A 72,089-nucleotide genomic window follows, 5' to 3' on the forward strand; every position below is an offset into this window, starting at 1 on the left:
AATTGCCCATAGATGGTGCATGTGTCAGTTTCACTCAAAAAGATCATGATGCTGAATGGTATGAGAAGATGTTATGCTGAATCTGGGGCTAAGATACATTTTTGGTGTAAAAGAAATATGGCATTTTGCAAGTAGCTGAGCCTATTAACCGTGAGTGCCCAAAATGGTAAAATGGTCCTTTCCCAGTATTCACATTTCCTGTTAGTTAGTGCAAAAATTTGGTGTGTGGGTAACAATGATTTTTCAGAACATCTAGCCATGTGCTTTAAGTCTAAATCAAGTAAAGTAAATAGGAAATTCATCGTGTCCTTTCATTTTAGGCTCGCTATCGAGAAATGCCTGACCCAAAGTTCATGTATGGAAGTCATTATTCTTCTCCAGGCTATGTCCTGTTCTACCTTGTGAGAGTTGGTAAGGTTACTTTTTTTAAAACCACTGACTAGTTGAAAATTCTCTGACTCTTTGAATGGGTAGAAAATAAAGTGCAAATAAAAGCAAAACCTAATAATTTCAGATGCAGCTAGCCCAGCGTAATACTGTAAATTCTGGTGCTGATTATTTCCTCTGCATTACATGACCATTTTAAAAAAGGAAGCAAATTGTATGTTACGTTTAGAAACAAAGAAAGAATAAAGAATAGTACCGTGCAGGAACGGGCCCTTCTACCCACCAAGATTGCACCAATAGTTTTTATTTCTATGTCTTTGTTTTCAGAAGGGATGACCTAAGACGGATGGGTATTTTTTTCAGTAGTAATGCAAAACTCCTGATCAGATGGCTGTTTGTAATTATGTAAACCATTCTAATGCTATGCAGAAGAGAATTAAGGTAGCCGCTCCAAATGTTTATGTACTATTCACCATCGTTTTACTTCAACAAATTCAGCCACAGTTGTGATCATCCAGAAGCAGCATTAGAAAGAGCAGTATTCAGAAAGGTGTTCCAGTGCTGCAGCTTTAACTTGGCCAATAGTGCCCATTATAATGTTGCAATACCTGTATACAGATCACTAAAGCTACACAGGTCTGTAGTGAAAGGGAGAAGAAAATAAAGATTAAAACATTTTAGGAGACATTGTTATGCCTTCTTTGTCCATAATTCCTCTGTTCTTTTAGGTGGGTGCTCTTTAGGAATAGATTTAAAGATCAAGGTTATAAATGTATTCTCCTATCTTAAGAATGCTGATATCTGGGCATCTTCTGCTATGACTTCCTCACCCCACTTCTGTTATTGACTAAAATTACAAATGAAAAATTATTAGACATGTACAGTTTCACAATATGTGCTCTTTTAACTTGAATTGGTGCTGAAAATTGAGTGTATTCTTTTAAGGTCATTTTTTTCTGACAAAGTTCAGCGGTACACAAAGGGTTAAACTTAAAACTAATTTATAAGTTATTTATTTAAAAAAACTATGGACATTTTTAAATATAAACCATGAATATGGACAATTCCCTAACACCACAGAATAAAATTGCCATTTAGTCTTTACAGATGCTGACAGAACTGTACTATATTTGCAATGTTTTTTGTTTCTGAATTGGATAATTTTTTTATTTGGAAGTTTTTTTCAATTCTCGCTTTTTTTTTCTTTCTCAGCCCCTGAGTATATGTTGTGTTTACAAAATGGAAAATTTGACAATGCAGACAGAATGTTCAACAGGTTAGTATTAATATCTTTGGGACAACCTGGTACTTCATTATAAAAATCCTGTTTGTGTGCAGATCTGTATATGTGCAATAAATGTCTATTCGTTATTTAGTTTTGCAGAGACCTGGAAAAATTGTTTAGAAGGTGCAACAGACTTCAAGGAGGTAGGAGATGGTCATCATATTTATTCTATCTGAATCTGAAGTATCTAAATTCCCAATTGTTCTATTAATGGTTATTTCACTTTCTAGTTGATCCCGGAGTTCTATGGCACAAATTCCAGCTTCATAGTGAACAATTTGAAGTTGGACCTTGGGAAGAGGCAGGGAGGCAAGATGGTAGACTCTGTAGAGCTTCCGCCATGGGCTTCAGGTACTTAAAAATTATATAGCTTTTTAAAATCTAATTTCTATTATTTCATATACAGAGAGTACTGAAATTCTTTTTCTTCTGGAGACCCTTGAGCCATCTTTTCTTTTCACAAAAAGTCTTTAACGTTATTTGAACCAGAGTTGTTGACAATGGTGTTGTGCATTTATTTGCCAAAATAGAGATTACTAGTTAGTACACTTAACATATTTTTTAAAAATTTCTAAGCTTGTTTCTTTCCATGCCACTGCTAGCCAGTAGATAACTTGGGAAGGTGAGGAGGATTTAGTAATTTGCTCACAACTTTTTATGTATTTCCATGTATTTCACTTAAGTACTTGTAATCAGATAATGATAACCTATTTGCTTTTAATTTTTCCCCTGGTCTCTAGTCCACTGCCATTCTTAGTTTCATTCAAAATAAAGTTTTCTGGACATGAGTGACATAGGCAAGGCTACATTTATTATCACTCTGAGTTGCCCAGAAAAGATGGTGTGGGTCGTTTCCTTGATTTGGGGAGGTGATGGCCTAGTGAAATTATTGCTAGACTATTAATCCAAAAACTCAGCCAATGTTCTGCGGACAAAAACAGAAGTTGCTGGAAAAGCTCAGCAGATCTGGTAGCATCTGTGAAGAGAAATCAGAGTTAATGTTTTGAGTCCGGTGACCCTTCCTCAGAACTGATGATAGCTAGGAAAATGTCGGTTTATATGCAGAAGATAGGGTGGGGACAGGGGGTAAGCACTAAATGAGAGGTGGGGATAAAGACCAAAAAGAGAGAGGAGCAATTGGACATCCAAAGGAATAGATAAACGATCTGGCTAGTAGAGTGGATACCTGTTAATGGAGACTGTTAATGGCTAACAATAGGTAGTGTGTAATGGCAAGTCTATGTGATAAGGCCAGGTGTGTGGGGTAGGGTAAAGGACATGGGAGAGTTCAGACCCTAAAATTATTGAACTCGATATTGAGTCTGGAGCACTGCAGGGTCCCCAAGCGGAAAATGAGGTGTTGATCTTTCAGCTTGTGCTGAGCTTCACTGGAACACTGTAGCAAGCCAGAGACAGAGATATTGGCGAGGGAACAGCGTGGTGTGTTAAAGTGATGTCCACATCCCAGAAATGAATTTAAAAAAAACTGGCAATACTTAGAGCAATTGCGATTAGGGTAGAGCCAAGATGGTGGTGATAGTTGGGGCGCGGGGATATTGTGAATCAGAATGTGGGATGTGTGGGGGATCGAGGTTTGCAAAAATTGTTAAGCACATGGTTGTTGGAGTTGGTGGCTAGTATGATTTTCATGTAATTTTGAGAGGAACGATTTTGTTCATCACAAAAATGGTGTTCGAATGAAATAAAATAATTTGAAGTTAATGCTTCAACTGGTTTATTTATTTATTTATTCCAGGATCATTAACAAGTACTACTAATGAACTGAAGAATTAGCCATCCATATAGGCTTCTATTAATAAACAATCTTATTTTATCTCCTTTCAATTTATTTTTGCAGTCAATTAAAATATACTTGCTGCTTTGGCATGTTGTCCAACGCTAGTCTTGTAATAATACTATGCAGTCTTCGGTTTTAATAAAATTACTATTGAAGGTGTTGGTCTTAGGCTTGTAACTGAAAATTGGTTTCTAACCAGGCAATATCTATTTACATTGCTTAGGTATTTAAAGTCTAGCCTTACCCTGTTTTATGTAAAACATGGGAATAAGTCCATATACAGATTGTATGCTTCCAGTCATTAGAACTTCACATGTTAAAATAGAAAGGAGGGAAGAATTCCTGTACAGAAACTACATCAGAGGCACTTCAGCGTACAGTTAATAACTTGAAACAAATTGAAAAGTGAACAAAATTTGAACATCCAACCAATTTGCAATCTGTAACAATTTTATTAGGGCCTAAGCTGAATCTGCTGTGTTGTATATTCTGTTGTAATAGGTTTGTTCTGTGTGTTGATGTGGCTAAACTAGAGTTAAAATGAATTGTGCCCTTTAGGCCCTGATGATTTCCTCCAGAAGAACAGAGATGCTCTGGAGAGCCAGTATGTTTCTGAACATCTGCATGAGTGGATCGATCTAATATTTGGTTGCAAGCAAAAGGGGAGTGAAGCAATTGCAGCCTATAATGGTATGATTTTTCCAAAACTGACAGAGGGAAAATATATATTTTTAAAATTCTCTAAATTATAAATTGTCACAGTGAAGAATTTTAGTTAAGTAAGAAATACAGTGTTACATGTAAAGATTTGTTTCCTGCATCACTTTTTAGTGGCGGAGATGTCAAAATTTTGAATTTAGAAGCATAAAATGTATTTTTAACTTTCATTTACTGTGCTTATTAAAGCTTGAAAGATGTCATTAGAAGTGGAACTTGTAAAGACTGAATAGAAGGGTACAATTTTCTTACCTACTCACCACAAACTTTGATTCAGAGTTAGATACAGTGTACTATCATTGTCTTCCCAGTCCTTGTGATGTAAGTCTTCATGAACTGTTTTTATGTTCATGTTTTATGCAGGCATCAGTAAGCTCAATGTAGCATTAGACCTGATTAAGTGTAGAAAGTAGGATAAAAGGAATAATGGTTTTGTTGCTTCACTTTACCTTACCGTTACATCCATCCTTTGTTTCTTTACTTATCCCATTACTATGCTGCCCCTTTAAGACTCATACCATCAATCCTTTCATTACTAATTTTTATGCCATCCACCATCTTTCATTTTATCATTTATTCCCCGAGATACAGTACTAACCGTTAGGCAGGATGAGGCAACAAAAGAAGTTGGTTAGCTTCACTTAGAGCGGGTGATGATTTTTATTATACATTGTTAGACTGCTCATCTTGGACTGTTTGAGGCTGAAACTCAACTCAAAGTCTGAGCCTAAAATAGATACTGTGATTTTTATACTCCCTAAAAATTCTTATTTGACTTTCAATATTGTGAATTCTAGTATTAAAACAAGATTGTTGTATTAAACACCCCGAAAGAACTTACTTTCATAATCTCAACTTTGTTACAGTGTTTCATCCTTTGACTTATGAAGGTGGAGTTGATTGGGGCAGGTAATGAATATTCTCAATTTTCCTGCTTCTTTAAATCTGCACTAACATAGTTTAAAATGTATAGTATTATATGTGAACTGTTTTCAACCATTGTGGAAGTAAAATGTATGGATAGTGAAGAAGGTGTTGGTACGCTTGCCTTTATTGGTCAGCGCATTGAGTATAGGAGTTGGGATGTCATGTTGCAGTTGTAGAGGAAATTGGTTAGAATAGGCCGGGGCCAATTTCTGTGGAGTGTCGGAGGCTGAGAGGTCACCTTATAAAAGTTTATAAAGTCATGAGGGGCATGGATAGGGTAAATAGACAAGGTCTTTACCTTGGGGTGGGGAAGTCCAAAACTAGACGGCATAGGTTTAAGGTGAAAGGGTGAAAGTTTTAAAAGGGACTTAACGGCAACTATTTGACGCAGAGGGTTGTGCGTTTATGCAATGAGCTGCCAGAAGAAGTGGTGGAGACTGGTACAATTAGAACATTTAAAAGATATCTGGATGGATATTTGACTAGGAAGGGTTTAGAGCGTTATGGGCCAAATGCTGGCAGATGGGACCAGATTTATTTAGGATATCTGGTTGGCGTCGACAAGTTGGACCGAAGGATCTGTTTCCATGATGTACACCTCTGTGACTCTAATTGTAGCTTTCATTGAACAGCTACTAATATAAAATCAGGATCAGTTCAATACTCATATTTATGAACTTGCCCACAGCATCGAGGATCCAAATCAGAAGATAGCAATGCTGACCCAGATCCTTGAATTTGGACAGACACCAAAACAGTTGTTCACCAGCCCACATCCACAGAGGATAATGCCAAAGTTTCAAACCCTTTCCAAAGGATGCAGCCGAAGTACTTCTGTAACTGAGTTGCCTCCAGGTAAATTTGCAGATAGTTAAACTGCAATTACCATTATTCTGTACGAGTAATGATCTGGTCAATGTTTGAGAGATCTGAAGATGTTATGCTAAGGTAATTTCATTTTTATACCAGATATAATTTAATGCTTTGTCTCCAGTTATTATCTTTGCAGAGAATCCCTACAGTGTGGAAACAGGCCATTCGGCCTACCGAGTCTGCACTGAAACCCAAAGAGCATCCCACCCCGATCCAGCATCTCTCCACCCTATGCCCATAACTCCATGTTTAACATGGCTAATCCACCTAGTCTGCACAACCCTGGACACTATGGGCAATTTAGCATGGCCAGTCTATCTAACCTACACATCTTTGGACTATGGGAGGAAACCGAAGCAGCCGGCAGAAACCCATGCAAACATGGGGTGAATGTGCAAACTCCACACAGACAGTCGCCCAAGGGTGGAATTGAACTTGGGCCCCTGCCACTGAGAGGCAACAGTGCTAAACATTTAGTTACTGTGCTGCCCTGTTTGATTGCAGAGCAATAGAGTAAATCAGCTGGTCATGTGACTTCCATTCCTTTCCCCATCACATGTTTGTTTAACTCAGTCTCACCCTATCTCCCCACTTTATGTAATTTGTTTCAGCTACTGTCTGTGCTAGTAAGATCCACATTCTCTCCAGCCTTTAGGTTTCTCCTGAATTTCCAATTAGATTAATTGGTACTGTCGTAAGTTGTTGGCCATAGCTTTGACCTTCTACTGATATTTTCTCAAATCATGCATTGTCATAAAGAAATCCATCAGGTTATCCCCTCAGTCTTTCCTTCTCGAGAGAGACAAACCCCAGTCTGTGCAATGTTTCATAATGGGCATAACCTCTCAGTTCATCTTTGCAAATCATTTGTGTGCATCTTTAATGACTGAATGACTGGCAAATTATCTTATCTTTGTGCTTCACATGCAGGCTATTTATTAATTATAACCTCTTGCATTTATAAAATAATGACACCAGAAAAACCACGCTTCAGGTTTAGATTGTTCCTTAAAAGTTGATGTGGAGGACTGAGTTGCTGTTTCCTGTACAGCAAATCTCTACAGTGTTGCTGGTTAATAGAAGATGATATGGTGACATGACAGCCACGGTTGTGGACTTTCCTGTGCTCCATGCATCATTTTCTGTTTTGCAGTTTCTTCCTGTGAAGATTCCTCATTTGAAGATTTGACAGAAGAAAGCCTAAAACTAGCCTGGAGCAATATTGGCAAACTGAGTATTGTTTACCAGCAGAAGATTCACAAAGAGTAAGTTATATGTGTTCATTCTGCGCATTTCAGTTACTAACAATAGAAAAATATGAAGAGGTGATGAACTGTGCTATAGTTGAATTGCAGTGGACTAAGTAAATATTACTGTACTAATATTTACGGACACAGGAACAGAAAAGAGAAAACCTTTCATAAATGTTCATTCCTAACTCATGTCATCTGCTATTCCTGTTCATTCACTGTCTTCCCATCCCCCAGGGAAGGCAGTAAGAGCATAATTCTAATCAATTCAGAAATGAAAAAGTCCTTTCCAGACCCACATGGGTGATTATGCTCCTGAATTCTCTTCATATAAGATTGTAAAGAATAATTGTGGGTAATTTTAACTTCTGTAGCAAGAGAAAAAAGGATAAGAACATGTTAAATTTAGTCTGATTTTATTTTCCATTTTCAATTTATTATATATCATTGCCAGTAATTTCAGTTCTTCAATTGGCATTGTATAAAATGGACTGCCAGACAGCTAACGGATGTTTGTTGCTTGGTGATGAAGGGTAAAATGATGCGATCAGTCTTCACTGACTTCTCAGGAAGGTTTTACTGTTGGTGTTGTGGCTTCTGATTGTGTTTGGATTTTATCTTTGTCTTATAATTAGGGCAGTGACTGGGATCGCTGTAGCTCGCAATGGAACTTCAGTCTTTACAACTTCCCAAGGTATTTTACTAAATATCTGAGGACATGATAACCATAAATCAGAAATCTAGCCATATTTTATCACTTCAGATTTATACTAGGCTATAAATTTAGATTTGATTAATTAAAAGTCAATTTTTATAGGTCTTTATTTAGTGAATAGCCAGTTTTTAATTTTCTAACACCACAATAGTTTAACAACCTTACTGTTAAGTTGCTAATAATATTTATGGTAAAACTGTAAGATAATTTTTTAAAAATTATCTATCATTTAACAACTTGTGTTGCTAACTAACATAATGTTTCATTTTTATAAGTGTCTCTGTTTTTATTTGCATTCTGTAACGTCTATATAGCTTCCAATTTTACACCCATTAATTTTTGTCATACTTTCTTTTCATTCACAACACAGATTCAACATTAAAAATGTTTTCCAAGGAAAAAAACTTGTTACAGCGGAGCATGTCCTTTTCAAATATGGTGAGACCTGGTGCTGTAGAAAAAGAATAATAGCCAAAGAATCCCCAGTTGGAGTTCATTGCTCCTGAGGGTAAAGTAACATAATTTTAAAGCAAACAAAGAGTACGTTTTTTTTTCAAGGTCTACTCCAGAGGCTATGCAGGATACCATTGAAACATTCTAACCTGGACCATGCAAAATCGTATGCCTTTATGGTGATTAACTGGTCTTGGAACAATGCTGAGATTGACATACTTAAGTTGTATGCCTGTCTAAGGGAAGGGATAAATCCATAAGACCATAAAATAGGAGCAAGAGCAGGCTATTCACCCTCCTAGCCAGAAAGTTATCAACTCCTTTGTTCAACTATTCTTCTCTCCCTTTGAGCTCTGTCTCCACCTATTGTTTACTCCTTACCCCCTCCCCCACCCTATCTTCTGCATATAAACTGACATTTTCCTAGCTACCATCATTACGAGAAAGGGTCACTAGACCTGAAATGTTAACTGTGATTTTTGTTCACAGATGCTTTCAGACCTGCTGAGCTTTTCCAGCAACTCAGTTTTTGTACAAGAACAGGCTGCTTGGCCCCTCGAGCCTGCTTCTCCAATCAGTAGGATCCGGTATTCCTCATGTCCACTTTCCTGCATTTACCCTGTAACCCTTGATTCCTGGACTGATCAAGAATCTGTCTATCTCAGCCTTAATTATACAAAAGGACTTTAAATATATCCAACAACCCTGCACAAGGCTAGAGAAGAAATTGCGGGGTCCCTGGCTGATATATTTGCATCATTATTAGCCACGGGTGAGGTCCCGAAAGACTGGAAAGTAGCGAATGTTGTTGCCCTTTTTCAAGAAGAGCTGCAAAGAAAAACCTGGGAATTATAGACCAGTAAGTTTGACATCTGTGGTAGGTAAGTTACTTAAGAAGATTCTGAGGGATAAGATATACATTTGGAAAGACATGGTTTGATTAAGAGGAATCAGCATGGCTTCATGCGTGGGAGATCATGCCTCACAAATTTGTTAGCATTCTTTGATGAAGTGGCCAGGAAGGTTAATGAGGGCAGGCTGGTAGACGTCATCTATATGGATTTCAGTAAGGCCTTTGATAAGGTTCCACATGGTAGGCTGCTCTGGAAAGTTAGATCCAGTGGAATCCAGGGAGAGCTGGCAAATTAGATACACAATTGGCTTGATGGTAGGAAGCAGAGGAAAATAGTAGAAGGATGATTGTCAGACTCGAGGCCTGTGATAAGTGGTTTGCCTCAGGGTTTGGTGCTGGGCCCATTGCTGTTTGTTATTTATATCAATGATTTGAATAAGAATGTACAAGGCATGATTAGTAAGTTTGAGGATGACACTAAAATTGGCGGAAATGTGGACAATGAGGAAGGCTATCAGAAATTGCAGCAGGATCTTGGTCAGCTGGGGAAGTGGGCTGAGATATGGCAAATGGAGTTTAATATTGATAAGTGTGAGATGTTGCATTTTGGAAAGTCAACTGAAGGTAGAAGTTTCATGGTGAATGGTAGGGCCTTTAGGGAGTGTAGTGGAACAGAAGGACCTTGGAGTTCAGGTGCATGGTTCTCTGAAAGTGGAATCGCAGGTAGACAGAGCAGTGAAGAAGGCTTTGGCACACTGGCCTTCGTCAGTCAGGGCATTGTGTATAGAAGTTGGGAAGTTATGTTGCAGTTGTGCAGGTCATTGGTGAGGCCGCATTTGGAGTATTGTATTCAGTTTTGGTCACCTTGATATAGGAAGGATGTTATTAAACTGGAAAGAGTGCAGAAAAAATTTACAAGGATGTTGCCAGGTCTCAAGAGACTAAATTATAGGGAGAGGTTGGACAATGTAGGACCTTTTTCTTTAGTGTGTAGGAGACTGAGGGTGGATCTTATAGAAGTGTATAACTTCATGAGAGGTATGGATAGGGTGAAATGCACTTAGTCTTTTTCCAGGGTTGGGAAATCGAAGACAAGAGGGCATCAGTTTAAGGTAAGAGAGGGAAGAATACACGGGAACATGAGGGAAAACTTTTTTTACACAGAGTGTGGTATACATATGTAATGAGTTGCTAGTGGAAGTGGTTGAGGCGAGTACATTAACAACAGTGAAAAGGCAGTATGACAAATACATGGATTGGAAAGGTTTAGAAGAATATGGGCCAAGTGCGGGGAAATGGGATTAGCATGGATGGACTTTATGGTCAGCATGGACCAGTTTGGACCAAAGGGCCTGTCTCTGTGCTGTAGGATTCTATGACTCTGCCCCCACGGATCTCTGTGACAGAGAGTTCCTAAGACTCTCAACTCTCTGAGGTAAGAAATTCCCTCTCATCTCAGTCAATGAGAGTTTTGATAATGGTAATATGCTGAAGGTGAACATATAGTCATCAGGGACAGCTGGCTTCAGCTAGGCAGTAACATGCTGTAAGAGTGAATAACCTGATGTTCATTATGTAGGCTCCCAGTGAAGAAGTGCCTTTGAAATAAGGTGATAGAGGATGATGAGAAGCTATAGTCCAGTCTTTGACAAGAGGTGAGAAAAATCAGCAAAACAGCTGAAGGATATATTTAAGGTGCATGAACACATCTCTGTTTTCACAGTTTTAAATTATATAGCTTTCCATATTTTTCAAGTCTGGATCTTTTTGTGTTCGTTCAAAATAAAACCCTCACTGTTGAATTTATATCGGTGCTTTAGAAAATAAATAATTATCGACATTTTTGTCTTGTCCTCCTTAAATGTCACTGTGAGGATGTGTTTTAAATTGGTACAAGATGTAAAATCATTTAATAAATAACATTAATAACTTCTGCAGGACTTCCTTGATTATCATTGTAACTTTGGCAGGAGTTAATTGGAAACCCTAGAGGAATGGCATGAGCCTTAATTTATACTTTTACTTTCAGGTTTTCCTCCCTGCTTCTGCCAAAGTTACAGCATGAGATAGCTGTGTAATTTTTACCCTCGTACATTCAGTTTATCAATCTCTGATTGGTCTCATAAACTGATCTCCATTTTTTATTAGGCCCTGTCATCTTGTTTGTTACTGGAGGATACAACAGTCCTTTGTTCATCGTGGGATAACAATGTGTATGTATTTGTATGTATGAAATGAAACGCAACTATGAATGCTGGAGATACAAAGAATAAAGAAAATTACATCTCAGGAACAGGCCCTTCAGCCCTCCAAGCCTGCACCAACATGCTGCCCATTACAACTAAAACCCCCTACCCTTCCGGGGACCGTATCCCTCTATTCCCATCCTATTCATGTATTTGTCAAGACGCCCTTTAAAAGTCACTACCGTATCTGCTTCCCCTACCTCCCCCGACACTGAGTTCCAGGCACCCACCACCCTCTGTGTAGAAAAACTTGCCTCGTACATCTTCTTTAAACTTTGCCACTTGCACCTTAATCCTATGCCCCTGAGTAACTGACTCTTCCACCCATTCTATGACTCTGCTTCCACAAATCTCTGTGACAAGGGAAAAAGTTTCTGACTGTCCACTCTGTCCATGCCCTTCATAATCTTGCAGACCTCTATCAGGTCGCTCCTCAAACTTCGTTGTTCCAGTGAGAACAACCCAAATTTCTCCAACCTCTCCTCGTAGCTAATGCCCTCCATACCAGGCAACGTCCTGGTAAATCTTTTCTGTACCCTCTCCAAAGCCACCACATCTTTCTGGTAGTGTGGCGACCAGAATTGAACACAATATTCCAAATGCGGCCTAACTAAGGTTCTATAAAGCTGCAACATTACCTGCCAATTTTTAAACTCAGTGCCCCGGCCGATGAAGACAAGCATGCCATATACCTTGTTGACGACCTTCTCCACCTGCGTTGCCACTTTCAGTGACCTGTGTACCTGTACATCCAGATCCCTCTGCCTATCAGATCAGAAACAAGAACAGAAATTGCTGGCAAAACTTAGCAAGTTTGGCAGTATCTGTGGGAAGAAAGCAGAGGTAATGTTTCGCATCCAGTGACATGAATTCCGATGAAAATGCTGCTGAGTTCGCCAGCAATTTCTGTTTTTGTACAGGTATTTCTGCTATAGCGATGTTTCGTTAACGCAAATTGGTTGTAACGCAATTGATAAATAGTGAATGCTGTTTGGATAATGCAAACTATCTACTGTGCAGTATAGTGATGTTGTATAGAGATTTCCCTATAACACGATTTTCTATGGCTATTTTCTATAGCGTGATTTTCTGTAGCACGAGGTCACACGAGCGCAACTATCGCATTATAGGAGAAATATCTGTATGTATTAAATAGTCTGTTGAACAAACGTTGCTAAAAGAACTGCTTTTATCAGTTTGTTTCTAAACCTCTGATGGCAGGAATAGTGGACCTTTTCTAAGGAGTGTGGATAAATGGAGTTAGTTCCAGTTAGAGAAGACCTAGGCTCTGAGACCAGTGTGCCTGTGGTGACTGAATAACCTCAATGCTCATTTGAATACTACTTTTCAGCACCTACTCCATAGCCTTGAAGCTTCAGGGGCAGATCCATATTCCTTTTAAATGATTTGAGGACTTCAGCTTCAGCCACCAGACTAGGCAGCAAATTCTGACACTCAGCACCACCTTTTTTCCTCCTGTTCGCTCTAATCCGACAAATTACCTTATTTCTGTGTCTCATGGTAATTGACTTCTCTATTAGGGGAAACAGATCTTCCTTGCCTATTCTACCAAGAATTTTGATATCCCTCATTATTTTGAATACTTTAGTTATGCCACCCCCCCAGCCTCCCTGTTCTAATGAAAACAACTCCGGGATATCTAACTTCTTCTTAGCTGCAGTGTTGAAGTCGCAGCAGCATTCGTGTAAATCTCCGTACTCTCTCCAGTGCAATTATGTCCTTTTTGTAATGTGACTGGAACTGTACATAAAACTCCCAAAGTTGCCTAACCAACATCTTGATTCATTCCATCATTTGTATTCAATACTTTAAATATTAATGGAAAACATCCCATATGCCTTCTTTACTGCCTTTGTCTACTTGTTCGGCCATCTTCAGGATCCTGTAGACTTGTATTTCAGTGTTTCAGTTTCTCTGCCTCTCACAATATCTTCCCATTTATTGTGTATTCCCTTGTTTAGCTTACCCTCCCCAGTCTGCACTTCTCCAGACTGAATTTCATCAGCCACTTTCCTGTCTACCCAACTAAACCATTGATCTTATTCTGCATTTGGCAGCCATCCTCTTCAGGATTAACGACACAGCCAATTTTGTATCGTTTGCAAATATCGCAATCATGCCTCCCACATGTAAGTCCATATCATTAATATATACCACAAAGAGCAAGGAATCCTGTGAAAAATGACTGGAAACTATTTTCCATTCATAGAAACACCCATCAACCATGATGATTTGTGTCACTGAGGCAGTCTTAGACACAACTTGCCATATTACCCTGTATTCCACAGACTTAATTCTTCTGACCAATTTGCCGTGTGGGATTTTGTCAGATGTGATACTAAGATCTATGTAGATCAGATTCACTGCACTATCCCCATCAATTCTTCTTTTCATCTCTCAGAAAATGTAAAGTTAGTAAGACATGGCCTTCCCTTAATGAACCCGTGCTGATTGTCCTTGATTAACCTGTGCCCTTCCAACAAACAGATTTCTATCTCTCTCTATTGATTCTAGCAATATGTTCACCACTGCGGTCAGACTGTCTGTTCTATAACTACTTGTCCTACCCCTAGGACCCTTTTTGAATAGTGTTGTGATGTTTGCTGATCTTGAATCCTCACCTGTATCTAGTGAGGATTGGGAAATGATTTTCAGAGCATCTGATGTCTTCTCCCTGGCATCCTTTAACAGTCAATGGTACAAGTGATCATGTCTGTTTGTTCAGCCATCTTCAAGGAGGTCAAACCCTTCATGTATTTCAATAAAAGCAAAATACTGCAGAAGCTGCAACTCTTGAAACAAGCACAGAAAATGCTGGGAAAATTCACCAGGTTCCCTGGATGACAAGAGAAGTAGAGGTTAAAATATAAATGAGAAAGGGTGTTATGGGAAATGTCATTACAGAATAAAGTTGGAGACTGAGCAGAAAGAGTATGGAGGAAACTGAAAAGTGTATAAGAAGGACTAAAGGAATGTAAGAGTAAAATGTAATGGGTACCATAACAGGAAGGAGCTGCAGAAGGGGTATCTCCTATGTCAGTGAAGGAAGCTGGAATGGACATCAAAGAAGCTCTAACCATGAAATTTCAATCATATTCAGATATGGAAGTGAGACTACAGCATTGCAAATATTACAACCCTGTTCAAAATAAGGAAGAGGGATAAACTTGATAACTATTACCAAACTTTTGAGAGATCATTGTCAAGGACAAATCAATTCTCACTTCCTGAAGTGTGGTTAACATGGGGCAGTCAGCACAGATTCGTTGAAAACAAATTTTGCCTTACTATCTAATTGAATTTTTCAGTTAAGTAACAAAGGAGGTTGATGAAGACAGTGCAGTAGATGATTGATTTATGAAATTTCAAAATGCATTCCATAAATCTTATTAAACAGGGTTATTCAGTCAAAGGAATTTGCATGGAATTAAAGGGACATTGGTAACTTGTGTGCATAATTAGCTAAATGATAGGAGGCAGAGAGTCATGGGAAATGGATGATTTTCTAATTGGAGAGAATTTTGCAGCGTCTTCAGACCTTTGTTTTTGTTGTATTTTAATGGCTGAGATTAGACTCTCAAAGATTGCATGTAGAGGTATCTAAAATTTTGAGTGGGTTTTGATCCAACATGTGAGGAGAGACTATTCTCTGGCAAGTGATTGATAAGAATAGATCATATGTTTAAAATAATTAGCAAAAGGATAGAAATGAAATGTTTTCATACAGGTGATGGTTTAAGATCTGACATGTACTACCTGAAAGGGTGGTGCAGATGTTATGAGAAGTTTCAACAGACAATTGGGCGCATAATTGAAGAAGACTAATTTACAGAGTTAAGATTTTAAAAAAAACTCAGGTCGGGATCTAAATTAGACAGCTTTCTGAAAAAACTGACAGTTGTGAGAGGTTAAACAGTGTCCCCCTGTACTGACTGAATGATTCAAGTAAATATTTTTGGTAGACACGTCAGTATAGACAATGGTCTGATATTTTTCTGGATTCATTGTTACAGATATTTTTACTCAGTAGCTTATGGACGAAGACAAGATACACTCATGGGTCATGATGATGCTGTTAGCAAGATCTGCTGGTACAATGACCACTTATATACTTCTTCCTGGGATTCTACAGTCAAGGTCAGTGCTGCTGTTTAAAAGTGCTAGTTGACCTTTTGTGGCATTACAGATGGGAAGTCCAGACCAAGTGCAGTCTTCAGCTGAAGTGTGATCAGAGGAAGCAGAATAATTGGAACATCGTACAGGTTGGCACTTCAGTGCAATACTGCGAGATGCTGAACATTCAGAGGTGCAGTTTTCAGATAATGCATTAATTTAGACCCTATCGGCATCTTAGCAGGTCGTGAAAGATCCCACGGCATTGCTCAAAGATGAACAAAGTACTTCTCCTAGTATCCTGCCAAATATTTATTTTCCGTTTTATGTACCATGTGATAGTGTTAAATACATGGAAATCACTGTTTTCGCCTGGAAGGACTATATTGGGCCTTGTATGATCAGAAGGGAAGAGGTCTAAAGGCAGCTTCGGCATTTACTGCAATTGCATACAAAAGCCTTATGGAAAGGAGAGTGTGTGTTAGTGGTAAATGAGGAGTGGACCACGATCTTATGAAAATCTATGGGGAATGTTGATAGTGAACAGAAAAGAGATGTTTGATAACTGTGTCTTGCTGGAAGTGGCGTCATTGCCAAAGGATGATCCATTGGATGCCAGTGGTGAGGGCAAGGACCACCAATTCTGGGAGGGAAGATGTAAGGGTGAGAGCAGAAGTTTGTGAAATGTTACAGACATAGTCAAGGGTCCTGCCTTGTGGAAGGGGAATCTTCAATTAAAAATTAAAAGAAAGACATACACTGTATTGGATACACTATCTTTTCAATTCATCCAATTTCCATCTCTCTCTCTCTCTGCATCATTAGAACTGATGCAACAGTCTTCCATTTATGTGCTTCCAATGTGGCACTATCAGTGTTAGCTGTTTAAATGGGGATGTGAGGAGCTGCCTTGGGAGCAGGGAGGAACCAATGTAATGGTCTGAGTCATACTTTGCAGAAGAACTTTGGGAAAGTGAGTGGGAACTAATACCGAAAGGCGCGATGCTTTTCTGTCCTCTAGAGATCCCAATTCCTTCTGTACATGTATGCATGATTTGAAAGGCTGGCTCCTTCCTCCTTTATTTGGTGAACATCAGCTCGTATCAGTCCCCCAGAACCTTCAGTAAAAATTCTGTGTAGGAGACCCAGGGTCTTCCAAGATCATTTGAACTAGAAATCCTTTTAATTGGCCAATGCGGTGAGTGAATACTCAACCTGACCTCTGGGATTGGGAAGCAGTGTACTAACTCTTTATCTGAGTTAAACATTGAAGTGATTTCATCCTCAATCCACTAACTCTATGTCTTCCATGTTCTTTCATTTTCATCTTTGATAGTGAATTAGGTTTATTGACTGAAGTACGGTGAAAAGTTTATAAGTGGCCACCTACGGCACCATCTGAGGTACAAAGGTACCTCGGTACAGAATCTTGGTACAAAGCAGAAAAATAAAGAAAACCGTGTTAAAAAGTTAAACGCTACAGTTCCGTCTTACTAAAAGGTAGAAAAACAAAGAAACACAGCTGACAGTTCAACACCACAGTTCATAAGCGCCCGGCCATGCTGAGCTGGCACTCCTCACAAGGGCTTGACACCCGCCACCACGCCCCACCCCGCCCAAAACCCCCAGCCACCAGCCATCTCGGGCTGCCTGCTTCCGCTCTCCCCAGGCTGCCTGCTCACACTTTTGCCACCAGTGCCTCTTTCCTGTATACCTTACAACTATTGTAATTTTAAACGCTGTAAAATCTGGCAGCTGCAGTGAAATGGATAACTAATCTGTCCTTTTGTGTTGGGAGTGAGAATTGATCAAAAACTCTTCATGATTTGAATAGAAGGATTTTTTCCAGAAGCTGTAATTCTAATCATGCAACATTCTGTTAGTTTGCACTGGATATTGGCTTCAGATATTGTGTTCCAATTCCACAATAGACTTGATCAACTAAACTACCAACTAAATCACACTATCACTTCAGAAAATTATACACTTGCACTCATTATTGTTGGGCACTGAATATTGCTTAGTCCAAAACATTTAGTAATTCAAAAATAGCAGTACGCCGCCAGACATTAAACATTGGAACGTTAATTTGCTCTTTGGTGATTAATATCTGTTCCTGTGTTAGAAATTGTAATACTCTATTTTTAACTAAATTACTGACCAAGGGATTAAACCACAAAAGTTCATCTGTTTTTTTTTTCAATAATGAAGTACATTTCTGGTATTTATATTTTTATATTCTAATCCCATTACTCTCAGTTGTTCTTGAATTGATCACCCGGGGTGGATGAGCATAATTTAACCTGTTGGAAATTTCCATTTGAATGACATTTATTTTTTACTCAAATATTGTTCATCTGTAAAATTGTGTGTATTTTGAAAGATGGTGGTGATGATGAGAATTCTCTGGAATTGTAGACCTCCTTTCCTGAATGGAATCTCTTGTGCTTTCTAAAAATGAAAGCTCTGTTCTTTAACTGAAAATGCTCCCAGATGTGGACGTTTGGTTCATGCTCCTGTTTTCCTTCCTCCACCAAACCTGCAGTGGTCAAATTTCTGAAGACTTTCCATCACACACACAACACAGGCAATATCAGTTATAGATCATTGTAAATTGAGGCACTTGTCTATATGTGATTGTCATCATACTTAAGAAACAATTGGTACAGACGTCCCACTGTCCATAGACTGTTTTGATGCCACATAAAGTAGTAGCAACAATTGAATACTTACATAGAAATAGTAATATTTACACTTGCAATGTCTATGCAATAATAAAATGCAGAAAACGACAGCAAGACGTTTAGAAATAAAGCTTACTAGTGTTAATTTCCAAGAAAACAAGCAAATGTGGGGTTCATTGATTTATTTTGTACTGTCAGTAAATTTTTCCCTGAGTCTGCCATGGTTCAATGTGCATTGATTAAATTGTCTTCACTTTTTGATGATGACACACACATCCATATCTGTCCCAATAAATAACATTAATGACACTTGTTTTCCTTCTACATCTACATCTAGCAGACTCCTATATTTATACATCCTGCAAGAGTCTGCCAGAATACTTGCAACTTTGCTGATGTGTTTGGTCTCTGATTTTGTTGTCGTCTTTTTTAGGAGCCTCTGCCTGCTCAATCAAGGTATCTAACTCAAAAAATGTGGCACCCCTCCAGCTGACAACTTGGGCACTAGTATAAGTTTGAAACTGATAAAAAATGTAGCCCCTTGATGGACTTGAGTGCGTCCTGTTAAGGATAAGGGAAGGCAGTATTGTGACCAGAACCCTGAAAAGAAAATAGGCTTTTTAAAGAGGCCACCTTGCTTCAAAACATTAATTGTCACTTTAAACAGTGCCCAGCATTCATTCCTAATGCTCTCCACATCTGCATCCCTGGGCTGACGGGTTTTCCCATGCTGAACGGTGCAGTCCCTTGCCTGACCTGTATAAATTTGTTGATCCTGCTATTGATCTCTGTACAAACTCTATTTCTACAAATGCAAAGCCTGCTGCAACCTCAGCAAAACAATTACAGCAATGTATAGTCACGTTTGTATGCTGTCATCATTTTTAAAAATGTCCTGTGGCACTTCAGGAGGGCACATGGCAAGACTTATGTTGCTGATCATAATACATTGACAACACTTGAGAATTTTACTTGCACACAATAACTAATCTTTAATCTCATTCCCCTAAATGTTTTCCTGTACCGTATGTGTGGTAGAAGTTTGCCAATACCAAAACTAGGAGGTGTAGCGTGAAGTACTGGAGTATACAGGAGGATCAAGTCACAGGCTCAGTGGGATAGTACTCGCTTGGTTCCGGGTTTGTCTACTTAATCCCAGCAAAAGCGTTTCTGTACTGGTCAATACAAACTAATGTGCACTGTGATTAGACAGTACAATTCTCAGCATGTCCAAAACTGCTTGGCTCCTATTCGTTTATTGTGCTTATGCAATATATTGCATAAGACCTCTGTGGTTTTGTCATAGGTGTGTTCTACTTTCAAGTCTACTAAATAATTAATAGTAGCCATGGGATATCCTTTTGTGTATGTGATATGGATTACAACTGTTTGAGTCTTAAATTATTTGCTTTGTTGAAGAAAAAGTTAATCACTTTCCAGTATTGGAAGTTCTTTTTCTTGAACTTAATGACGTAATTTGGTTATCTAGAAACATTTTTAATTTCCTACGATTGATACTAAAGTTTAAGTAGCTGACAAAAATTTTTTTTTTAACCTTTTGTTTGGCTGTAGGTCTGGAAATGTGTTTCTGCTGATCTCACTAACTCAAAAAAGAATAGCTGTGAGCTAATGGCTGAGCTGGAACATGATGCAGGTGTAAGTGCACATGCTTTGAAGTTTCTCATTATGACTGTATTCATTTAACCACATAGTGGTCAAAATTTGTTGATGATATGGAACTGGAAACGATTTTAAACTGAGTAGAGCAGTGTAGAATTTAAAAATGCATTGACAAGTTGGAATGGGCAGACACGTGACAGATGAAGTTCAATGCAGAGAAAGGCATTCATACAATGAAGTGAAATGATTCATTTTGGCAGGAAGAAAATGGAGAGATGAAATGAAATTAAAGGTACAACTCTAAAGAGGATGCAAGAGCAAAGGGACCTGGGTATGTGCCTGTATAAGTCATTAAAGGTGGCATAATGGGTTAATAAAGCATAGTGTATCCTGGGCTTTATTAATAGGGGTGTAGAGTACAGGAGCAAGGAGACCTTGTTGTCACAGGAGCAAGGATGTTATGTTAGGTTTGTATAGGACATTGGTTCAGCCTCAGTTCGAGTATTACATCCAGTATTGAGTGCCACACTTGAGATTCTTGATAATGGATCCCAGATAACAAATTTCAACTATGAATTTGATCATAGAAGATAGGACAGTTTTCTATAGATTTGATGGAGGTATGCAAAATCACCAGGAGCCTGGACAGAGTAACTAGGGAGAAAACTGTTCTCATTCTTGAAATGATGTAGCATGAAGAATCTTGGTTTCATCAGGGTTAGTCATCATGGATTTGTTAAGGGAAGGTCATGTTTGACAAATTTGATTAAATTTTTTGAGGAAGTAACCAGGAGTGTTAGTGAAGGTAATGCATTTAATATGGTTGACATTGATTTTAGTAAGACTTTTGATAAGGTGCCCCATGGCAGACTGGTCAAGAAAGTAAGAGCTCGTGTGATCCAAGGCAAACGCACGCTTTGGATCCAAAATTGACCAAGTGTAGGAGGCAGAGAGTGATGGTAGAAGGGTGTTCCTGTGACCGGAAGTCTGTTTTCAGTGGGGTTCCACAGGGCTCTGTGCTAAGACTCTTAAGGTTAATGGTGTACATTAATGATTTAGACTTAAATGTGGGGGATAGGATCAAGATGTTTGTGAATGACAATAAGATTAGTAGAGTGGTAAATAGCGAGTTACGGGAGGACATCAACAGACTGGTCAGGCAGTGGCAAATGGAATTCAACCTGGAAAAGTGTAAGGTGATGCACTTGGAGATGGCTAATGAGAGGGGATTGCATTATGAATGGTAGGACCCTAGAAAGTGCTAAAGTTGAGGTACCTTGGTGTGCCCATTCCACAGATCCCTGAATTTTGCAGGACAGGTAATTGAGAAGACTTGGATATCTTTATTAGCCAAAGCAGAATACAAAAGCAGGGAGGTAATGCTGAAACTGTACAAAGTATTGATTAGGCCACAACTGGTGTACTATGTGCATTTCTAGTCACCACATCACGGGAAGGATTGATTGCAGAGGAGATTTACCAGGATACTGCCTGAGCTGGAGGGTCTGAGCTATGAGGAAAGATTGTATAAGTTATGGTTGTTACCTTGAGAACAACAAAGGTTGAAAGGAGACATGACTGAGGTATGTATGAGAGAACATAGCTAGGGTGGATAGGAAGGCACATTTTCTGTTGACAGATGGATCAATTACCAGGGGGCATAGATTTAAGCCAAGAGGTATGAGGCTAAGAGGGGAGTTGATAATTCGTTTTCACTAAGAAGATGGTGGGAGCCTGGAACTCAATGCCTGAAAGGGTGTCTAAGTGTGAAAGTCTTGTAATATTTAAGTAGTATTTAAATATTCACCTGCATTGCCATAGCCTTCAGGGCTATACCAAAAGCTGGAAAATAGGATTTATGTAATCAGATACTTATTGACTGATATTGACCTAATGGGCTGAGTGACCTCCTGTGTTACGACTGTCCAAGTCTGAACTGGTTCTAGCTGCACTATAACAACTCTGAGACTCTGATTCTCACTATCCATTCCCATGAGCAGCAGAGGGAAAGTGACAGAAACTCAGCATCTACAAATAACATTATAGACTCCTAACTAAGAAGTCAGCAAATGTATGGTAAATTGTAAATTTCTACAGATTTAGACACAAGGCTCTGTTGTCCTAGCAAATGTTGTTTATTTTACACCAGAAAGAGTTAGATGAATATGTACAATGTGAATTGCTCTGGAATTATTTAAAAACATTTTCATTTTGATAAGACTTCTGAATTGGATAGATATATTAAAAGTACCCATCAGATCATGTTTGCTTGTATGTGGTGCACAGAAGAAAATTCTGGGTTCATTCTGTTTGGATGAAAGTAACTTAATTTGGATTTTCTTTGACAGGTAAATACAATAAACCTCAATCCTATTGGCACAATGCTTGTTTCAGGCAGCAAAGAAGGGACTGTTAGTATTTGGGACCTCACCGCCTTAAGTATTTTATATCAAGTGCCTTGTCATTTAGGCACTGTCAATGATGTTGCATTCAGCCCGGGTATGTTTCAGGTTTAAATGTATTTTTATCAAATATAAACCTCATTACAGTCTTACGTTGTGCAATGTTTTTCAAATGCATAATAGTTTGCTTTAATTATGAACTTATAAACTAATCTTTGCCATACTGTTGAGGTCATAGCTTTCTAAGCCGAATGTATTCAAAATTATGATTCCTGAATTTTTTATTGTTAACTGTTACACAGAACACTTGCTTATTACCTGTATTTAATTAATACACACTAATTACTTTTTATAATGCAACTTGATCTTAGCCTGACCTAATGAAACACAGCTTTAAAGTTTATTGTCTAACTGTCCACTTCAGTAAATTCTGATAAATGTTTGAACAAGTGTATGATTACAGATAGTCGCCATGTTCTCAGTGCGGGAGAAGATTGTTGTCTGAAAGTTATTGATGTGCAGACAGGCATGTTGATCTCCTCTTTGCCTACAGATCAACAACAAAGGTAACAACTATGGTATCTATGTAAAAAAAAAAGTTAGAGATACATTGCGGATTATATTTTCCATTTTGACAAATTTGGAGATTTTTCTAATCTGGCAGAATCCTATTTTCAGGTGTTTTTGCTGGGATGGAAACACCGTTCTGTCAGGCAGCCAGTCTGGTGAACTTTTAGTATGGGATCTGATGGCTGCAAAAATTACTGAAAAAATATTTGCACATTCAGGTAGGAACTTACCATTTGTTTTTCTGTGTTTGCGTCGCATTTCACGAACTTTCTAATGTCACCTACATTATTTCCATTGTTATGTTTGCACAGTCTTGCATTCTGAATGGCTAACGGTTTATGATCCCTTCTATAATCTTGTATTGAAATTGACCATATAAATGAAGCCTAAATATTCAATATATTTCATTGTTATAGTTTACATTTTCAAATTCTGCTATGACAGCAAGGTTAGAACGACATTTGGAGTAGCTCCCAAAAACTTCCATTCATTTAGAGTTCGAGGTTGGTGTGATATAACAAATGGTGTGCCCGGGGATTGGTGCTCAAGTGTTTACAATTTATATCAATGGCTTGTACAAAGAGCAGAAAAGTATGTTTACCAGGTTTGCTGACAACTCAAAAATAGGTTGGAAAGTAAGTTGTGAAGTAGACCTGAGGAGGCTACAAAAATGTATAGATAGTTTGTGTGTGTGTGTGTGTGTGGGGGCAAAGATCTGGCAAATGGAGGATAATGTGGGAACATGTGAAATTGTCCGGATTGTTGAGAGGGATGAGAGCCATTTTATCTTAAAGATGAGAGATTGCAGAGCCCTGAGATGCAGAGGGAACAGAGGGATGGTGGGTCGGCGGGGGGGGTCCTCATGCGTGTATGCAGGTCTAGCAGATAATTAGGCAAGCTAATAGAATGTTATCATTCACTGTGAGGGTAGGAAGGTTATGCTTCAGTTATGCAGGGCAGTAGGGAGAACACATCTAAAGTAATGGTAAGCAGTGTTGGTCACCTTATTTAAGGAAGGATTCATTGGAGGCAATTCAGAATAGATTTACTAGACTGATACCAGAAGTGGGGCTGATCTTTTGAAGAAAGGCTTGTGTTTGCTGGAGTTTAGAAGAATAAATTAATTTATTTTTAATCAGAAGTGTGGCTTTTTCACGTTTGTCTATTTATTTATTAACTGCTGCAGTTTTCTACCTTTAAACATTGGAAATTGCCAAAGGAATTGTTTCTTTTTAAAAAAAATCATTTGACATAATTGATTTTATTTTCTTCTGTTGTCAGGTGCTGTGACATGTATTTGGATGAATGAGCATTGCAGCAGCATCATAACAGGAGGGGAGGATAAACAGATTATTTTCTGGAAGCTGCAATACTAAGTGCCTTTCTTTGAAATCCTTTGAGACATTGGCTTCTAGCACTTTTTTTTAAATGAAGCAAGAACCATTTTAAAGCTGCATTGTCCATGATATATAAATAGTTATTAAAGCAATAACCTTCAGGACAAAGGCAAAATTCCGTGGATGCTGGAAATCTCAAATAAAAAGGAATAAACATCCTAGAAACACTCAGCAGGTTAGCTAGCATCTTTGGAGATAAAAGCAGTCAACATTTCTGATCAAAATGAGAGGTTCTCATCTTCTGGGTATTTCCACCAGTTTTGCTTTTGGTATAGTAAGATGAACTTGCATCTCTTGACCCCTTGTAGGAATGTGCAAATATTTATCTTCACTCAATAAACCTCCTAAAGCAGCAGCAGGATGGAAAGATTGACTCGATAGCTTGCGTAATCTTGCATTGGTCCTTCCAGCATGCTGTGTCATAGTGCAGTCCAAAAACAAAGTACTTTTGAGTGTTTCTGATATTGGAAAAAGATAATGAAGTATTGGGAAATATAACTTATTTGGATTTGACCAAAGTTTATACTGCTGAAGATATTTATTATGTTTTAGTTGCTGTACGAGTATTCTGCATTAAGTACATGACAAGTCTAAGTTCACCTTGTATTAGGACTGTGTCAGCTGGGTTCAGATTAGTCAGGAAATAGCAGAATCAGCTGTCATAGAAAAATTCTGAACCTCAGCTGAGCTAAGGTTTAACTTTTATTTGTAACTCATTTTTGATTCAGTGGACTGGAGACTATAAGCAAACCAAATTGCATGTCTGTCAAAACGGATGTACCTGCAGAATCCCACAAGTGCTTTTATCATAAACTAACTATGAAATTTGCAAAATGTTTTACACAATTAATGTAAATATTGTTGGGCATCAGCAGTAGGATTTTTAAATTATGATTGTGCCTTGATGCCCTTTAATGTCTAAGAAATTTCTTGAACATGTTGACATCTGTGGTAGTTACTGGAAAGAAATTAAAGGTTGTGTCAAGTATTTTAAGCAGTATAGGAGATATACACTTTTCCAGCGACTAGGTTCTGTGGGTAAATGATTTTGTGGAGTGGCAGCGGTCATGGCAATGTGACAAAATGGAGTATTTCATTATAAATTAAAACTTCCTACATTAGGCATCCAGAGTATTTGTCAGCTGGAATTATATCAGCACATCTTTCCATTAACTCTGCAGATGTAAAATAAGGATTATAATAATTGTGGGTACAGTTTGCATTTTTAATCTATTGGATTATATATTTGAAATGTTTGAATTACATTTTATTTCTAGATTGTTCTGCACAACTGCATCCAAAGTACAAACTCATTAAAATTAGATATTTAATCATGAATATCAGAATGTCTTCCTGTTTCCAGAGCATTCTTTTAACACCATACTGTGAAACCCCAAATCAATTGTTTATGTAATAAGAACCCTTACACCAGAGGTCTGCTTCCACTACCTGTCCAACCATAGCTTTACAGCATTCATCTCCTAACTGTCTAGTTCCTTATGGAATGATAGTCAAATCTTTGCACTAGTTTGTATAAATTACCATATGATTTCCACAAAAAAAATTGTTAATTTGAAGGATAACTTCCTAAGTTAGATCAATTGCAAGCATTGCCTTGTAAATCTTTTGCGCTGTAAACACTGTCAAGTGTTGCTCAAGATGAGATGAGCATTAAAACAGACTTCTTTATCTATAAGGGTAGTTCACTTAACACCAACATTTGTAAACTCTATTTAAATTTACGTTAGAAAGATAATCGACGTGAGAATAAAACAAACATAAAGTTTTTTTTTAAATCAGCTGGAAATAGAGTTGCTGTCAGTTTACATTGTTCCAAACTCTCGTTTTCTATGGCTTTTGGAGATACATAACTTGAATGAAAAGTTTTGTTCCATTCTTTAAAATTGTTTGTAGATAGGCTTTGGTGTTTGTTATATTACCATAAATTTTATATTGTAGAAACTGTATAAACTGTAACCTCTCAGTCTGGAAATCTCTAATCAGAAACACTCATTATCCAGAATTTCTTTTGAGTACATCCTCAACAAAATTTTAATGTAGCACTTTGAGTGGAAATGTGATTGTTACAATATTTGATAAAACCAAGTAAAACTAATTGTATCATTTTATGTACAGATGAGTAGTAAATCTGTGGTATCTTCTGTTCACACACTTATGGTTAGATATTCTAAAGTCACTCTATAATCCCATAGTGACTCGGTACCAAACATTCCAGACTCGAGAGGTTGGTGTATACTGAGTGTATTGATTACGTTTGTGTAATTTCAGATTTAATTTTGTGGTATTTGAATTTATTTTTTATTTTGTACTGTGCATCAAACTTAAGTGACTTGCGCTTTAGCCATTCCTGAAATTTTCTTAAAATATATAAACCGCATACTTCAACCCAGTAGCCAATCTTAATTGAAACTGACCATAACTAATTATATAGCCACCACAGGCATGAAAATATTTCAGTATTCTGAAGCGGTAACATCCGTTTGTCCAACTGAAATATCAATAAAGTTATTATGCAATTTATTGTAGTTGATTTATCCTATTTAGTAATTATCCCAAATGTAAAACTTCTGACCAGTATTTCCTCTAAACTCCGCAGCAATTTGATTTCCTGTGCAGGTTGAGTACAAGTCAGCCTTTTTGAGCTACCATGCATGTGCTTCAGCTCAAGAAAATTTAAAGGCGCACACAACAATTAGTAAAATGACTGCAAGTTTAATCAGCATTATGATAATTTAAGTGCAATGTATGACATAATACCAGTGAGGCTAATCAGTGCTCACTACTTACATGATGGGAATTTCTAGTGTCTACATATAGTTAAAAATAGAATCCATTGAGCTCCTCCACGTAGTCATGATTTTCCAAAATTCCATTAATTCTAGAAAGGTCCAACAGGATTGGAAGTTAGTAAATAGAACAGCAATAGAAACAAGAAAAAAAATCAGGGAACTACAGGCCATCAAAGAAATGTTGTCATCTACTAAACCAGATGGATCGGTGCAGGGCCTCAGTTCTTTACGATCAAAATCAATGACTTAGATATTTTATTCTCACAGTCTCTTATCTAAATCTGTTGAAAATACAACGGTTGGTGGGAATTTAAGCTGTAAGGAACGTGAAGAATGTAAACTTGCATTGATGTAGTGCTTTTCATGACCAGCCGACTTCTTGAAGCACATTGCAGCTAACGATTTACTTTTGAAACAAAGTCAATGTTGTAACAGGAAATGTAGCAGATAATTTGCACACTGAAAGTTCCCACGTACAACAACATGCTAATGACTGGATAATTCTTTCTGATGCAGTTCTTCAGAGAGATAAATGATGGTCAGAACACGAGAGAATACTATTCTTCTAAATGGTACTGCGCATCTTTTGCATCCACATGAGCAGGCAGATGGACCCTCAGTTTAACAGCTCATTTGAGCTGCACTGCACCTCCAGAATCAGACATCAAGTGGCAGTTGTAAAAATTGTAGAAATTCTGTTCCCTTTTGTTTTCAAACTTTGATCAAATTACCACTCGACCTTCCAAACTGCAGAGAATACAACCTCTACTGTTTATTCTGTTAATGTGCTCATTAGAAACAGCAACAGGCCATTCAGTACCATCACGGCTGATCCGATTGTGGCTTCAACTGCACTTGGCCTTGAGGGAGTTGAGGGAAGACAAACATTCCATTTGCCTTCCTAATTACTTATGTACCTGCAGGCTTACTTTGATTAATTTAGGAGTATTAACCAAATCCTCCTCCTGCAGCTTTCACAAGTCTATTTAAATAATGTTCTGCTTTTCTATTCTTCCCGACAAAATGGAGAAATCTCATTTTCTCACATTATAATCCATTTGCCATTTTTTTTCTTTGCTTACTGGTGTCACTTTGCAGACACCTGATGTCTTCCATAATTCACTTTGCTGCCTATATTTGTATCATTGCAATTTTGACTACAATAGTTGATTTCTCCCCCCCGCCCAACCCACCAAATCAGTAATATTGATGCCCCAGCACGGATCACTGCAGCACTCCACTAGTTAGTTTCTAAACTTGAAAATGTCACACATCTGGTTTCCTCTTAGTCAATCCTCTGACTGGGCTTAACATATCATCCCCAACAATACAAGCTCTTATCCTGTACAGAAGTGCAACAATAAAGATTTCTTGCTGCAATTTCACAGGACATGAATGGCATTACTATGCAGTTTTAGACTAAATATTGAGGAAGTGTACTTGCATTAGAAGCATTGCAAGGTTTACTACATTGGTTCCTGAGATGATCAGGCTGTGCTATAAATGAAAGGCTGAGTAAGTTCAGCAGAATAAACGTGATCTCACTGTCTGCCCTGTCAATGAAGTCACCGAACTTCAGAGGAATTTTCTTCTGGCTGGCACTGTAGAACACTGGTAGGATTAAGAACTCTTTTGCTCAGTTATGAATCTTTGAGATTCTCTAATCTTGGGGGTTGTGGCTGCTCCATTGTTGAAAGTACTTGAGGTTGAGAGACATTTGGTGTCAGGGTATCAACAATATGGAAATCAGGCAGGAAAGGAAATTAAGCAACTATGATCATATTGAATGGTGGAGCTATTTGTTGCAGGTATCAGGCTTATCAATCATCGAAAGCATTAATGATGTGAACCTGGTGTACTTTACTCACTGGGTGACTGAAAATGTTCGTGTAATTAAAAGCATCAGTAGCTATAGGCAAAAAAAAGTGCCTTTACACTAAATTGAATTTGTAACCCTGATAAGTGATACTCAAAAACTGGCCCGTTGTTTAAACTATGACGTACCTACATGAAACAAAATAAAATAGTGTAAGACAGCAATTCTTTTCAGACTAGAGAAACTCTAATTACCCCGAGCTTGCCCAAGCTCAGGTAACAGCTCCCTGAAGAGAAACTTCCATTAATACAAGTAGCTGGGGAGGGATGCAGCAGCAAACACCCAAAAATGAACCTCTACAATCAACCATTTAAACCTGTTATGTCCAACTCGAACCTTTACTTTTCTTCCAGTTTAGTCAAGGTTGTGTTGGAAAAATCAAATAGTTGGAAAAACTGTCTCTGGAAGTGGGAGCATGGTTTATTGCCCAGTTGCAAAAACAAATTGCTGGAGAAACTCAGCAGGTTTGGCAACATTTGTGGGGAAATAGCAGAGTTAATGTTTTGAGTCTGGTGACTCATCAGAACTGATAGCTCAGAAAAAGTGGTATTTATGCTGAAGGTTGGGTGTAGGGGGCTGGTGAGGACATAGGTGGAGACATATGCCCAAAGAGTTATGAAAAGGTGTAGGCAGACAAAGGGATTAATGATAGTGAAGCCAGGATGGAAAAGAAGTTGAAGTGAATGAGAGCTAGGGAAGAGATGGGTAGGCTGGGCTGAAAGCAATCCATGTCCTAACAGGACCAGGGTGTGTGTTGGCTTAAAACAAAAGGACGTGACTGGGCTCTAAAGATATTGAACTCTTCAGTCCCAGAGGTGGAATGGACGCCACATGAAAAATGAGGTGCTAGTCTTTGATTTTTCACTGGAGCTCACAACAGGCCCGAGATGAATATTGGCCTGGAACACCACCTGAAACAGCCAGGCAACTCAGAGCTTGTAGTAATTTTTACAGAATGTCAAAGTGGCCCCCAGATTGGCACTTCAGTAACATGGGTTGCTGTGTACAAGTTACCTGGTATTTAACTTCAAAGGGATTTTTAAAATTCATTTTGGAATACACAAACAGCTTTCATGATCTTTATGTAAATACATATCTTTAATCTTCTATATCTCAATACCATTGGTGAGTATTCCCATTTTGCCTGTTACTTGGTGAGTATACCTCTCTATTTTAAATCAAGTGGATCATTCATTCAGGCCTGTCCACAACATGACATTTCGAAAAACACATTTCAATAGGGATACATAAATATTTTTATTCAGATACAACAATACATTAAAAAACTCCCCAAAAGGCACAGGATTGTAAAGGCAGGGAAGTACTCATTAGTTCTATACTTTGTATAAAGATGAAATAAAAGTAGATCATTCTGCTCTACCCTTCAATAAGGTCACAACTGATCTGTTCACATTCCAAACTCCATATTGCTATCTACCCCCATTAACCCTTTATTCCTGTGACTAAGAAAAATCTCTCGTCTTAAAAGACTCTGACACTTTTGACTCCCAGAATCTCAACCCTGAGGAAAGCATTTCCATCCTGAAACAGTAACCCCTAAATATAAAAGTGTCCCCTCCCTCCCCCAACATCTCACTCAAATGTGCTTTCCATCTCATTTTGTCCAGACCATTAAGGATGCTGTAATCAAATCTCCACTCTTCTACACACCAGTGGAAATGAGCCAGCCTGTCCAATCCTGCCTCAAAACAACCTGCTCATTCCGAATATCAAGCAAACGTCTTCTGAAATGTCATAAGTCCCACCCAACAGACTTAAGGTAGAAGCTCATGGAAGAGGGAAAATTGACATGGCTGGGAAAGTGGTTGAGTAATAGGCAAAATGGGAATAACAGGTATGTACTCAAACTGTCAGGATGTGACCCATGGTATCTGTTAGGGGGTCTGAATTATTCACATTATTTACTAACAACTTGAATAATAGCACAAAGTCATACATCCAAATCCGTCAATGACAGGTAGCATTGTAGACAGTGTGTAGATGACAGCATAAAGTTACAAGAGGGATACTGATAGATTAAGTGGGCAAAACTATGGCAGATGGAATCCAATGTAAACAAGTAACCAAATGAGGTTACCCATTTTTGAACCAAAAAAAAAAAAACTTAGATCAGGATTTGGTGGACGTCCTGAGACTTGGGGGTTCAGATGCATAAAAGTTTAAAACATCACAAATAGATGCAGAAAATAAAACAAACTACTGGAATGCTGGCCTTTATATCTAAAGGATTGGATGTAAGGATGCAGGCATTATGCTGCAGTTATACAAAACTCCAGTTAGACCCCACTTGGAGTACAGAGATCAGATCTAGCCACCACACCTTGGGAAGAAAATATTGGTTGTGGAGGAGCCAAAGTAGGTTTACAACAGTGATACATGAATTTCAGGGATTAAATTATGTGGACAGATTTTACAAGTTATGCCCATTTTCTCTAGAATTTAGAAGGTTTACGGATGAAGTGATTGAAGTCTTCAAGAATGTGAACAGAAAAAGACAAACCCTACTGGTTGGGGACTCTAGGTCTAGGCATTGACTGAGAATTAGGGCCAGACCATTCAGGAGATGTTGTTAGGTAGCACTTCTCCACATTATACTCCATCTACCAGATTTTTGCCCACTCTCAACATTTACTTGCCTGCAACTTCCCGATGTCATCCTCACAGCATCTTTTCCTATTGCAGTCATATACAAATTTAGCAATCATGCCCTCATCTAAGCAATTGGTGTAAACTGTAAAAAGTTGAGACCACTGCAGAATTTCCCTTGTTATATATGCCAAAAATATGCATGGTATTTTCTTCCAGCCAATCTTCTATGCTAATGTTTTCTCCTATACCATGAGCATGTATCTTCTAGAAATCCTACTGTCTCTAGGATACCTTTTTATTCATAGTGCACGATACTCCTTCAAAAGAACTTCACTAATTTAGTTAAACAGGATTTGACAAAACCATGCAGACTCTTCCTGATTAGAAAATTTTTCTAACTGCACAGCTAAAATCAATTTATTAAATAAAATAACAGCTTTCCTACAACATACAATCCAGCTGGCCTTCTGTTTCCAATTTTCTTTCTCCTTTCTGAAGAGGGTTGTATTTAGTACCTTCTAGTCTGATGGAACCTTTCTTAAATCTAAGGGATGTTGGAAAATTAACACCAATTCATCTGCTATCTCATTAGCGACCACAAGACCCTGGGAATGAAGTCTGTTTAGACCTGGAGACATGTCAGCCTGTGGTTCATTAGTTTGCTTAGTACCATTTCTATTGTAATTGTAATTGTAATTTTGCTAAGTTGTGCTTGCCCTTCTATGTCCTGATGTAGAGCTACTACTGGAATGACTTTTATATCCCCTTAAAAAGGTGTGCAAGTATTGATTGCTCACCTAGCCAAATTTGCCAGATCATCTCAGCTTGCTCATGGTCCACAAAGTTGCCCTTGTTTAGGTTTAGACCCAATCTTCTCCCTTTCAAACCTGATGTAAAATTCACTCATTATGATTACTTAGGTGTACCTTGATTGCGAAGTCATTACTCCTGTCACTGGATAGTCAAATGGCAAACTGTGAAAGAAAACTGAGAGTGACAGAGTATAAATAAAACAGAACTTTAAAAAACAGAAACAAAATGTTCAGTTTTTTTATTTGTCATAAACAGCGTTCCGATGTCTTAAAGACATTTTAATAAGTGTGTAAGGACAGTGATATGCTAGTAAGAGACCACTATACAGTATAAATGTACTCAGAAGCAAAAATTACTGAATAAAAACATGACATACCAGTCAAGATTGTTAACAACCAACTAGAAGAAATCAAGATTCACAATTTTCATGGACTAATTGCTCAATACTGTAAAAACAATTCCATACTAAATTATTAACTGATATGGAAAAGCGTACAAGTGGAATGATCAGAACAAAATGCTAATGCACCTTTTTTTTGCTTTGTAAACAGAGTACTGAGTAAAACAGCTCATAATTTGTATAGGTACGCAGTTGGCAGCAACAGTTAATAGCCATATTAAAACTCCTTTGACATGCAAGCTGGGTAGTATCCAAGCTGCTATTTTTACTAGACTAAGGCCATCTAAAAGGCTAATAGGTTAAATCACTAAATCACTGCATTCATAGGAGTTCACTTTACACTTCTGGAATGCCATGATCCATGAGACTCTTAACAATGCTTGAAGCCATCCTGGAAAGACAAAGGGGGAGAAATTCAGAATTACAAACGGAAGGTAAATTGCTGTAGAACGTGGCTTAAACCGGCAGCTAAAAAAAATCTTGACATTAGTGTTTCAACATAGTTAAAGTTGAATTTTTAAGTCCAAAATGTAAAATGGATAAATAATTAATTAATTCAGATAAAAGCAAAGTACTGCAGATGCTAGAAATCCAAAATAAAAACAAAGTGTTGGAGAAACCCTACCCAGCATTCCCAGAGGAAGAGAATTAATGTTCCAGAGAAAAAAAACAAAGAATTGCAGATGCTGAAAATCAGAAACAAGTTGCTGGAAAACCTCAGGTCTAGCAGCATCTGTGCAGAGAAAGAATAATTAATGTTTCTGGTCCAGTGACCCTTCTTCAGAACTTGTAATTTAATCATTAAAAATCACATTCTAAGTTCAGTTTCTCATCTTACTATCCCTTTCTAGCATTAAGGAAGCTTCTATGGATAGTTCCATAAACACTCCACAGTACTTCAATAAAGCATCACCAGGTTTGAATAATACTGATGATTACAGTCCCAATGAAAGCTAGATCTGAAACATAATATCTCTATAGTTTGGAAAACAAAATTCCAACAGCATGGAAGGCAAGTTCATAAATATACTCAAGATGGTTCCATAATATTGATCCAGAAAGCATTAATTTTAGATCTGATACTGTGAAATGAAGCAAGCTACAATCCTGTGAAGAGCGAGCTGCTCAGGAAGAATATGTAAAATGGTACAGTGAGTTACAGAATGCTTTAATCAAGCCCATAACTACAGTTAAATTTTAAAGGCAGCAAACTACATGAGGCTCAGTTGATCAAGACAGATTGGGAAGATAGCTTAAATGGCAGTGACAGTTAACCAATGCAAATATTTTAATAATTAAATTGTAATTTCCAATACATACCCTTAAAAAGTAGCACCACTATGGCTAATGAGAAGTTAGAAGATCATAGTAGTTTATAAGGAAGATGTTTAAAATGCAAAGGAGTAGCTGACATTGGATCCTATGAACACTTGCCTTTTGGACCAGCCTTCCACGTGGGACCTTGTCAAAGGCCTTACTGAAGTCTGTGTAAACCACATCAACTGCACTACCTTCAATGATTAGACACTTTTCAGAAGCCATTAGACAGGATCTCCCTCTATCAAAATCAGTGTAATCTCTGATCGATCTCTGTCTTTCCAAGTATTGATTAATCCTGTCCTTCGGAATTTTTCCAATAATTTCCCGAATACTGACATGAGACTAACTGGTCTGTAATTACTTGGCCTATCCCTGCTGCACTTTTTGAACAAAGGAACCAAATTAGCTATTCTCCAGTCACCTAGCACTTCATCTATGGCCAGCAAAGTCTTAAATATCTTCACCAGGCCCTCAGCAAATTCCTCCTAAAGCAGTACTGGATATAGTGCATCAGACCCGAGGAATTTATGTACTTATGTCCTCTAAAACATCTAGCACCTCCTCCTTATTAATCCTAATGAGTTTGAGAACCTCATCATCCCAGGTACAATGTCTTTCGTCTCTATGCGTGCACGAGAAGTATTCGTTTCATACATCACCCACGTCTGGTTGCCCCCTTAGTCTCTAACAGGTTCCACTATTGGCCTTGAAGAACTCTGGTTATTGTGCAAGGAATATTCAACTTGCAGTACTTCTTTTTTATTAAATATTGATTCTATAGACAAATAGACTCTAATGTAATTTAAAAAAAATCAGCACTTACCTTTTCATCATATGCTCATGAATGTAGGAAGGCATGATAGTAATTGTTATTGCATTCCCTGCTGTGGCCAGAATGTCTGCAATTTGTGTATCCTATTGAAACATCACATTAAACAATCCCATAAATAACTTCAGTTATTTTATAGACTTTGATTAAAAACACAATTCTGTAAAAGGGGCAAAGACTCTTTTGCCTTTATGGCATTTGGCAATTTCAAGTTCTCAGATTGAGGGTGGCATTCCTTTTAGATTGACCTATTGCAACAGCAAGATAGACTGGAACCCAGAATTTACCAAAGCAAGTTTGATCTGATTAACAAGAGATTAAAGGAGTTATCAGTGTAGCTGGAGGTCAAGAATGGAGAGATCCAGATTATTTATTCAAAAGAAAAGGAAATATTCTTTGGAAATCGCTGCAGAGACAGAGACATTCTTCAACAAAACATACTTTTAAGAGATTGAGACTGGTCCTAAACCTGACTGCCCGGAAAAAAAAAAGCCAAAATGAAAAATTTAAAATGTTGAAAGGCTAATAATTCTCCAATCAATAAACAAAGTGAAAAAAAATCAAACCAACCACTAACTGACAGTTCAAACAATGGTCATTGGATTTTGTTTAGGCAGCAACTATGAATGTTTAAGAGGAGTTCATATTAATTCAAGAAATAAATAGGTAATGTGAATTTTGCAGCAAATATTTTCTGAAAAAGTGCATTTCCAATTAGATTACCCAACCTACACAAATTAAAATATCACTGTTCCTTACCTTGAGTCCAATGACGTTCTGCCCATTAATCTCACAGATATTGTGTTCTGTTAGGAGTCCATTTCTAGCTGCTGAGCTGTCTTTTACAATCGAGGTGATTTTTCCATTTTTGAAAATGAAGCCAACATGTCCTGTGCTATCTTTATGCATAGTGATTGTGCGTTCAAAAGGCCTATGCAAAACAGGAATCCAATGAGTTTATATCCACAATAAACAACTAACTTAAATGCAAAAGGACAATGCTGCTATAATTCCTGAGAAAACACTTCTCCATTCTTATTCCTTCCAAGTTTCAAATAATCCATTTTTTGTGCTCTTGGCTCTCCATGCATCACAAGACTGAAATTTGGATTTTGCATTTTTAGATTAAACATTAAATCGAGGTCCCATTTGCTGCATGTATTAAATTTAGTATCCACATAACACTTCTCAAAAAGCAAAAGTTCTCTCATTGGCCCAAACACCTGCCCACTTGCAACTAATATTACAAAAAGCTAATATTGATTTGCTAGTTGTGATCTTATATTGCAGAGTTTGGCTTAATATTTACATGATATGGGGATGCCGGTGTTGGATGGGGTGGACATGGTTAGAAGTCACATGGCACCAGGTTACAGTCCAACAGGTTTATCTGAAGTCACAAGCTGAGTACTGCTCCTTTGTCAGGGGAAGTGAAGAGAAGCACACAGGTGCAGAACTTGTAGGCAGAGAGATCAAAAGATCACTCATACCATTTGTATGATCTTTTGATCTCTCTGCCTACAAGTTCTGCGCCTGTGTGCTTCTCTTCTCTTCACTTTCCGTGACAAAGGAGCAGTAGTCCAAAAGCTTGTGATTTCAGATAAACTTGGAGGACTATAACCTGGTGCTGTGTGACTTCTGACCTTAACATTTACATAGCAGCTGTCCTTCAAAAATAAGGGCTTTATAATCAAAAGACTTGATATTTGGTGTTGTCAATAAAACAAAAGCAAGCTTTCCCTGCCCCAACCTTCCACGTTATGCACATTCCTTCCCAGGGCCACAATCTTCCTAGATCAGCATCAAGGAATATTTAAATCAAGTTTGTCATCCAGCTCTCATTTTAATGTTGATGATCCAATGCATGATAAACTTTGACTCTTCATACTAGCTTCTGTTAAAACCATAAACACAATCGGAGGATAATTTAAAAAATTATGCTCCTCCAAAAATTTGGAGAATATTGTACTGCAATGTTTTTTAAACCCAAGTAAAAAGTAATCTGCAAATTCACTGCCAGAGCACCTCTCCTAATTGCTTAACAAACAGATTAGAGAGAGGAGAAAGTAGGGATACAGAAAAGAGTCCAATAGAACAGATAGGTCAAATACCTAATGGTCTTTTCTCATCTTGAACTGCTATATGCACTATACAGCTATATTCCAAAAAAAAAAAAAAATTCATCATCCAAACTCAGAATTAAAATTTCTCTAATCAACCATTACAGGGATATTACCATCTCATTTTAATTCCTTCACCAGTGTGGTCCTTCTTTGCTTCCATAAAAACAGACTATGTTAGTCTCCTTCATGGGATAACTAAATTCACACGTATATGCTTCACCAATTGCTGAATTAAATATTTAAAAATAAAGCAAAACTGCGATGCTGGAAGTCAGGAACAAAAATAGAAATTGTTGGAAAATCTTAGATCTGGCAGCATCTATGGACTGAAAGTAGAGGTAATGTTTCCAGGTCCAGTGACCCTTCCTCAGAAATGTAAAGATGTGACAAAATACCAATGTTAAGTTCTCAAACACAAAAAAATTTCCATTAGAAATTCTCTCTCAACAGAAAGAGAGGAGCACATTCTTACCTATCACGAACTATGACACTAATCTTTTGATCAGAAGCTTGTTTCAGCACTTTGTGGCTCTTGTCACTGCTCCACCCTGCACAATTCTCACCATTTATCTGCAGGACCTGGTCACCAAATCTTAAACCAGCGAGAGAAGCAGGTGAATTTGCTTGTACAAGTTGGACAAAGACACCCTTGTAAACCAAAGAGAAATGCAACACTATTACAAAATGGAAGAAGGTATATATACTCTTTTGCTTCAGTGTACAAAAAAGGTACAACACGTACGTGACCACTGGTCATAGACCAATTCAGGTTTTATCAACCTGTCTGTAATAGCAAATATTAAGGGGGGTTGACACCAGTGGACATTCATGCGAAAACACATTACATACATTAAATTCGTGCAAGGCTACAGTATCCTGGTGTAACTGCTTTGATAAAATCATTAACAGTCAAGTAACAGATGGTAGGAACTGCTGATTTTTCTGAAGGGTTCAGACCCGAAATATCAGCTTTCTTGCTCCTCTGATGCTGCCTTGCCTGCTGTGTTCCTCCAACTCCACACCTTGTAATCACAGAAAAGTAACATTCTGGTATGTGAAAGACACTCCAGCCTCCACCCTACCAATAGGATTCATTTGCACATCATAGCAAAGGTTTCCTTCAACTCAATGTAAAGGTAACAAGTGTACATCAGAATGTCAATAATAAGGGATCAAAGCCATTTAAAAATGCAGATAAGGACTGTTAGATTGACTTTTTTGAGCAGAGTGAAGCAAAGGTCAAGGCCGGTTATAAAACAAGATACAAGATCATGATCATGATCGACTCAAGTCTTCTTCAGTTCAGTGAAACTGTGGAGCAACCAGTTTTGATTCTTCCTAAAGATGATTTATCTCACTCCATCAGTGAACTGTTTTCCCCTCTCCTTTACAATTATCTGGCTTTTGCTTAAATTGATGCTATTATTAAACCAAACGCAGATTTAAAAATCAGCAAAAATGTCAAAAGGCTCTTTTTTCCTTGAAAGAGCTTTACTGTTGTTGGAAGATTTCATATTTGGAAATGTTGAACAAGTTACATTTCAAAAAATTTATGAAACGTGGTCAAGCACATTTGGTTTCGCAAAGATTTCTATAGAAAGCAACAAACATTTTTATTTTAAAAATACATTGTGATTGATGTTTGTGAAAAAGAAAGCAAACTTAAGTGTGATAGGATTTCAAATTGAAGTGCATTATAATTTGGAACGGAGTCAGTTTTTATTATTTTCCAACTCTATGCCTTCAACAGCTTTCTGAATAACCCAAATTGGCCAAGATGTGGTGCTCAAATGCTTAAAGAAAAGCATTCATTTGAGAAAAAAAATGACATATCCCAAATGTTTTTGGGGAATATGAAACTGAGTCAGGTAGACATTGTAGAGCTCTTGTGGCACAGTTGTAGTTTCTGTACCCCTGGACCAGGAGGTGCAGGTTCAAGTCCCAGCTGCACTCCCACTTAGAACACCTCTGAACAGGTCAATTCAAAATAAAAAGTCTGCTAGACATTCTGTATCAGCAGCATAAATCCATCCAGCCGACTGTGATTTAAAATAATGCTGGAAGTAATGAGTTTTTGAAAGGAAAACTTTCCGGGATGTGGGTATTACTAGCGAGACCAGCTTTTAATGCCCATCACCAACTACCCTGAAGAAGGCACTCGTGCTGCCAGCTTGAACTGCAGAAGTCCAAGGGGTGTAAGGATACCTAGTGCTGTTCAGATCAGAATGCAGTAAAAGGAAAAGCAATGTGTTTCCAACTTGATTAAAACAGGTTCCTGACAGGTCTTGACAGGATAGATGTATAGAGGATCTTGCCTCTTCTGGGGCAGATCCAGAGCTAGGGTTTACGGTTTTAAAATAAGCTGTCCATTTAAACCAGAGAGGATGTGAAATTGAGTGTTGGGTGTCATTGACAATCTTCCTGAAAAGGTTAGTAGAAGCAGAGTCTTTCTATCTTTAAGGCAGGATTCTTCTTGCTAAGGCAGTGAAAAGTTGTTGGGGTAGACAAAAATATGGATTTCAGATTCCAATCATATCAGCCACTATCCTATTAAAACGGCATAGCAAATAAGAGGGAACAAGTGACCGGCTTCTGTTCCATATCCACATCTCCCTAAGAACTGTCCCATCCCCAGAGCAATGAAAGCATCAAAATGACCCTTTGTCAATAAATATTTTAGCATCTTCTAGCACATTGTAAACTTCTGTGTAGTTTTAAGTTACTAGAAGTGGTACTTACATTGTCAATAGATTTGAGTCGAATGCCAATCTTTCCATCCTGATCCTTGCAGAGAATTAATTCCCGGATACCCTGTTTGATTTCAGCTCTTCGAAGACCCAAATCGGTTCCAGTCACTGGTGCCACCATGTGATTTATACTGGATGGTCTTGCAACAGTTTGCTGTTGATATAAAGCATTTTCAAATCATTTTTAAAAATTCTTACAAACACTGAATGCTTCTTCCCATCAAGATCTGTGATCTTTTCCATTCCAATTAGCTTTATGCTTACTGTAGTAGTGTGGAAAAATAGAGATCATTTTAGAAGCACTGCTTAGTGATGTCCTGCAGATTTAAGTTAGTTGAGAACTAATTGTAATATCTTGTTGGCAATTTAGCAGAAAAATACTAAGAAACGTATCACTTGCCTGTGGTACTGCAACTGTAGCCATGTTCATTTGTATTTCTTCTTCATTTAAACTAAGTCCCATATACTCTGACAGTTCAGGGTACAGACGGGGATAAAGGCCTGCAAAAATTTTAAAGGTTTGTGCAATTTATTCAGAAAAAGTGTTACAGATGCATTAAAAAAGAGTGTTACAACCGAGCAAAGAGGTGATATGTTTATAGTAAAAAAAAAAGAAGTGTCATTGGAAAACTATTTGGGGGATGGTGATAACTGTATCATAAGGTTTAAATAGACCATGGAAGAGTAACTAGCTGGGGGAAAGTCAAAATTCAAATGGGTAGGAGTGGATCTGGGTTTAATAAATTAGAGTCAAAGGTTCACAGGAATACCAGCAGCTAAACAATGGACTACCTTAAAAAAAAGATGGTTTATGGACCATTCAAGCTATATTGCCTGAAAGGCAACAGGAGCATAAATGGTAAGAGTGATAAGAGGAGGAAATGGGCCAATTATGGACAAAGAAGATTAATGCACGCAGACAGAGGGCATAACTGAAGTATTAGATGTAAAGATTTGTCTTTCTCAAGGAAAGAGGTGCAACTGAGGCCATAGAGAAAGCTTCTGGAAATTAGAAACATAGGAACAGGAGTAGACCATTCAGCCCCTTGAGCCTGTTTCACAATCTAATGAGATCATGGCTGATCTGTGGCCTAACTCCATACACCTGTCTTTGGCCCATCTCTTGTAATACCTTAGCTCAAAAATTTACCTACCTCAGATTTGAAACTGGCAATTGATGCTAGATCAGTTGTTATTTGTGGAAGAGTGTTCCAAACATCTATCACTGTGTGTGCTGAAGTGCTTCTTAACATCTCTCCTGAATAGTCTAGCTTCAATTTGTAGACTATAACCCTAGATTTGGAATCACCGAGTGGAAACAGTTTATCTTTAGCTACCCTGGTTTTTCCTGTTACTAGTGGCTGGAAGAGTTTATAATTGCGTACTTGAGTGATTAAGCCAGGTCAGGTTGAGACATTATTTAATAAAACATACAAATATCTGGGACTTCATTAATAGAAGGATAGAATTCAAGAGCAAGGGGATTATGTTGAACTTCTATAAAACACTACTTACGCCTCAGCTAGAGTACAACATTCAGTTCTAGTTGCTAATTTAGGAGGCCCATAAAGACATTGGAAAGTTTGCAGGTTTATGAGTATTCAGTCATCGAGTCATACAGCATGGAAACAGACCCTTCGGTCTGACTTGTCCACGCTGATCAAGTTTCCCAAACTAAACTAGTCCCAATTGCCTGCGTTTGGCCCAAATCCCCCTCAACCCAAAGGGTCACTGGACCAAAACATTAACTGATTTCTCTCCACAGATGCTGCCAGACCTGAGATTTTCCAGCAATTTCTGTTTTTGTTTCTGATTTACAGTATCCACAGTTCTTTCAGGTTTTCCCCTCTAAACATTTCCTATTTCTGTACCTGTCCAAATGTTTTTTTAAAACTTTGTAACTGTACTTACATTCACCAATTCCTCTAGCAGTTCATTCTACATGAACCGCTGTTAAAAAGTTGCTCCTCAGATCCCTTTTAACTCTTTCTCCCTTCACGTTAAAAATATGCCCCCCTAGTTTCGAACTCCCCACCCCAAGGAAAAAGACCTTTCCTATTCACTCTATCCAAGCCTCTGATGATTTTATAAACATCTATAAAATCACCCCTTAACATCCTATGCTCCAGTAAAAAGTCATCCTAGCCTATCCAGCCTCTCTCTAACTCAAACCCTCCAGTCCTGGCAACACCCTGGTAAATCTTTTCTGAACCCTGCCACCCCTAGCCCACTGGGCCAATTGATCAAGATCCTTTTGTAATCTGAGATAACCTCCTCCACTATTGACTATACTGCCAATTTTGGTGTCATCTGCAGACTTACCAACCATGCCTCCTAAATTCTCATCCAAATCACTCATATAAATGACAAAAAGCAGTGGACCCAGCACCGAACCCTGCAGAACACCACTGGTCTCCGGTCTGAGAAACAAGCCTCCACTACCACCCTTTGTCTCCTACCGTCCAGCCAATTTTGCTCCAACTGACAAGCTCTTCCTGAATCCCATGTGACCCACTTTACTTATCAGTCTACCATGTGGAACCTTATATAGGTTGGAAAAGCTGGAAATGTTCACACTGGAGCAGGCTGAGGGGAAATCTTCCAGCAGTATTTGAAATGAGCACTCAGGACAGAACAAATAGGAAGGAAATGTTCCAACTCGTGAAAGGATCGAAAAAGGAGAAGGCATAGATTTAAGTAATTAGAAGCAGCAGCAAAAGTGATAAAAGGAATAAGGAGTGGATAGGGTCTGGGATGCAGTGGAGGCAGGTTCAATCCAGGATTTAAAAAGGGAACTGAATGGTTATTTGAATAGGAGTAAAGTGCAGGGTACAGGATAAAAGCAAGAGAATCACTAGGAAGCTCAGAGGAACAGCCGGGGGGTCTTAGAGTGCTTGAAGGCCAGGTTAATAGGGTAGCTAAGATAAATGGGGCCCTTGCCGCAATCAATCATGGCATAAATCATAAGAGCAGGAAGGTCATGTTGGAGCTATCCTGAACTTTGGTTAGGCTACAGTTGGAGTGATATGTGCATTTCTGGTCACCACACTATAGAAAGAATGTGATTGTAGAGGATGGGGTGCAAAGGAGATTCACCAGGATGTTGCCTAGGACGGAGCATTCAATTATGAAGAGGCTGAATAAACCTGGGTTGTTTTCTTTGGAGCAGAGAAGATTGAGGGGGGTGGGGGGGGAACCTCCGAGGTGTATAAGATGAGGAAAGAAATGGACAGGGTGAATGGAAAGCAGCTGTTCCCCTTAAAGGCTCAATAAACAAGGGGGCATCATTTTAAAGTGAAAGGCAGGAGGTTTAGGAGGGAACTTAAAAAAAACAAAATTCACCCAGAAGGTGGTGAGGGGTCTGAAATGCACTGCCTGGGATAGTCGAGGCATGAAACATCAGCCTTTTACCAGTACTTAGATGAGCTTCAAGTCATAACATTCAAGGCTATTAGCCTAGCGCAGGAAAGTGGGACTAATGTATATAGTAGTATATTTTTGGAGTATAGACTTGATGGGCCAAAAGGCTTCTTCTATACAATATGGCTCTCTGATTTTACAGTGGCTCTATTGAAACGTTCACTTGAATAGCCAGTGCAGCAAAAATGGGCCAAACTGCCTCCTCTGCACTGTTAAAATGTCCAATGTTGATTCAAAGTTTAACTCAAATCAAGCTACAATAGTTAATGTAAAAGTTAATGCCTTAGGAGTTCTTCTAGCCGGAGGGAGGAATATAAAGGAGAAAAAAATTAGATGTCATATCAGTAAGGACTTCTAAATAGATTTGCGTCATGTATATATTAAATATATAGATAAGCTATAAATAATATATAGTTCACAATCCATGTATTTGTATAAAGTAAATAAAGTCTTCCAATATAAAACTACCATTTTCAGTTAAATTTTGAAGTTGAGAATTTATATATTATTCACTATTTCTTGAATTAAAAGCAGTGTTTCAAAACTGTACTCCAACATCAAAATATCTGCATAATAGGTGCTGTCATGTAATGTAATCTTCAATTCTTATTTACAAATACATAATCAATGGAAAGAACATGTTAAAAAATAATTTATCCAGTAAAATCACAAATCATATAGCATGAGAAAATATGAAACTGCTCACTTTGAATAATACTTTATTCTTCCAACCAAAGTGAATCACTGCAGAATTCTGAGATGCAGAGGGATCTAGGTATTTAAGTGCATGAGTCACAAGACGTTTAGTACGTAGGGGATTGTGGAAACAAATAAAATGCTGTTCTTTGTTAAAACAGGAATTGAACATAAGAATAATGTTATACTTCAGTTATACAGAAGTTTGATGATTCCACATCTTGAATACTGTGCATATTTTTGCTATCCTTATTTGAAGAAAGATCAAAATGCATTGGAAGTGGTTCAGAGGAAGTTTATTAGATTGCTCCGATTCCAGGTATCAAAGATTGGACAGGCTGGGTTTGTTTTCACTACAGTTTAGAAGAGCAAGGGGTGATTGATAAGATCCTAAATAGCACTGACAAGATGGAAATGGAAAAGAGGTTTCCTCTTATGGATGAATCCAGAGTCAAGGGACACTGTTTTAAAGGCAAAATACTGCAGGTGCTGCAAATCTGAAATAAGCAGAGAATCACGGAGAAACTCAAGATGTGACAGCCCCTGTGAACAGCTATGAACTCAGTTCTGAAGAGGAGTTGTACTAGACTTTTTTAAAATTAGGAGTCACACTTTTAGGATTGAGAGTTGAAATTTTTTTTTCCTCCTGGTGCAACCTTGGAACTCTGCCTCAGAAGTTGGAGAAAGTGGGAGTAAGATTGAGGTGGACTGATTCCCTCACCTAACAAGAATCCAAGGTTATTGGGATTATGAGAGAGTGTGGAATTCTGAACACATCAGATTGACGATGATCTTGTTGAATGGCAGAACAGGTTTGAAAGACCAAACGGACAACTTCTGCACCTAATTTAGGAGTCTGTGCTTATGCTTGTTTTATTTGGCACAACATTTCTATTTTTATAAACAGGACATTAATCCTCTCTACACCTACTGTAAAAAGGCCACAAACTTACCACCATCTGATGGCACAGAGGCTACAGTTTCAGGCAGAATTGCAGGAGTTCCAGAACTTGCCACATATGAAGCTTGAGCCTGAAAAACATGTTTAACATCTGAAATACTGGCATTTCAATAAGTTTGAGAAATAGATTAATATTCTTATCTGGGTATATCAGAGAAGGTTAAACGGAGGAGGGAGAGAAGGGATTGTACTTTATCTTCCCTCAATAATGGAGAAACATGTTTCAAGTTTAATTTAACCTGATATGTATGATGGATTAAAGGACACTAGAACTGATTTACTATTTAACAGAATATATGATGCAACTAAGATACTATTGTGCTATATCTAAACAACGTTCTCTTCGTGATGATTCAATCATACTCTAAGTTTCAAAGTCAGCCACCAATATGACTCTTAAAAATTAACTTCAATGCAATTAAAGTAACTAAAAAGGTAACTGAAATAAATACTTTATCTGATAAAGCAGCAGTAGGGTCAATAAGCCTGAATTTAAAAAAAATGTACGTGACACACAAATGGCAAGATACAATTCCGTCAAAACCATGGTTGGTGTCCAAGAATACAACAACCGGTGATTAATTTTACTTTTAATCTTAATTCCCAATGACTCCTTTTCATTCTCCTTTTTGAATTAGGTCTTGTCATCCATGAAAAGCATTCCATTTGAATGATTACTATCCAATACGCTTATAGTTCAGTTCATATTTTCACATTGTCTTAAATGCCACAATCTAACATTTTGTTCACAAATATCTGGGTCAATTGTGGGAAATTTATTTGGTCAGAAACGTAATAAAGGAATTATGTATTTAGATTATTTTTAAGTTTAGTACTTAGTATTATCTCACCAAATCTTGTGGATTAAATATTTAGAAGGTATGGTACAGAAAGAGAGATTCTGAGAAGAGTTGATATTTAGTTAATCCAGAGATAAGTAAAACAGCTGTTGTCAAGGAATTTAAACCAATCTGAACTGACATTGGCTGTGTCAAAGGTTGCATACCCCAACATGATATCACTTCCAAAGTTTTGGCAAAGATCTAGAGCTCAGGTTGTGGATGAGGTTGTTGACTTGGTCGCCAAGCTGGCTTGTTTTTGTTCAGATGTTTCATCACCATGTTAGGTGACATCATCAGTGGAGCATCCAACGAAGCGATGTTATTGTACTCCACTTGGAATTTATACTGTCCGGTATGTTATGGCGAGTAGTGTCATTTCTGGTTTTGACCTGTATGGGTTTGTATATGGGATCCAATTCTATATGCTTGTTGATTGAAGTATGGGTGGAGAACCAAGCCTCTAGGAATTCCTGTGCGTGTCTATATTTGGCTTGGGCTACTATGGTTACCTTGTCCCAGTTAAATTGATGGCCTTCATTGTCCGAGTGTACTGACTAGAGAGTTCGTTGTGCTGTTTTGCTGCTAGCTGATGTTCGTGTATTCTGATGGCTAGTTTCCTTCCTGTCTGTCCGATGTAATGTTTGAGGCAGTCGTTGCGTGGTATTTTCTAAATTTGTTGTGCATGTTGTGGGAATGGGGTCCTTAATCCTTCTAAGTGTTTGCTGTAGGAGTGTCTGTGGGCCATCATGATTCCTAATGATCTTAGGAGTCTTGTTGTCAGTTCCGATATGTTTTTGGCATAGTGTGGCCAGTGTTAGGTCTAATAATGTGGCCACTAGAGGAAACAGCAACGCAGACCAGCAGCTCCATCAGCAAGGACAACATACTTAAGTTACTACAATTCACTACACACTTCATCTTTAATGGGAAGATATAGAAAGATCAACAGTACACCAATGGGGTCACATATCTCAGGACACATCGCAGAGGCAGTCATGCAAAGACTAGAATGCACCACCCTCCCCCACATTCAACCTATACTGTGGATCCAGTACGTAGATGACACATTTGTCATTATAAAACACAAATTAGAAGAGACCCACTACCTCATCAACAGTGTATTCACAAGGACTAAATTCACAAGGGAAGAAGCAAACAACAATCAACTTCTGTTTCTGGATGTTAAAGTAGAGCAATTGACAAACAGGCAGTTCCAAACCTCAGTATACAGAAAAGCAACCAATACAGATCAAATCCTCAACTTCCACAGCAACCACCCCAACGTCCACAAACAAAGCTGCATCAGGGCACTATTTAAATGGGCCAGGGCACACTGCAACACTCCAGAACTATGCAGGAAAGAGTAAGAACACTTATACAAAATCCTTGCTCTAAACAGATATCCCCTCAACTTCATCCACAGATGCCTACTAAACAAACAGGAGGACACAGTATGACCTATCACACTAGCCACACTGCCCTACCTCAAGAACATATCGGAACTGACATCAAGACTCCCAAGACCACTAGGAATCATACTTCAATCAACAAAACGTATAGAATTGGATCCCATATACAAACCCATACAGATCAAAACCAGAAATGACACTATTCACCATTACGGCCCAGACAGTATAAATTCCAAACGGAGCACAATAACATTGCTTCATCAGAGGCTCCACTGATGATGCCATATAGGATGGGAACAAAACGTCTGAACAAAATCAAGCCAGCTCGGTGAGCAAGTCAACAACCTCATGATATCACTTTCAGCATTCTGATATTTTTTAGTTTTGCAGTAAACACAAATGCATTTGTAGGCATGAAGTGGCCTAATGGTAATGTCATTAGAAACTGAGGCTAATGTTCTGGAGGCATGAGCTGAGAAGCCACCATGACAAATGGTCAAATTTGAATTCAATAAAAATCTGGGACAAATTGAAATCGTCCATTTACTATGAAATCATCATCAATGACCTTAAAACCTCAAATGGCTCACTAAGGGAACCAGGCAGAATCCCAAAGCATTTTATGTATGTATTAAAAACAAAGAGGATAACTAGGGAGAAGGTAGGACCGCTCATGGATGAAGGAGGGAACTTGATCTTGGAAGCAGAGGATGTGGGAGAGATCCTAAAGGAGTACCTTGCGTCAGTATTCACACAGGAGAAGGATATGGAGGATCGTGAGATTAGTATGGAGCATGCTGATATGCTGCAGCATTTTGAGATCAAGATAGAAGTGGTACTCGGTCTCTTGAAGAGCATTAAAGGTGGATAAGTCCCCAGGGCCCAATGGTATCTACCCCAGGTTTTGAGACAGGCAAGGGAGGAGATTGCTGGGGCCTTGACCAAAATCTTTGTATCCTCGTTAGCTTCTAGAGAGATCCAGAGGACTGGTAGGTAGCTAATGTTGTTCCTCTGTTCAAGAATGAAAATAGGGATAATCCAGGAAATTATAGACCGGTGACTCTCACATCAGTGGTTGGAAAGCTATTGGAGAGAATTCTTAGGGATAGGATTTACATACATTTGGAAAAGCACGGCCTAATTAGGGACAGTCAGCTTGGCTTTGTGCGGGGCATGTCATGTCTTATTAACTTGATTTAATTTTTTGAGGAAGTGATGACTGTGATCAATGAGGGTAGAGCAGTGGATGTTGTCTACATGGATTTTAGTAAGGTTTTTGAAAAGGTCCTCATGGTAGGCTCATCCAGAAGATTAAGATGCACGGGATCCATGGTGACTTGGCCACTTGGATTCAGAATTGGCTTGCCGATAAAAGGCAAAGGGTAGTGGAACGGTGTTTCTCAAGCTAGAGATCTGTGTTTTGTGGTGTTCCACAGGGATCCGTACTGGGACCTCCACAGTTTATGATATTACGTAAATGACTTGGACAAAAATGTAGATGGGTGGGTTAGTGAGTTTGCAGGTGACACAAAGACTGGTGGATAGCGTAGAAGGTTGTCAAAGAATACAGCCGGATATAAATCCGTTGCAGATATGGGTGGAGAAGTGGCAGATGGGAGTTTAATCTGGGTAAGTGCAAGGTGCTGCACTTTGGGACATCAAATGTTAAGGAAAAGTATGTAACATAGAAGATAGGAATAGGAGGAGGCCATTCAACTCTTTGAGCCTCCTCCGCCATTCATCATGATCATGGCTGATCATCCAACTCGATAGCCTAATCCTGCTTTCTCCCCATAACCTTAATCCCATTCACCCCAAGTGCTATATCTAGTCGCTTCTTGAATACATTGAATGTTTTAGCATCAACTACTTCCTGTGGTAAAGAATTCCACAGACGCACCACTCTTTAGATGGAAGAAATATCTCCTCATCTCATCTCCAATTGTATACCCTGAATCCTCATACTGTGACCCCTGGTTCTGGACACACCAACTATTGGGAACATCTTCTCTGCTTCTATCCTGCCCAGTCCTGCTAGACTTTTATAAGCCTCGAGATCCCCCCCGCCTCATTCAGCCGAACACCAGTGAAAATAATCCCAACCTAGTCAATCTCCCCTCATACGTCAGACCCAACATCCCCAGAATCAGCCTGGTAAACCTTCACCACACTCCCTTGAGTGTAAGAGCATCCTTCTTCAAAAGAAGACCAAAAATGCACACAATATTCCAGGCGTGGTCTCACCAAGGCCCTGTACAACTGCAACACATCTCTGCGTCTGTACACAAAACCTCTCGCAATGAAGGCTAACATACATTTGCCTTCTTTACTGCCAGCTGCAGCTGCATGCTTACCTTCAGCAACTGGTGCACAAGGATGCCCAGGTCCTGCTGCACACTTTCTCCCCCAATTCACAGCCATTCAGGTAGTAATTTCCCTTCTTGTTTTTGCTTCCAAAGTGAATAACCTCATGTTAATCCAAATTATACTCCACCTGCCATTGATTTGCCTACTCACCCAACCTGTCGAGATCATGAAGGATCTCTGCATCATCGTGATGGTTCACCCTCCCACCCAACTTGCTATCATCTGCAAACTTGGAGATGTTACATTTTGGTCCCTAATCCAAATCATTAATATATATTGTGAATAGCTGGGGTCCTGGCACCAATCCTTGTGGCACCCCACTAGTTACTGCCTGCCAATTTGAAATGGGCCCATTAATTCTTCCTCTTTGTTTCCTCTCTGCCAACCAGTTTCCTATCCATCTCAATACACTTCCCCCAATCCCATGCACTTTAATCTGGCACATTAATCATTTGTCAAAAGCTTTCTGAAAGTCCAAATAGACTACATCGACTAGCTTCCCCTTGTCAACTCTGCTAGTTACATCATCTTCACAGAATTTCAACAGATTTGTCGAGCATGATTTCCCCTTCATAAATCCATGCTGCCTCTGTCTGATCCTGCCACTACTTTGAATGCTTTTAACAAAATCCTTGGCAACGAATTCGAGAATTTTCCCCACTATCGATGTTAGGCTCACTGGTCTATAATTCTGTTTTCTCTATCTCCCTTTTTGAATATTGGAGTGACATTAGCCACTCTCTAATCTACAGGGACTATTTCAGAGTCTATAGAATCCTGGAAGATGACCACCAATGCAGTATACAGTTAATGGCAGTACCTGAACAGCACTGATATACAGGAGGATCTTAGGGAGCTGTAGACTTGAACCCCGAAAGCGGACACGCAAATAGAAAGGGTGGTAAAGAAGGCATATGGCATGCTTGTCTTTATTGGTCGGGGAATTGAGTACAAGAGTCAGGATGTCATGTTGCAACCTTAGAAGACTTTGGCTAGGCTCTACTTAGTACTGCATTTAATTTTGGTCACATTACAAGAAGGATGTGGAAGCTTCAGAGAGGGTGCAGAAGAGGTTTACCAGGACGCTGCCTGAATTAGGAGGTATGTGCTATAAGGAGAGGCTAGAAAAACTCAGGTTATTTTCTCTGGAGCGGTGGAGGCTGAGGGGAGATTTGATAGAGGTCTATAAAATTATGAGATGCATAGTTAGGGTTGACAATCAATCTTTTTCTCAAAGTTGAAATGTCTAATACTAGGGGATATACATTTAAGGCGAGAGGGGAAAGTTCAAAAGAGATGTCAGGGGCAAGTTTTTTTTTGTTTACACAGAGAATGGTAGGTGTCTGGAACACATTGCCAGAGGTGGTGGTGGAGACAGATATGATAGGAGCGTTTAAGGGACTTTCGTTTGATAAGCACATGAATTTGCTAGGAATGGAGGGACATGGACCAAGGGCAGGCAGAAGGGATTAGTTTAATTTGGCATTTAGTACAACATTGTGGGCTGAAGGGTTCATTCCTGTGCTGTATTGTTCTATGTTCTGTCTCTTTTCGGAAACCTGTTGACATTGAAATATAAAGTAGGCTCACTGAAATCAACAGCTTGTAAATAGGAAAGAAAACTAACCAAATCTTCTAACATTGCACCTGCAGAAGGGTGCACAAATTTCTGTTTGTACAGATATTGGTACAGTTACATCTAGATACCACATAATTCTTTTCTGACTAAAATACCAAAGACAGTGGATAAACAGGCAAACTGATAACAGGTAAGAGACTTCTCAGCTGGAAATCTGGCATTGTTTTCTGAAATGGAAAAATCCCACAGGAGATATTGTTCTTCAGGGAAATTTGAACGTCAACGTATTTTTGAACATGTTACTATTTCTCAAACCTAGGGACATGGCTAAACTCCAGACATAACTAATTCAAAAAGATAGTGAACGCATGCAACAGACTATAGAGGGAGACATTGGAAACAGTACAGAAACAAAAAAGTAAATAAAATTTACAGGAACTCGATGGATTGCACTCTTTAGTTCTATTCTTTGCTATATTTCTATGCAAAGGAAACTACATTTTCAACAGATCAGCTTTGAGGCAGAAACAGACATTGCTGAAAAATCTCAGCAGGTCAGGCAGCATCTGTGGAGAGAAATCAGGATTAACATTTTGAATCCAGTGACCATTCTTCAGCTTTCAGATCAGGGTTTAGATTCAGTATAGGTTTACTAAGATGGAGAGACTTTGCAAAAAGACTTTGAAAAGCTTCATAATTTGCATGGGTCCAAAGTATATGACTACCACTAACATTAGTAACATCACTGAGAAACCATAAGGGTGCCTGCTAAAAGAATTTTTTTAAAAAAAAATTCATTTTGTGGGATGTGGGCATCGCTGGCGAGCCAGCATTTCTTGCCCATCGCTAGTTACCCTTGAGAAGGTGATGGTGAGCTGCCTTCTTGAACCGCTGCATTCCTCCTGCTGTGGGTTAACCCACAATGCTGTTAGGGAGGGAATTCCAGGATTTTGACCCAGCAACAGCGAAGGAACAGCAATTATATATAAGTCAGGATGGTGAGCAACTTGGAGGAGAACTTGGAGGTGGTGGTGTTCCCATATATCTGCTGCCCTTGTCCTTCTAGATGGATGTGTTCGTGGGTTTGGAAGGTGCTGTCTGAGGATCTTTGGTGTCTTTTATGTAATAACGTTTGGTGGTAAATGTCAAGTCAGATTACAAAAAACTAATGCAACCAGTTGCACATCCCTTATTTTTTAAATCACAAATAAAATAACATTATTTTACTCTTCTGCTTCACATACATTACTCCATTTCTTTTGTTTTCAGATAGTTTCCTCATCTTGCACTTTACCTTTGACTTCTTGGGTGACAGGAGGCACATGAAGTACAAGCAAATGATTGCTATTTAATTCAAGCAATCAGCAACCAAAGAGTTTAATGAACGTTGTATATCAAAAAAAAAAAAATTGGAATCAGTCTTTCCCCCTAATAGGGAATGGTAATCTTGCAGGGTAACTTCACAATGTAATTTCTCTTAATGGAAAATGCTGGAAATCATAGAGAACAAAAGATGCAGACTTATAGAAACTATTCATTTTACTTTGATTATTGATCAAGAATACACAGGCTACCTTTTTAGAATAAAACAAAGTCTATCACTGTATTTAATAAGACAAAAAATATTCAGTTCTGAGGAAGGGTCACTGGACCTGAAACATTAACTCTCATTCCTCTTCACAGGTGCTGCCAGGCCTGCTGAGTTTTTCCAGCAACTTTTGTTTTTGTTTCAAAAATATTAAAACCAGCCAATGGGTCTAAAAAACACAAGTGCTGCTTTACCAACCTCTGGAACCACCTATAACACACCAACACATCATTTTGAAAATCTCAGCAGTCCTCTGATCCTAGTCCCTTGCTCTCAATCTGCTGTCTGAACATCGACTGTTCATACAGTCGCCTCAATCTCAAACTTTGAAATCTCTCTAAAATTCTTCTGTTTCTCAACCTCTTTCTCCTCTTGGGTCATATCATGCACAATAAAAGGAACCTTAATAGGCAAATGTTACCTTTTCCACTTACCTGGATCACCTTGTCCACTTTAAGGTCTTCTAAGGACGGGTACAAAGACATCTTTACACAAATGTAAAAGCCTTAAGAGGAAAAAAAATGTTGTTTAGCATACATTTGAGATCTAAGATATTACAAATTACCTTTTCACACATTGCACATAAAATATCTATTTTCAAATATTGCAGAAATTGACACCTTACTTTCAAGCATGAAAAGTAATGATTGTTTTCTTATGGAAGAGATATCTCACTCGTTCCTTATCTTCCAGGTGTAAAATTTTCAGGGAACTAAACATAACACAACTGACCATACTGATATTGGGCAAGGAGGTTGAAATTGTCTCAATTTTGTCAAGAATATCTTCAGCATTTAGACTGCAAATGCAGATGAACTGGAGTAAATTCCAATGTTGCAGTAACACTTTCACAAACACAGAAGCACCACTAGCACTTAAAGCTTACAGATCCAGCTCAAAAATAATTAAAAATGCATTACTTTAATCATGGGAATATACACATGTATATTTAGTTAATGGACAGGCTTTTTACAATGCAAGATAGCCCATAATGATCAAAAATGCAGTGTGAATCAGTTCCCAGGAAAGCAACATAAATAAATCCATTTTGGGTGAAGATATATGAATAATAGCTAACAAGTCTGTACAAGGTTCGTGAGAAAACTGATACCCATGTAAACAATTTCCATTACCGTGCAATTTAAGTATGATGGGCTCAGCAATTTGCACAGAAAGAGAATCCATAATTTATGCTCCACATAAAAACAGCGAGGAAAGAGACAGAGTATAGCACAAGTTCTCTAGGATTTTGCTCTGAATAAAGATATCTAGAAAGACTTTAGAAAAAGTTGAGAAAGAGGGAAAACAGAAAAGAACGACAGCCATGGTTCAGCAGGCAGCACTCCTGCACCTGCTCTGGAAGGTTAAGTTCAAGTTCCACTCTAAGACTAAGAACAAATGTCTAAACTGACTTCAGTGCTGCGAGTGCCCTAATTCTGACACCCAGGCTCAAAGAACATTACCTAACTGCTCCTTGCGAAAATGTGTTATGCACAAATTAGTTGTTGCATTTCACACTTTACATTAACATCAGTGAAAATGAGGACAGTAATTGAGAAATCAGTGATGCAGAGATTAGGTTCCATAGTTTAAGAAATGAGAGGCGGCTGGTAAGAGAGCATTAAGAACAGTCAGATCTAGTGATATTATGGTATATGTTAGGACCTCAATAAGACATAGGAAACACTGCAGAACTAAATGAGCAATCTCACATGGGTTTGAAAACTGGGAAATATTGGATGTCAAGAGTACAGGCACACTGGTTCAGTCTGACAGGGCAGCTGGAGACAGGTGATAAATTTTGATCAGCTAAGGATGATGCTTTTGGTCTTCAACTATTAATCTAAATAATGTGAAACTTATCCAAAGCCTGGTAGTTCCAAGACTCCACAATTCCAAGAAGTGGGGAAGAGGTCAGCGCACAACTGACCTTTTATCTGCAGGTGAGGTCAATGAGTGCACATAAAAGAGAAAAGATCCTTGTGGAACAATAGAAGAGACAGCATAGAAAAGAACAGAAGACACTGCCTCTAGTTACTGGTATCTTCTCAACGTATGAACCAAAATCTCCCAAAACTGAAATGAAACCTGACAACCACTTGGCATTGGCATAGACTCCAGAAAAGACAACAGCAGAAACAGCCCTGTCAAGACTGCAAAGCCCTCTTAGTAAGGAGTCCTCTATGCAGGAGCTCGTACCAAATTTGGGAAGGCTATCTCACAGACTAGTCAACCATAAGCCTCACAGAATCATACCAGACACCATCACTAAATAGGTTATATCCCACGAGCAGGACAGACGCAGCAGAGGTGGTAGCACAGTCATATGCGATCTACAGAGTTACCCAGGAATTCCTCAACATTGACTCTAGAAACCATGAAGTCTGATGACTTCAGGTTAAACATGGCTAAGGAAACCTCCAGCTGCTTACCACATACTGTCCCCCATCAGTTGATGGATCAGTACTCCCCCATGTTGAGCAACACTTGGAGGAAACACTGAAGGTGGCAAGGGTGCAAAATGTACTCTGGATGGAGGATTTCAATGTCTACCATCAAAAGTGGCTTGGCAGTAGCACTTCTGATCGAGCAAGTTGGCTCCTAATGGACATAGCTGCTACATGGAATCTGCGACAGGTGAAGGAACCAAAAACATACTTGACCTCATCCTTATCAATCTGCTGGCTGTAGAGGCATCTGTCCATGACAGTATCGGAGAGAGTGACCTCTTTCTGGAGACAAAGTCCTGCCTTCGCATTGATAATAATCTCCATACACTATCACCATGCTAAGTGGGACAGATTTTGAACAGATCCAGGAACTCAAGACTGGGCATTCATGAGGTGCTGTGGGCCATCAGCAGAATTGTACTCCAGCACAAATGCAACCTTATGACCTGGCATGTCCCCAGTCATTCATTACCATCAAGCCAGGGGATCAATCTTGGCTCAACGAGTGCAGAAGGGTATGCCAAGAGCAGCATGAGACATCAACCTGGTGATGTTACCAAACTAGACTACTTGCAAGACAAACAGCGCATAAGTAGCAAGTGACAGACAGAACTAAGCAATCCAACAGCCCACAGATCAGACCCAAGCTCTGCAATCCTGCCACATCCAGTCGTGAATGGTGGTGGACAATTAAACTACTCACTGGAGGAAGCAGCTCAACAAACATCCCCATCCTCAAATGATAGAAGAGCCCGATACATCAGTGCAAAAGACAAGGGTGAATTTTTTGCAACAGTCTTTGGCCATAAGTGCCAAGTGGATGATCCATCTCGGCCTCTTCCTGCGGTCCCCAGCTTTACAGATACTAGTGTTCAACCAATTCAATTCACTCCATGTGATATCAAGAAACAGTTGGAAGCATTGGATATTGCAAAGGCTACAGGCCCTGACAACATTCTGGAAATAGTACTGAAGACTTGTGTTCCTGAACCTGCCACTGCCCTAGCCAAGTTCTTCCAGTGCAGATACAACACTGCCAACTACCCAACGTAGAAAATTAGCATGGTACGTCCTGTACACAAAAAGCAGAACAATCCCACTTACTCCCATGAAGGCTAAAAAAGGCAAGCAGAATTTGGCAGTGGTAAACTATAAGCAATGGCTGCCGTGACTTCATTCAGACCAGTTGAAATGGAATCATGGACAGTAACAAATATTGACTACAATGCTCTATCTGCACTGCTAAATTCAAAGGCTAAACCTTTAACAAGATGGCTGTCACAGCCAGGCAGATTCCTGGATTGCTTCCCTGACTACACTGTGGATGTGCCTACAGCACAGAGACTCCAGCAGTTCAAGACTCCACCAACACCTTCACAAGGGCAATCTCCAATAACAGCGGATCTAACCATCATCCCTTGACATTCAACAGCATTACCATCACGAATTCCCACCATCTACACCTTCAGGGTTTCTACAGACCAGAAACTCAACTAGACTCATCACATAAAGTGTCTACACAGCAGATTAGAGAATAGGCATACTGTGGCAAATACCTCATCAAGTGACTCCCCATAGCTTGTCCACCATCTACAAGGCACAAGTCATGAGTGTAACAGAATACTCCACTTGCTTAATGAGTGCAGTTCCAGCAACACAAACTAGACACCATCCAGGACAAAGCAGCCCACCCACTTGACTGGCATCACAGCCACTCCCTCCAGCCCTAATGCTCAATACCAGTGGCAAGTACTACCAATAAGATCCTTATACACCACCTTGCAAACCCATAACCACTTCATCTGGAAGGTTAAGGGCAGCAAATACACGGGAACACCACCAAGTTCCTCTCCAAAGTCACATACTTTCCTGGCTTAGAAAGATATTTCCCACAGTCAACCTGCTCCCCCATCTCATTTTCCCTCATGCCCAAGTCTGTTCTCGTTATGCCCCACACATCTTGTCTCATTCCCCACGTAATATTTCTCCCCCCCTCCTCCTCCTCCTCCTCCTCCTTCCACTCAATCTGACGTCAGCAAAACAGGATCAGTTGCTTCCAGGACAATGGCGGCTAGAGTTGCCGGGCTATCTGACCATGAACAGCCGCCTCCTCTCAAGGTCCCCATCCTCCCTCACCCCACGGTATCCTGCCTGAGAGGTAACCGTACACTGAGTGACTGACCCCGGTGCTGACGGCCGTCGGACGGACAGACTTACCACCGTTCGCTCCAACTCCGCCAGCGTCTCGTGACCTGCCACCGGAAGGAAGCGCGTCACGGAAACTGGCGCGCGCTCACATGGGCCTTGACGGCGCCCCGGGGGCGGGGGCGGGGGAGGGGGTGCCTAGCAACGCGCGGCCCAGTAGCTGCAGGCCTCGGTGGGAAAAAAAAGCCTTCTTTCAGTAGTTGCTGCAAGAGAATTTCCTCCTGAATGTGTCATCGCCAACCTTTCAGTGTCGGTTTCACTTGTCATCAGGCGCTTCTGAGTCATGTAAGCCAGCGCTCAACCAGCTGTAAATAAAACAAAGATAACACTCATCTGTGGATTTCACAGAACACTAGAAATTGTGGGGATTCGCTTCTCGATGCATTTGGTGCTTAGTAAAATTGGTCCCCTTGATGGAGGGACCAAGGGGTATAGGATTAGGATAAGGGGCAGGAGGTTTAGTGGGGATGTGAGGAGAAATGTTTTCACCCCGAGGGTGGTGGGAATCTGGAACTCACTGCCTGTAAGGGTGGGAGAAGCAGAAACCCTCATCACATTGAAGAAGAATTTACATGTACATTTGGAATGCCAAGACATCCAAGACAATGGGACATGTGCTGAAAAATGAGATTAGAATTGTTAGATGGTTATTTTTGACCAACACGGATGCGATGGGCCAAAGTGCCTTTGTCTACGCTGTAGATCTTATGACTCTAAAAAGGAAATGATTCAATCACTGTCAGAGATCTTGATACGACAATGCATTCCTGTTAAAATAACACCCTGTCTGCTATAACGTAGCACATTTATCGATTCTAAACAATGCCACTCAGAGGCTGCTATTAGTGTTTTAGGTATTTTCTTTTCAATTTTCGGAATACAAAGTGTTTTCCTTAGAAAAAAACACTCAGAAACAATCCGTATGTGAAACCTAAACGAAAGCTGATTTTCTGACAGTTACGCAGGAAGTGGTTGAGAATGCAGATTGCACCTGTCGCAGTTGTGAAGATGCATTCAGAGGGCATCCAAATGAATTCTAGTTTTTGGCTTCTAGCCTTGAATTGGCGTTTGGAAAAGATTAAAATATAAGCCTGGACAGTTATGATGGAGTACATTGATTGCATGCTTCTACTGTTGTAATATTTGAAATGTAAATCAATTTACAAACTAGCCACAGGTACTGAGGGCATTGTTGCAAAGTTTGTAGATGACACAAAGATAGGTGGAGGGACAGGTAGTGATGAGGAAGCAGAAGGATTTGGAAAGTCTAGGAGAATGGCCAAAGAAATGGCAGATGGAATACATTACAGGAAAGTGTTAGGTTATGCACTTTGGTAAGAAGAACAGAAGTGTAGACTATTTTCTAAATGGGGAAAGGCTTCAGAAATCCAAAACACAAAGGGACTTAGGAGGTCTAGTTCAAGATTCTCAAGGTTAACATGCAGATTCAGTTGGCAGTTAGGAAAGCATTTATTGTCGGCATTTATTGCACGAAGGCTAGAATACAAGAGCAGGGTTGCACTGCTGAGGATGTGTGAGTGTCTGGTCAGACCATATTTGGAATATTGTGAGTAGTTTTGGGCACCATGTCTAAGGAAGAATGTGCTGGCATTAGAGGGGGTCCAGAGGATGTTTGCAAGAATAATCCTGGAATGAATGGGTTATCATATGAGGAGTGGCTGATGACTCTGGGCCTGTACTTGATGGAGTTTATAAAGATGAGGGGTATCTCATTAAAACTGAAAGAATACTGAGAGACCTGGATAGAGTGGACATGGAGAAGATGTTTCCACTACTAGAAGAGTCTGGGACCTGAGCCTCAGAGTGAAGGACGACTCTTTAGAACTGAGATGAGGATGAATTTCTTCAGCCAAAGTGCTGTGAATCTGTGAAACTTGTGCCACAGAAGACTGTGGAGGCCAAGTCATTGAGTGTATTTCAGACAGAGATAGATAGGTTCTTGATTAGTAAGGGGATCCATGGTTATGGAGAGAAGGCAGGAGAATGAGAAACTTGTCAGCTATGATCGAATGGCAGAGCAGACTCACTGTACTGAGTGGCCTAATTCATCTACACCTTACAGTTTATGGTCTTATTTAAATATATCTGAAACAAAAACAGAAATTGCTGTAGAAACTTCGCAGGTCTGGCGCAATCTGTGGATGGAAAGCAGAGTTGCATGTTAACATAAAGAAATGAAAGGTCTCATGTTGTGTGCTTGTGAGGGTGAAGCAGCAGATGAAATGGATAAGGGGGTGGTATCAGGTTTAGGGGGCATGAGGAACCTAATGGATATGGACACGGGGAAAGAGCAGGAAGATCTGCAGAAAAAGTGAGTGGGTTAACCATGACTGCTGGAGGCAGACAGACTGGAGGCCAAAATAAGCTATAAGACCATTTATGGTGATTGAGGGGGATTCAGTCTATCACAAGGGAAGAGTTGAGTTTGAGAAGTTAAGGTGCTCTCTTGTGCAGGGTCAGGAAGCATTCCATCATAGATACCAAACAATAGAAACGGGATGGGCCTCATGTAGTTCCACAAATTTCTGGACACTCACATGTCCAAATGCATGTGAAGTGAAACAGAAACCAATAAAAAAGTGCACTAGAGACTAAACACTGAAATGAATCACTCAGAACAGCACAAAGGCTTCCAAGCTCTAGTTTCTCTTAATATTGAGGTCGACTAGATCAGGTAATGCATTGATGTCTGAGCTGATGGGCAACCTGTACTGAGCAATGGGTGGGGTGAGCCGAAGTTGTTTCCATTCAAAGTCAAGCAGAAGCCTTCATTACCCTGGATGGCCCACTCCTTTACCATTTGGGTACCTGACCCACTGCAAGTCCTGCTTTTGGACTGGGTCCATCAGTAGAAAATTTAACCCAAGTATGTCTACCCAGATCAAGGATTTTTGGCAGTGGCCTTTTTAGCTACTGCTGCCTGGATTAGTGATCCAAGGTTAAGGACCGGTGGGGGCAAAATAGGCCATTGTTGTATCTTACCAATGACATGTTCTATCAGGTTGTTCTCTGATATGTGAACAGTATCAAAAAGGGAATTCATATTATAAGTAATGCACTCTGTTGATTATATAAGAAAACTAATCAAAATGAGGCTTGCCTTTCCGAATCAAGAATGTAGAAGTTATGTGCTCTTCACGTAAGCCAGAGCATTTTCAAATTTTTAAAAATAAATCCAGGACCTGTTTGGTTGGAAGGAGTAAAGACAGAAAGTGGAAATCTAAGATAACAAGGTGTAGAGCTGAATGAACGCAGCAGGTCAAGCAGCATCAGAGGAGTAGGAAAGCTGACGTTTCGGGTCTGGACCCTTCTTCAGAAATGGGGGAGGGGAAGGGGATTCTGAAATAAGTAGAGAAAGAGGGGGAGTCGAATGGAAGATGGATAAAGAAGCAGATAGGTGGAGAGGAGACGGACAGGTCAAGGAGGCGGGGATAGAGCCAGTAAAGGTGAGTGTAGATGGGGAGTTAGGGTGGGGATTGGGCAGTCAAGGGAAGAAGGACAGGTTGAGGAGGCGGGGATGAGGCTGGTAGGTAGGAGGTTGGGGTGGGGGTTGACGTGGTAGGAGTGGATAGGTGGGAGAAAGGATGGACAGGTTAGGGAGGAAGATACGAGCTGGGCTGGTTTTGGGATGCGGTCGGGGGCAGGGAGATTTTGAAGCTTGTGAAGTCCGCATTGATACCATTGGGCTGCAGGGTTCCCAAGCGAAGTATGAGGTGCTGTTCCTGCAACCTTCAGGTGGCATCGTTGTGGCACTGGAGGAGGCCCAGGATGGACATGTCGTCCAAGGAGTGGGAGGGGGAGTTGAAGTGGTTCGCGACTGGTAAGTGCAGTCGTTTGTCGCGAGCCGAGCGTAGGTGTTCCACGAAGCAGTCTCCAAGCCTCCGCTTGGTTCCCCAATGTAGAGGAAGCCATATCGGGAACGGCGGATACAGTATACCAGATTAGCAGATGTGCAGGTGAACATCTGTTTAATGTGGAAGGTTTTCTTGGGGCCTGGGATGGGGGTGAGGGGGGAGGTGTAGGGGCAGGTGTAGCACTTCCTGTGGTTGCAGGGAAAAGTGCCGGGGGCAGTGGGGCTGGTGGGGAGTATGGAGCGGGCAAGGGACTCACGGAGAGAGTAGTTCCTCCGGAAGGCAGATAAGGGTGGGGAGGGAAAAATGTCCTTGGTAGTGGAGTCAGATTGCAGGTGGCGGAAGTGGCGGAGGATGATGCGTTGGATCCGGAAGTTGGTGGGCTGGTACATGAGGATGAGGGGGATTCTGTTTTTGTTGTTATTGCGGGGAGGGGGTGTGAGGGATGAGTTGCAGGAAACGTGAGAGATGCAGTCGAGGGTGTTTTTGACCACTGTGGAGGGGCAGTTGTGGTCCTTGAAAAACGAGGACGTCTGGGATGTCCGGGATTGGAATGCCTCATCTTGCGAGCGGATGCGGCGGAGGCGAGGAATTGGGAATAGGGAATGGCATTTTTGCAGGAAGGTGGGTGAGAGGAGGTGTATTCTAGGTAGCTGTGGGAGTCGGTAGGCTTGAAATGGAAATCTAAAGTGGTTTAATCTGACAGACGAAAATGTTTTAAATGTATCACAATGTTATCGAACAGTACAAGTCTGAAAATGTAGTGAAGTAAGAAGTAAACCATTAACCAATCAGTGATTTTATATGTGCAAGTTTTGCTATCTTTGGAAAAGAAAGTAATGTTTATTGAGGGTGGAAATATCATGTGTGCAAACTTATATTAACCTCCTAGGTGTTCCAGCATTTAACTCAAGAAAGAGGCAGAGCAACCCAAATCTTATCAATTACTGCAGTGGGCTGCAACAACTCAAGTTAAATGTTTCATTCTTTTTGTTCACTGCATTATTTTTCCTACTAATATGTTTCCTATTAGAAATCCTGGTATCAAAGGTACTGAAAAGGAAAGAATAACTGATGATAGATCAGATTGTATTGCTTTGTGATTACCTGACAGCACCCGTGAATGCACTTCTGGGACTATTGGACTATATTATTTAATAGAATGGTGGAGATTTCAACTCTCAGTGTAAATTGTGATAACTGGGCTGCTGGCATAGGTCCTTATATTGAAAGGTTCTTTCTGTTGAAAGATTCTCCACAATCACTCAAACCATAGCACATCATTCTTTATGTAGTCATATATAAAAGCACTTCAGGATGATCATTATCCAACAAAGTCTGATTAGTTATGCTCAAGATACCACCTATCATTTTTCAGGGATAGTTGCATTTACTTGACAATTTCTGTGAGAGAAGTGTCTTCACAAGGTCTATGTTAATAGAAGCAGAGCCGTGCCTTTTAAACCTGCTGATAACATGCGTAACTATCAGCCATTAATGTAAGATAATCACGCTGAAGTCCATTGAGGAATTTAGAAGAAACTTCTGTACCCAAAGAGTGATTAAAATGTGGAACTTACAATCATGGGATTGTGGAAGTTTGTAGTTTCGTTCCTTTTTGGGGAAGACAGCTAAGCATTTGAGGGAACGGGGGATAAATGATTAACACAGCAGACTTAAATGAGAAATTTTTGGAGATGGCTTGAATGCACATAGATATCAACATGGACTGGTTGGACAGAATAGCCTGTCTCTGTGCTCTATAACTTATGTAATCATAGGAACATAGGACTTAGGAGTAGACCATTTGGCTGTTCGAATCTGTTCTGCTTTCAGTAAGGTTTTGGCTGATCTGGGTGTCATTTTAACTCCAGTTTCCCATCTGCACCCCCATAACACATGATTCCCTTGACTATCAAAAAATCTGTAACTTGGCCTTGAATAAATTTAAAGAGCCTGCCACAAGTGTGTTCTGGAGTGCTGCATAGACTACCAAATCTCTGAAGGTAAAAATTTCTCCTTGTCCGAATGTTAAGAGATCCCTTACTCTTAAACGATATGCTTAGATCTAGCCTCCCACCTGGAGGAAACACCTTTCTCGTGTCTACCTTATCAAGTTCTCTCAAGATCATATGAGTGAAATCTTATAGGGCCTTGAACAATAAGCAATAGAAATCTGAGAGGATCAGATGGGAAGTCCAGTGAGTCCTTTCTTGACATCAGGAGCAACTATTGCAATTCTAACAGAGCTCTGAACATTGTGACAGGATTTTCACTAGGAACACCAAGAAACCCATTAATTGTTATTGCTCCTTGTTATTCCCCTCATTCAACTCCAAATCTCACCTCATTACATTCAGCCTCCTTTTGTATCATGGATGGATAGAACCTAGATGTCAAGAATTCTGTAAATGGAAGTCAGACCTGGTGACTCCAGCTCACCACTCGTTCTTCAGAACGCCATTTTTATACATCAGGCGCCAACATCATAGGGAATACTCCATGGGCAGTGGCCACATGCATTCCATGTCCATGGACCCTATCAACTGACATGTACCAGCCTCTTCACATCATCATGGCACATCTCCGATCCACTTACTGTACATTTCTGCACTGCCATGCTGCATGTTGGGGCTCACCAGCAACTTGAAAGGCTGCTGCAGGAACACTTTGTGCACAGCAACAGGCACCCAGCTCATGGATTGGCCAGACTGCATCTCTGGGCTGCTCACTCTCCTGACTGTCCAGGGAATAAAGCTCTAGCCTATTCAGTTTTTTTCTATAGCTCAAACCCTCCAGTGCCTACCTGGCACAGAATGTCAAAAGCAGCCTCTGAGATCAGTCCAGGGGCTTGGTAAAGTCAGGTATTCAGTCAGGCTGCTCACAGTCCAGGGATCTGTACCTTTGCACTCCTTAAGTGTATCAACGTAAGCCTTGCATGACCAGCGGAACCTGTCTGGGGAATCAGGACCTGACAGTTTCCATCCAAGGATGTTAAAGAAAATCAGGGAGGACAGTAGAGATACACTAACTATAATCTTCCACAGTTCCTTACGTTCAGAAGTCAGCCCTCTGGATTGGAAGACTGCACATGTCATTCTGCTTTTTAACAAGGACGAAAGGAGAAAAAAACGAGAATTACAAACCAAATAATCTTATATCTGTGATGGGGAAATTGTTGGAGCCTTCAAGATAATCAACAAGAAAAGACAGGGTAGATAAAGATAAACTATATCCACTGGTTGGAGATTCTAGAACTAGGGGGCATTGTCTAAAAATTAGGGTCAGATCCATTCTTGAGAGATGTTAGGAAACATTTCTACACACAGAGGGTGGGAGAGGTTTAGAACTCTCCTCCACAAACAGTAGTGGATGCTGGATCAGCTGTTAATTTTAAATCTGAGGTAGATACATTTTTGTTAAGCAAAGGTATTAAAGGATATGGGCCTAAGGCATGTTTATGGAGCTAGGCCACAGATCAGCCTTGATCTCACTGAATGGCAGAACAGGGGCTGAATGGCATATTTCTATGTTCCCATGTGGGAAAGGGGTCATGTAGAGGATGGGAGGGTCTTCAACAGTGAGCAGCAACCTGGCTTCTGGGAGGTGGGCACAGAGGCAATGTATAACCCCACCTAGCATATGCCTGGGGCTGGAGAGGAAAAGTGCACAGACACAGACTGGAATAGATAACTGTCCAAGGAGCAGCCACCGTTGCTATCCATCATTCTTAGGTGTGGCGATAATCAACAATCTGTCCTGGACTTTCCATGTAGATGCAAAGGTCAAGAATGCCTCTTCTTCCTCAGGCGGCTCAGGAAATTTGGCATGTCTATAAGGTCCCTCACCAACTTCTATTGATGCTCCATTGAAAGCATACTGGCCGGGTGCATAATGGCCTAGTACGGCAACTGCTCTGCCCAGGACAGTAAGAAATTACAGAAAGTTTTGTGCACAGCTCAGACCATCACGAAAGCCAACCTCCATCCTTAGACTCCATTTACACATCTTGTTGCCAACTTCATCAAAGACCCATCCCACCCAGTAATGCTCTCCTACAACCTCTTCTGTCAGGCAGAAGATATAGAAGCTTGAACACACGCACCAGCAGGTTCAAGAACAGCTTCTTCCCTGCCGTTATTAGACTGATGAATGGATTATCTAACTTCAAATAATGTTGATCTTGTTAATGTTGATCTTGCCTTGCATTTGTCCTATGTGGTGTAACCTGTATGCCTTACTCTGTCCAAGTTTTTTAACCCTATGATCTGTATGCCCTTGCTTACTATGATCTGCCTGTACTGCTTGGAGACAAAACTTTTCACTGTTCTTAGGTACACGTGACAATAAAGCAAATCAAATCAAATCAAATCCTGTAAATCATATGGAAACGAAAATAGCTGTGACAACATCTGGAGTGTGAGGTAAGTGCATCATTCTGTGAAGGAGGCAATTTCCAGTGATGTGAAGCCCTACAACAGGTGACACCATCACACAGACAACCCAAACACTGGAGGAAACACACGTTTAGGCATAGAATCCTTGGTGAACCTTTTGCATTGGTCCACTATGTCGAGCAGATCTCCCTGCTCTAATCGTTGTTGACCATATTTTGCATTGGTCTGCTATGTAGAGTGCATCACCTTGCTGTATTTATTGTAGACCATTTTTGGCAGAGAGAAAACTGAATGCCTCTAAGGCCTATGATGCAATAACAATGTCTGTGCAGTTGGAGAAATTGGGCCTGGTTGCCAAGGGTCGTAGTTGCCTGTGAGTCACCCATTATCTGCAAAGGGTATATAAGCTGCTCACTTCACACCTTGATCCATGGAACATCATATAGGGATAAGATGGGTGGCTTCCTTGTCTGATAACTGTAGTTATTACTATCCAGAGAATTGAACAAATAGACTACATTAAACAGTGCACATATATTTACAAACATGAGCAATGGAATATCACTCATGCCACCAAGGGTCCTGAAATGCTTTTCTTCTTCCTTTTTCTCTCTCACTACATCTCTGTGCAGTGCCAGCCTGTGCAGCTGAGGTGAAGGGAGCCTACTGTACACTGGAACCCAGAGTGGGTTTTTGTCACAAGATCACAGGCATCTTGAATGTGTCCTGGCCAGATGTAGGTATGCCCTCGTCAGCCTGGACTCCCATGGGGCTGATGGTGGGAGGCCTGGCCATCTCTCAAGTGTGCTGAGAGGAGACTTCTGCAGGGCCTATTTGTGTTAACCTCTCCAGGTGAGTGCCTACTGGCTCTGCCTTGTCTCTTTGTGAGGATGCCCCAGCAAGGCTTATGTTGCTTTTCACATAGATGGAGAGGTAGGCAGCTTGTGATGGTGGGGAGCACTAAACAGTCAAGAGATGGATATGTCAATGTGTGGCACTTTGCTGCATCGACCTCACCTGCAGCATGTGCCAGCCTTGTCTGACTCCAGTCCAGGCCATTAGCCATTGTCAGTCAAACCTTTAGTCCTACCAGGGTGTACAGATTCATGTTCTTGCAGATGTAGAAAGTCAGTCCTGCAACTCCAGTGAACAGTTCCATAATTACAGTGGATGTACTGTGGAGACATCAGACTGGGGAATGGGCCGGGACTGTTCTGTCTTAGGGATGCGCCATGGCCAGTCATGAGGGTTTGGGTGAGAATGGTCAGGGGATTTATCCGCGCTGTCCTGAGGAAAGCAAGCCACTCAATTTGGGAGATGGACTTCAATGTATTGTGTCAGTGAGGGAATGGCAACAGTGATGGGACAGCAATTAGAGACAATAGCACAAGACCTCACAATGAATAGGAGAGCTCTGGACGTTCTCAGGCAGTTGGGGGTGTTCACAAACAGATTATGATAACTGGTCTCTACACGGGGGAGAGTGCGGGACGAACAATTGGATGAGAATTTCCAAAGTCATGGGCTGTATGGCATCTCTTCCTTCTGGGTTCTTGTTGGAACCACCCATTTTCACTGAGAGGAAGGAGGAACGTGGAGTGATTCCCCTCCCACCATACCATTGATGCTGAGCACCTATTGCTAAATTGATAGAGTATAAGTTCGTACACATATCCAGAAGATAAAGAACATTCTTCTGCAGATGGCTATTATGAATGGTCACCAACCTGTTCATGGAGACAACCAAATGCATGTCAGAGCCAAGATTGTGCTGATAATGTTGATGGATTCCTGCATTCTTTGATCAACTTACCCAGTATCTTTGACAAAATTACCTGATGTTCTTATGCCTGTTTGTGTAATTTGACAAAGTTGCTAGTGGCGAAGAACAGGGGCTTCTCTTTTTTTAAATTCATTCATGGGATGTGAATGTTGCTGGCCAGGGCAGTATTTATTGCCCATCCCTAATTGTGTGGAAGGCAGTTGAGAGTCAACCATACTGCTGCAGGTCTGGAGTTACATATGGGCCATGCCAGATAAGGACAGCAGATTTTCTTCCCCAAAGGATATTAGTAAAACAAATGGATTTTTCCAATGTTTTCATGGTCATCATTAGATTCTTAATCCCAGAATCTTATTGAATTCAAATTCCACCATCTGCCATGGTGGTATTTGAACCTGGGTCCCTGGATTCATAGTCTAGTGATAATACCATTAGGTCATTGCGTCCCTCTTCTGCCTGGGACTCAGAAAATGGCTGGTCTCAGGTAGGTTCTTTATGTGTCTGAGATCCATGGCATTTCTTCCTTAATCAACTGCATGTCAGTGATTATCAGATAGTGCCTCTGAATCTAGTCTAGATAGAGAACTTCCTGAAGTGAAAATGTCTGAGCTGATGAAGGGTGCAGGTGAAAGCCTTTTCGCAGCATCCCCTGAGAGTCAGTGACTTCCTTCCCTGATGTGGATGTGGAACTGAGTGTTTCTGCTGCTGACCTCTTTGCAGAGGTTCACTTGACAGAGGTTCATCAGTTCCAACACAAATGAAGAGAGAATTAGTTGTCTGAAAAGGATAAAAATTTGTGTAGATTATGAACGAGTTCACACTGGTGGTAATAGGAAAGCAGTGCAGCACAATGGAGCTTACTGTGTTAGTTGGACATCAAGATCTCCATACTCACTTGAGTGTTCATGCTTTGGCCAAATCTAGAATTTTCTCCTCACAGGGATGGAACAGTTGGCACCTGCCACCCATCCCCTGCTAATCTGAGACCACTGGGCCCAAGTGAGGACCAATTTTTGCTACAATGGACAAAGGGAGGGATTGAGGATGATAGAAGTTAGAAGTGACACAGGATCAGAAGAAATGGTAATGTTTCCCCATTGAGTGACTAGGAAACATGGAGGGCAGGTAGGGTTCGTTTTTTGGAAGGTTGAGGTGGGCAAGGGGTGTTGAGCATAATGCATGCAATACATGAACCTTGGTGAGATGTCAATGCTGTGGCAGAGTTAAAGGGAGAAGTGAGTCAGCAGAGAAAAACATGATGGTACATACAATTACAGAACAGAGATTATTGATCTTCTTCCTCAACTTTTGGGTGCCATGTGTCACCCAGGAAGCAGCATTCACACAGTGCAGGTCGGCTCTGTCTGGTGGCATGGTTTCTTGTGGTGATTGGCCTCTTCTTCTCTACAATCCTGTCCATCAAGACTTCAAGATCATTGTCCGCAAAGTGGAGAGTGAGCTTTCCTTTTCTCTGGGTCGTGTCCTGAATGTTAAGGCTCGAACACTGCAGTGTGAGGGTCATTCCTGGCTTGCAGCATATGAAATGTTTGTGCACCAGAAGCGAATTTGCCAAAAGGACCTCCCTGAGGCAAGCACATTCACCTGTTCAGCTGAGTGATTTCCTGAGAAGTGAACCCAAAAGCCTAATTGCATAATTAATGAGGTGAAGAGTAGAAGGTTGTATGACATGCATCTCACTCAATGAAACACTTTAAAGGGTGGTATATATTTGGAACTCTCTTCCATCAACAGTAGTGGATGCTGGATCAGTTGTTAATTTTAAACCTGAGATAAAGTTTTGTTCAACAAACGTATTAAATGGTATGGGCAAAAGGAAGGTGTATGGAGTTGTGCCACAGATCAGCAATGACCTCATTGAATGGCAGTACAGGCTCAAAGGCTGAATGGCCCTATGTTCCTGGCTGAAAATGAGAAAATTCTGCCCTATGTTTGTGGTGTGTTTTCTGATTTTATTTCAAATTTGAAGCATCTGCACTGAAATATTTCACAGAAGCCAGTATCCTGTCACCAAGTCACCGTTTATTTACAAGTGGAGAATCCTTGACACTGATCCAACTTCCTTGGAGCCAGCTCTCAGAGTGAGCAGAACCGCTGACACTCTAGTTTATATCTGTCAGCCAGGAATCCCTGACTGGACCAGGTTACTTGTGATCAGGAAACTCGTATTCTATGAGTCCCATCAGGCTGACCTCGTTACAATCACTACATGCAGTATTTTCCTTTTGTAAATTAGGGGTGTTGGGTGACCAGTTCTTGCAGCATGTTTGGAGATGAGTGCAGAGTTTTGATGAGCTGAAACTCATGGAGGGTGATGGGAGGTGGAGGCCAGACAGGAGAATATTTTTCAGTTTGTTTTCAGTATGTGGGCTTCACTGGCAAGGCCAGCACTTATTGGCCATCCGTGGTTGTCTTTGAGAGGGTGGTAAAGTGCTGCTTTCTTGAACCACAGGAGTCCCTGCAGTGTAAGTATACCAACAGCAATACAAAGAATTGAATTACTCAATTTTGACCCCGCATCAGCGAAGGAATAGTAACGTGGTTCTGATTAAGGATGAAGGGGAACTGCATTCGGGTGGCATTCATTTGCATCTGCTTGTCTTTGTCCTTCTAGGCAGATTTAGAGGGTGCTGTCAAAGGAGCCTTGGTGACTTCGTATGCTGCATCTTATATTAGAGAGTCATAGAGTCCTACAACATGAATACAGGCCCTTTAACCCAAGCAGGCCCATGCTGACCAAAATGTCCATCAACGCTTACCCTATTTCCCTGCACTTGGCCCAGATCCTTCTAAATCTTTCCTGTCCATGTATTCGTCCAAATGCCTTTTAAATGTTGTTAATGTACCCGCCTCAACCACTTCCACTGGCAGGTCATTCCATATGCTTACCACCCTTGGTATAAAAAAGTTGCCCCTCAGGTTCCTATGCATTCTTTCTCCTCTTATCATAAACTGATGCCCTCTAGTCCTTGATTCTCCAAACCTGGGAAAATGACTGAGTGCATTCACCCTATCCACGCCTCTCATGATCTTATAACTTCCATAAGACTCCCCCTCAGTATCCTATGCTTTGAAGAAAAAAGTCCTAGCTTGTCCAACCTCCCTATAACTCAGTCCCTTGAATCCTGGCAACATCCTTGTAAATTTCTTCTAAGCTCCCTATTGTATTGCATTGTCACATCCTACTGCTATTGTGATTTGGTCGTGGACAGAGTGAATGTTGACAATGATAGATGAGATGCCAATCAAGCAGGCTGCTTTGCCTTGGATGGTATCAAACTTCTTAAGTGTTGGTGAAGCTGCAATGCATCCAGACAAATAGAGAATATTCCATCGTGCTCCTGACTTGTGCTTTGTGAGTGGGAGACAGACTTTTGAATTCAGGACATGAGTTACTTGCTGCATGATTTCTAGTCTCTGATCTGCTTTTGTAGCGACAGTATTTATATGGCATGCCCAATTAAGCTTCTGATCAGTGGTAGCCTCCAGATGTTGATAGTGTGGAATTCAGTGATGGTAATACCATCGAATGTGAGTGAGATAATTAGATTCAAGCTCTTCACTTATCAGTTCAAACCTGAATGTTGTTCAGGTGTTGCTGCACATAGAGATGGGCTTTTCCACTAAGTGAGTTGCAAATGGTGTTGAGTTGAGGGTTTACAGTTAATCGACATCCAGTCCTTGCTCCTTCTGGACTTGAATGAACTTTCACCTTGAGTTTTAGGATCAGAGTAAGAAACCCTGGTCATTTTTTAATCTCTTCTCTATTACAGTTTCTCAGAATCAAACTGAGAAAGCCCAAGCTATGGTCAGCCAACATGGCACACTCAAGATTGAACCTGGAACTTTCAGATCCAAATGATTCTGATACTCACTGGATAATTTTGCTCTGTACAATTTTGAATACATTATTTCAAAAACCACTTAACTTAGATGTTAGAGCTCAGTTATCACTTTTCAGTCTTATGGAGCCAGCTTTCTTGATTATTTAATTACTTCTTCAACAAGTTCAACATTGAAAAATTAGATTTTCTGGATCTAAGTATTTTAATAGAAATCAATTAAAAATATAAATAAGCAACTTTGATGCATTGGAAAAAAATCTCTAAAGTCCAGTAATCATCCTTATATCGCAACTTGCTTTAATTATACAAATTTTCAGCTTTTCATGATTTTTCTATGTCATTATAATTTCATCTTAAAATTAGCTTTATTGTCACGTACTCAAATGAGTACAATGAAAAGTCTTTAAGTAGCCACTTACAGTGTCACCTCACGTACAAGGTACTGAGGTACTGATTTTTCAGTACAGGTTCTTAGGAGGAAAAATTAGAAAAATAAAGAAATAAAAAGTCCAGCATTACAGATAGAAGCATAGAGTTGTACAGCATGGAAACAGACAATTCTGTCCAACTCGTCCATGCTGACCAGATATTCTAAATTAATCTAGTCCCATTTGCCAGCGTTTGGCACATATCCCTCTAAACCCTTCCTATTCATATACCCATCCAGATATCTTTTAAATGTTGTAATTGTACCAGCCTCCACCACCTCCTCTGGCAGCTCATTCCACACACACACTAGTCCCATGCTGGCATCCAGCCTCCAGTCCCCGCCAGGCCTTGACTCCAAACTGTGCTAGGCTTCACCTTGAGGCTGTCGA

General features: G+C 39.9%; 2 protein-coding genes across 5 annotated transcripts in view; one reads left to right on the forward strand and one right to left on the reverse strand.

Moving 5' to 3' along the window:
- nsmaf (neutral sphingomyelinase (N-SMase) activation associated factor) overlaps window positions 1-24,610 on the forward strand; it is a 64,663-nt gene extending 40,053 nt beyond the window's left edge. For all 3 annotated transcript variants that reach the window (XM_020531203.2, XM_048595990.1, XM_048595991.1), the window contains 17 exons: window positions 321-411; window positions 1,600-1,663; window positions 1,764-1,815; window positions 1,903-2,023; window positions 4,029-4,160; window positions 5,054-5,096; window positions 5,803-5,969; window positions 7,141-7,252; window positions 7,873-7,931; window positions 8,323-8,390; window positions 11,407-11,471; window positions 15,539-15,662; window positions 19,895-19,978; window positions 22,291-22,441; window positions 22,808-22,910; window positions 23,023-23,132; window positions 24,196-24,610. In XM_020531203.2, coding sequence (XP_020386792.2) covers window positions 321-411; window positions 1,600-1,663; window positions 1,764-1,815; window positions 1,903-2,023; window positions 4,029-4,160; window positions 5,054-5,096; window positions 5,803-5,969; window positions 7,141-7,252; window positions 7,873-7,931; window positions 8,323-8,390; window positions 11,407-11,471; window positions 15,539-15,662; window positions 19,895-19,978; window positions 22,291-22,441; window positions 22,808-22,910; window positions 23,023-23,132; window positions 24,196-24,290 — 1,641 coding nt within the window. In that variant the 3' untranslated portion in view covers window positions 24,291-24,610. The remainder of the gene's footprint in view (window positions 1-320; window positions 412-1,599; window positions 1,664-1,763; window positions 1,816-1,902; window positions 2,024-4,028; window positions 4,161-5,053; window positions 5,097-5,802; window positions 5,970-7,140; window positions 7,253-7,872; window positions 7,932-8,322; window positions 8,391-11,406; window positions 11,472-15,538; window positions 15,663-19,894; window positions 19,979-22,290; window positions 22,442-22,807; window positions 22,911-23,022; window positions 23,133-24,195) is intronic.
- Window positions 24,611-32,643: 8,033 nt separating this feature from the next.
- Window positions 32,644-57,464, reverse strand: LOC109931926 (syntenin-1). 2 transcript variants are annotated; one of them, XM_020531201.2, is made up of 9 exons: window positions 57,369-57,464; window positions 53,136-53,206; window positions 44,909-44,987; window positions 40,240-40,340; window positions 39,832-39,993; window positions 37,565-37,740; window positions 35,729-35,900; window positions 34,964-35,055; window positions 32,644-33,211 (listed from the first exon to the last, which is right to left on the reverse strand). In XM_020531201.2, the coding sequence occupies exons 2-9, from the start codon at window positions 53,184-53,186 to the stop codon at window positions 33,157-33,159; spliced, it is 888 nt and encodes a 295-aa protein (XP_020386790.1). In that variant the 5' UTR covers window positions 53,187-53,206; window positions 57,369-57,464; the 3' UTR covers window positions 32,644-33,156. The 2 variants fall into 2 exon arrangements, with proteins under 2 accessions (XP_020386790.1, XP_020386791.1); XM_020531202.2 differs by having other exon boundaries at window positions 57,334-57,381.
- Window positions 57,465-72,089: the final 14,625 nt, after the last annotated feature.

The sequence above is a fragment of the Rhincodon typus genome, chromosome 4 (genome assembly GCF_021869965.1).
Source record: "Rhincodon typus isolate 14 chromosome 4, sRhiTyp1.1, whole genome shotgun sequence".
NCBI lineage: Eukaryota > Metazoa > Chordata > Chondrichthyes > Orectolobiformes > Rhincodontidae > Rhincodon > Rhincodon typus.

Bases quoted from the DNA above. Each gene is read 5' to 3' on its own strand.
- LOC109931926 (XM_020531201.2), bottom strand. From the start codon at position 53,186: ATGTCTTTGTACCCGTCCTTAGAAGACCTTAAAGTGGACAAGGTGATC. The intron at 37,741-39,831 runs GTAAGTACCACT...TTGGTTTACAAG, and splicing joins GACTCAAATCTATTGACAAT to GGTGTCTTTGTCCAACTTGT. The intron at 35,901-37,564 runs GTAAGAATGTGC...TGTTTTGCATAG, and splicing joins AGTGTCATAGTTCGTGATAG to GCCTTTTGAACGCACAATCA.